Here is a 72,089-nt window from a genome sequence, read left to right as displayed (position 1 = left end):
AGGACATATCAACCTCATGTACATGCCACCACAGATCATACGATCCTGATTGTGATCTGTCTATTATGTGTATTTATGTGTTATACATTTAGTGTATATGTTTGTCTTTAACTCAATTTGTTGTGAATTAGATTTTTTAGCCAAGGCAAGTAATTAAAAGTACATTTTAACATTCTCATTACTGACATTTGTTTTCAAGAGTGCCCCAAAAAAGACTTATTTGTCTTTTTTCAGTCTTTGCTCTCTTTTGCAAATTCTGTTTCCTCTGGTATATGTGTATAGCACAAATTGTTTTGGGTGCACCACCAATAAGAAGTCATCCAGAGTAAAAATCCTTTTTAACTTTGGTGATAGACTTAAATTTGGTTCTATAATTGAGATACCATTATTATCCTTATTACATTAACACCAGTGCGGACTCCATTCCCCCTTTTTTTGTACAGCTTTAAAGCTCCCAGCATGCACTGGTCCTCCCTATAAACTCCGCCTCAGCCACAGATATTCAGTTTTTTTGTTTGGTGCGCGGCAAGTATCCAGACTTACCTGTTTAATAGCAGGACTGCTTAGGCAGTCCTAGGCTTTTTTCTTTTATGATTTACCTTAGTTTTTGAACTTCTGAGTTGTGCGGTACTAGGCGCCGAATAGGACGCAGGTACCACGACTCCATCTATCTCTGCCGATGCTAAAACGCCAGTACCGCTATATGCCCTGGGGATTTTGGCGGGCCTCAGCGAAGCTTAGCTAACGGCATCGCTGGGGTCCGGACTGCGATCGGATTCATGGAGATGGCAGTCTTTGCTCTCTTTTGCAAATTCTGTTTCCTCTGGTATATAGCTTTAAAGCTGTAGCTGTTTGGTGCAATGGATCTCTCCAACTACATACCCCAAGGTAGATTCTGTGGACTCTATTTGACCCTAATGAAGAAATGCATTATTAATTAGTTAGGTCAGAGGAGAATGGCCAGACGTGTCTAAGCGGACAAGAAAGTGACAGGAGCACGTGTTAAGTGGTATGCAAAAGCGCATCTCTGAAAGCACAGCTCAAGCTTAAAGTAATGAGTAACACAAATGACCACACCAGGTTCCACTCCTATCAATTCAGAACAGGAAACTGAGGCTACAGTGGACATAGATGCACCACGTCACCTGCATCCGACTAGCAGGGTGTGAAGCTTCAGTACTGCTCAAAGAATCCAAAGGACACTACGGACACACACCCTGCAAGGGGTAGAGCCGCCTGATGCATTCGAGCAGCTCTGCACACTTCTCCTGCCACCCAAACAGTATTTAATGCAGATCCTACTTTTTCTTGTGTCTTTGGGTCTTCATAAGTAGTCCCACATCACAAACATGGGTGGGATATGTGCCATGGAGTAGCTCAAGAAAATTAAATAGCTTGCTTGAGAGGGGCATCAACATACCAAGGCCCTGTTGGAATCCTAAATCTCTCCCATGGATATTTAGCAATTGCACTCACTAAATGTTGCCAGTATAGTTTCCTCTCCTTTTCACACACCAGTTGTGGGAAAAAAGGATGGTAATAAAGCCTCATGTTTGATCATAAAACAGATTAAAAATCAGTTAAACAATTTCTCAGAATTTATCTGGAGGAAGCTACCCACAATGCGTGTTGCATTGGGGGCACAGGAAATGGACACTTTAAATTTTTTGGGGCATAAAATGTCAACATGCTCAGGAGGTCAACATTTACCATTGCGACATTTACATGTCATCATCATTCAGGATGTTGGTAAGTTCAAGATGTCATCATTTAGCATGCCAACATTTACAGCAGATCAACAGTCAGAATCTCAACACTGCTCTTTTAGCCTAACCCTAATTTGATGTGTCGACATTTGATAATATCAACATCTCAGTGTCGCCATCCTGAATATCGATATTCTTACTACATTCCTTTGAGTACATATATCCATTCATCTCTGCCAACCCCTTCTGTTTTAATTTACAAAGCCCTAAAGAATAGGGTATAAAACAAAGAGCATTGAAACAAATACTCCTAACGTTGATAGTAGTCAAAATTAATTGTAAGGAGGATAACAGTGTCCCCCAGATTTCTGCTTTCTTCTTCATTCTATCTGGGGGACACTGCTCACCATGGAGACTTTCTAAAGGTTCTTTTAGTCTATGCTAAAACTGTGGCAGGGCATGCTGGAATGTGTAGTTCCATAACAACTTGAACTCTGCTCTAAAGGAGCGGCACACTCAGACATTGCCAGGTAAAACTTTACATCCAAAGCTAATATTCTTGGGCACAAAAATCTGACAACAGTAAAATTTGGTAAATGTGTGGACTGCGGAGCAAGTGGCTGCAACGGGATGTAGTTATTATCTCGGCAGTCAGGATGCTGGCGCCGGAATGCCAACATCAGTAACAATCACAACAGTAAGTATTGGGGTTAGGGGGAGGGCTAGGGGGACTAAGGGGAGAGTTAGGGGAAGGAGGTTATACTTACTTCCTTCCATCGGGATTGTGACCCTGATGGGATGCCGGCATCGGGATTGTGACCCTGATGGGATGCCGGCATAAGGATTGTGACCGCCGGGATCCAGAACCCAACACGCTGCAACTGTTTAGCAGAGGCTCCACTGCCATGCAGCGCAAGAAGAATCAAACAATCTGGTTAGAGATACATACATTTTGTCGATACAAGAATTCCGGCACCAGTATCCAAACGTGGTCTTGATCCAAAAAGTATTTAAAAAACCAACACAATTCAAGCTCTCAAGAACAAGACTGAGTAAATAATAAGAGATGTTGTGCAAAAAAGAGTTACCAATTCAATAACCAAGACTAATTATTCAGGGCCCAGTTTGCTGCCGTCTGTGGTAAACTCTGTGAAACTTTGCATATAATTAAAAAAAAAGGTGTCAAACCAGTCAGCACTAATTGGAGCCACTTCTATTAGTAAATTAATAAAAGTGTTAGATGTCTTAAAACTATATTCAATATAAACATAACCTTAATTGGTAAGCAAGAAAGAGGCAAATGGGCCTTGATTCAGCGGTACAAATCCGATGTTTGAAAATCTGCGCATGTGTAGATCTCCTGCGAGCTTGTTCGCAGTGCCCAGATTCCAAAACCATTTGGGGGCAGTGTCAAACAAAACCACAGAAATCGGGCGTGCTGAAGCCAGTGGCTGTGGCCTTGTATGCATCTTCACTGGCTTCAGCTGCGTGGGAACATCGGCCAGCCTGAGTAACTGGAAGGTTACTCAGATGACATTTGTTCATGCAGAGTGATCCGATGCTATGTCCTCGGCAGGAGGCGTCTATTTACACAATACGCTTCCTGTGGCATTAGCACACGTCTCCGGCGTGCGCATGCGCAGTGGCCAAACATGACCTGCTCGCGAGCGGGTCTGAATCAGGCCCACTGTTCGGAAATAGTTTATTTTTGCTTCACAAATCTATGTCTGCTGTTTGCATTTCGGTTTATTTCTCATGTGCCTGGTTCTACCAATCTGAGTAGGACGTATGTTAAGGGCACTAATTTTCTCTGTATATTATTTGGAATCCTGTCCAGAATTCCTGTTATGGTAGTTTGCAGTAATATTTACTAAAAAATGCAAACCCCAAAAATCTTAGTCTTTTTTTAAACCCAAAAAAACTTTATTTAGGGAAATACACAGGTAACACATGGTACCCAGGTAACACATCATACTTGCCTACTTTTGAAAATTAATTTCAGGGAGATTACAGTCATTGGTAGTATGTGCCACAGAGGCGGTAAGCCATGCTCCGCCCAGAGGGCATGTCTAGCTTTGCCCATGGGTGTATCAATTGTTACTCAGAGTTGGGTCACTTGCAATATTGGGATATTCAGGTTGGATACTGCAGAATGCAGGTACTGGTGGTTGTGGGTAACAGTCACAGCTGTCCAGTTGCTGTGTGGGCTGGTGTCTCATTCCTGTTGCAGCGTGGAGGATGTGAAATATTATTGTGCAGTTTTCTCTCCTCTATATAATAATTACCACATATTGTGTGTGCTGGGAGCTGTTATTACCCCTCATATCACTATAATCCCCTCTCCTCTATATAATACCACATAGTGTGTGCTAGGAGCTGTGTCCCCCTTCCCCTCATATAGCACTGTACACTCCCCTCTGCTCTATATAATACTACCACAGCTCCCGCAACCAACTATATGTTGTATTATTAAATAGAGGAGAGAGGACTGTACAGTGATATATGAGGGGAGGGGGACACAGCTCCTAGCACAAACTCATATGTAGTATTACTATAATCCCCTCTACTCTATATAATACTACCAGTGTGTGCTAGGAGCTGTGTCCCCCTCCCTGCATAGATCACTGTACAGTCCTGTCTATTGTAAATAAAAAAATAATTCCCCATTTTAGTGTGCACTGGGAGTTGATAATTAGTACTGACTCCCTCAACTATATCACCCTGGCCAGTGTACAGTCTCCACAGTCACTTACCAGTCTGTCATGCTCCGACAATTACAGTGAGGCTGGCTGCCATGGAGGAGGAAGCTGGTCCCGCTGCATTGTGAGAAAGAGCAATCAGAAAGAGGCTAAGGGACCTGTGACCATCCAGGCTGTGCTGCTGCAGCCCAGCTTTGGCAACCACTCGCCCATCTACTTGGGTTTACAGGCGCACTGGGACCGGACTCCGGGGAAGACACTGGTTGCTGGGCTAGGCGACCCGGCCACCACTTCCCATAACCCCGCGGTGACCGGCCTATACTAAATAAAGTGTAATAACGGCAAGCGTCGTGACTTACTCGAGCCCCGCCATCACATCCGAACTCGCGCAGTCGCAGTTCGGATTTTAGATGTGGTAGTGGGGAAACCGGGGGATTAACAATACTTTCCAGGGTAGCGGGAGCTCCCACCTTGATGCGGGAGGGTAGGCATGTATGTAACTCATGGTACCCTGGTAACACATGGAAGAATTTAAACTTGAGCATATGAAGGTGAAAACTTCAGGAGTAGGTAGCAGAAGGTAGTACCTGTATTATGTAAAAACAAATCTTAATTTACTAAGGCAAAATTATATTACAATTAAATCAACTTTTATATTTTCCAAATTTTGCAGGATACTTAAATAATGACTTCTTTGTTTTGAAGATCATCTTTTTTTTAACTAATATGGCCATCTTGCCAGGGAACGGCACCTTCCCCATTAAAAAAGTAACATATTGGTCTCAAATCTGTTTGCCAGCAGGAGTACTAGTTGATGGAACTGGGGGCCGAGAGACAGATCAGATTATGAACAATTTGCTCCGTTCCATTGACTGCAGGAGAAATCAGTTGACTGTAGCTCTTTCTCCATAATAAATTGTGCAATGCACTGGCTGCTAAAACAACAGAATTAATTTTGTCAATCCGGAGGATGATAGAGGTAAGAAAAACTCGAAATCAGTTAGCTAGCAGTCCAAAGGCATTCTCAACGCATCTGCGTGCCTGGGATAGACGATAGTTAAATATTCCCATATCGTGGGTTAGAGTCCTTTGTGGAAAGGGCTTTAATACATGTTGTCCTAAGGCAAAGGCCTCAGCGGCCACAAACACGAACAGAAGTCCATGAGCACACTGATCCAGGGGCCAGGACGATACTGAAAAATCCCTTATACGTAGATATAATATAATATGAGATATGGTAAGAACTTACCCTTGTTATCTCTATTTCTACGAAGTCCATAGGGTTCCACAGGATACCTTGGGGGTATAGGTGCGACGTCAGTCATCGGGCACCAAAGAGTTAAGCTTTCAGCCTCCCAGGATGCACTAGGTCCCCCTCCTATACCCCGCCCCCAAGCCAAGGCATCTCAGTTACCAAGCCATAGGCCGGAGGAGGAGAAGGAAGAGAGAGAACAAAGATCTGGACACATACAAGAATCACATTCTCACCAGAGGGAGACGGAAAACCGGTGACCAGAGCAAAGCCCATCTGCAGCACAGGTGCGACAGGGCGGGAGTCCTGTGGAACCCTATGGACTTCGTAGAAATAGAGATAACAAGGGTAAGTTCTTACCATATCTCATATTTTCTACTTCAGGGTCCATAGGGTATCCACAGGATACCTTGGCGATGTCCCAAAGCAGTATCCTTTAAGGGTGGGGACGCTCTGTGCAGAAAGGAGAATCCGCCGCCCGAAGGAAGCATCCTGAGAGGCGAAGGTGTCAAACCTGTAATACCTCATGAAGGTATGGACAGAGGACCACGTAGCAGCCTTGCAGATCTGGACTGCAGAGGCACCACGTCGAGCTGCCCACGAAGGACCCACAGACCTAGTGGAATGAGCCTTCACAGAAGGAGGAACCGGCAGGCCTTCATGAAGATAAGCTTCAGAAATAGCCATACGGATCCAGGCTGCCAAAGTTTGCTTTGAAGCAGGCCAACCCTTTTTACGGAAGCCATAGAGGACAAACAAAGCGTCCGACTTCCTAGACGAAGAAGTGCGGTCAACATAAGTCCTTAAGGCCCGCACAACATCCAAAGAGGCCTCAGCCACGGAAAGACCCGGTGAGTTAAAGGCCGGAACAACGATTTCCTCGTTAACATGAAACTGGGAAACAACTTTGGGAAGAAACTCGGGCCGAGTGCGGAGCACTGCCCTGTTCCCATGAAAAACCAAGAAAGGGGGTCGACAAGAAAGAGCCCCTAACTCAGAAACACGTCTGGCCGAAGCAATAGCCAGAAGGAAAACAGTCTTAGTTGTTAGCCATTTAAGATCCACTGAGCCCAGTGGTTCAAACGGCGGTCCTTGGAGAGCCCTCAGGACCACAGCCAAATCCCAAGGCGCCACAGGTGGAACAAAGGGCGGCTGAATGCGGACAACACCTTGCATAAAGGTGCGCACATCCGGGATTGTAGCAATCCTACGGTGAAACCAGACAGATAGGGCCGAAACCTGTACCTTCAAAGAAGCAAGGCGAAGCCCATGATCTAGTCCCGCTTGCAGGAAGGCGAGAATCCGAGACAGACGAAACTCCCGCGGTGCATAACCTCTCGGTCGACACCACTGGAAGAACGTATGCCACACGCGATGGTATATCCTCGCGGAAGACGGTTTCCGAGCTCGTAACATGGTACGCACCACAGAGCTGGAAAACCCCCGGGACCTCAGCATGGCCGTCTCAACAGCCACGCCGTCAAAGACAGTCGAGTCAGGTCCGGGTGAAGACAAGGACCCTGAGACAGACGGTCCGGTCGTAGCGGCTACCGCAGAGGACTGTCCACGGACAGACCCTGAAGGTCTGAGAACCAGTGCCATCTGGGCCACGCGGGAGCTATCAACAGGAGCGTCCCTCCTTCCTGTTTGAATTTCCGGATTACCCGTGGAAGAAGGGAGACCGGAGGGAACAGGTATGCGAACCGGAACGTCCACCGGACGGACAGAGCATCCATCAGAGACGCCCCTTCGTCTCTTGTGCGAGACCCGTACACCAGCAACTTGTTGTTGTGCCGGGACGCCATGAGGTCGATCTCTGGAAGACCCCACCTGTCCACCAGCAGTTGAAAAACGTCCGGGTGCAGGGACCATTCCCCCGGATGAACGTCCTGGCGACTTAGAAAGTCCGCCTCCCAATTTAGCACTCCCGGGATGAAGACCGCTGATATGGCCGGAAGATTGCGCTCCGCCCAAACCAGGATGCGAGAGACCACTACGAGAGCCGCCCGACTGCGAGTTCCTCCTTGCCTTGTTTATGTAGGCCACGGTGGTAGCGTTGTCTGACTGGACCTGCACCGGGTGACCCTGGAGAAACCGATGTGCCTGCTGGAGAGCATTGAAGACCGCACGGAGTTCCAAGATATTAATTGGAAGCTCCGCTTCTGTTGGCGTCCACCTGCCCTGGAACAAGTGTGGACCCGAAACTGCTCCCCAGCCCCGAAGACTGGCGTCCGTTGTCAACAGGACCCAATTTGGAACCCAGAACGGACGTCCCTTGTTGAGGTGGGTCGTCCGTGACAACCGAGCAAGGGACAGGCGAACCTCCGGGGTGAGCACAATCGTCTGGGACTTCAGAGACTGAGGCAACCCATTCCACTTGGACAGGATCAAGTGCTGCAGAGGTCTGGAGTGAAACTGGGCGTATTCCACCATGTCGAACACCGACACCATGGAGCCCAGTAACCTCATCGCCGAGTGTAGGGACACCCGGCGGCTGTGCAGACAACTGCGCACCCTTGACTGTAAAGCAGAGATCTTGTCCTCCGTCACTAAGATCCTTTGCTGTCCCGAGTCCAATAAGGCTCCAAGATGCAGAATCCTCCGAGACGGGATTAGAGTGGACTTCTGCCAGTTGATTAGCCAGCCGTGCCGTTGCAGCAGTGCAATGGTCAGGTCCAAGTGGCGTAACAGGAGCTCTGGAGATCCTGCCACCAATAACAGGTCATCCAAGTACGGCAACATGCGGACTCCCTGCAGCCGCAGAGAAGCCGCCATGACCGCCATCACCTTGGTGAAAACACGTGGTGCTGTCGCCAGGCCAAAAGGTAACGCCCGAAACTGGAAGTGGTCACTGCGGATTGCAAACCTGAGGAACTGTTGATGGCGCAAAAGAATAGGGACATGCAGGTAAGCGTCCTGTATGTCCAATGACACCATGTAGTCCCCAGGTTCCAGCGCCAGAATGATGGACCGTAGGGTCTCCATCCGAAACTTCGGTACCCGCAAAGACCTGTTGAGTGCTTTGAGGTTGAGAATCGGACGATGCGATCCATTGGGTTTCTGTACCAAAAAAAGATTTGAATAGAAACCATGGCCCCTCTGGGAGAATGGAACAGGCACTATAACTCCAGCCTGGAGCATAGTGTGCAATACCTTCCGCAGCTCCGTAGCCTTGTTCCGGTCTGATGGTAGACCCGTGGTGAAGAATCGAACCGGGGGTCTGTGCCGGAAGGAGAGGGCGTACCCGTGGGAGACCACCTCCAGAACCCAAGTGTCTGTCGTAGTGGTCGACCAACACTGGGCGAACTGCAGCAGGCGGCCTCCCACCCTGGGATCCCCCAAAGGGAGGCCCGGACCGTCAGGCCGCAGGCTTGTCATCTGGCTTGGGGGCCGGACGTCTGGTACTCCATGTCTGCTTCCGGGGCTTGACCGATTTCTTAGGGCCAGCCTGTCGAGGAAACGACTGTGGTTTGGGCCTGCCCTGGGCCCTAGATGACCGAAAGGACGATGGTCCAGAACCAGAAGGAGCAGCGGCCGACGGGAGACAAGACGATTTGGCTGCCGCCAGCGTGGCCACAATCTTATCCAGATCCGGACCGAAGAGAACTTCTCCGGTAAACGGCAACGCCTCCAGACCCTTTTTGGAATCTGCGTCCGCCTTCCAGGATCGCAGCCACAAGGTGCGATGAGCAGCTACCGCTGCTGAAGAAATCCTAGACACCAGAGTACTAATGTCTAGGGCCGCCTCGTTGATGTAGGTGGCCGAATCACGGAGATTGCCTATCAACTCCGCCTGTTCGGCCGGACAGTCGGAATCAAAAGAAGCCTCTAATGAATCTGCCCAGCGCTCCATCACTCTGGCAACCCAGCAAATGGCCATAGCCGGCCGTGCTGCCCCCCCGCAAGGGAATAAGCGGACTTCAGGCAGATCTCCACCTTGCGGTCCGTAGCATCCTTAAGGGAGGACATGGATGGCATCGGCAATGTGGCACTACGGACAAGACGGGTCACGTGAGAATCCACCTGTGGAGGGGATTCCCACTTTGCAAAATAATTATCCGCGAACGGATAAGCCACCGCCAGGCGTCTCTGCGGCTGGTATCTTTTGCCAGGCTGTTTCCACGCCTCCTCTAAATGGTCCACCAACTGACCCGAAAGAGGAAAGACTGTGGCATCGCCCTTCATATCTTTGAAAAAGGCATACTTAGATTTAGCCGCTGGGGGAACTTCGTCCTCAATCACCAAGGCTGTGCGGACCGCCCGAATAAGTCCAGGAATATATACTTTGGACTTAGCATCAGCGTCCTTAGCATGGAGAGGTTCCTGATCGTAAGGATCCAGAACCTCCCCATCATCAGACGTCCCCTCGTCATCCTCATAAGGAGCCGACAGAGACGCCACCGGCCGTTTATGCAGCCGCATCACAGACTCCCTTTGCAACACATCCGACAAGTGCTGTACAGAACTCGTCAGGGAGTTAACCCACGCTGGCTCCTGAGAAACCGGGAGCGGGGAAATAGGGAGACTGTGGGGTACCACCAATTGTCGTGGGAAACCCTGCACGGGTGACGACACCACTGACTGCTGGGACAAACCCATCGGTGTAAACGCAGGCTGCGGAGCTAACTGGCCCACTAAGGCGGTAAGCGCTTGAGCGAAACAAGCCCAGGGTGGCTCCTGTACCGGTGCAGTAACCGTAAGAGGCCGCGCCATAGACAAACACTGCCGGCAGAGGCCCTCCGCGCTACCCTCCCCCTCCGCTAACGGTCCTTTATACGTAGTACACTGTAGCCGGAGGGGAAAATCACTTTCAGACATGATGGCACCACGTATGTGACCCCTCTCACCATTTATATATTTAAGAGGCGAGAGACCACCCTGCAGCACCGCACCGCAAGGGCTTAGCAGAAAAAACAGGGACAGTATAAAGCTGACAGTTTAGAAAAAAAGTTACAGGCAGCAGCGCTAGCACAGTCACATACAATGCAGAGAAATAACAATTCCTGCACTAACAGCGCTGATCACTCAACTACACAGACACAGGGCCTGGTAGGACACAGCGCTGCATACACAGACCTGACCACAGCGGAGGAGAGGTATGCGGGGGGACCCAGACCACGATGCTTCCAATGCAGGCTTCCAGCAGCGTTCACCATGCTTCAGAAAAGATGGCCACCGAGGAGCAGAGAGAAGGCTGGCCTGGGGGAGGAGCGCTGACACAGGGCCAGTCAGCACAGTGCAGAGAGGGCTGTGTGCAGCGGGGGAGGCGCCGGCTGTGAGACAGGGAAGGCGCGCTCCCCTGGCATGCATTTAACCCCTGGGACGCCGCAGCGCTACCGCTCTGCTGCGGTCCGCTGTCCCAGGGGGTAGTGGAAGCGCAGGTTGGTCGTCTGGCTCCACACTGCAGCCAGTCCCCAGGGAGCCCCCTGCCTGGGGACTAAGGACCATGTGATCAGCGGGGACCCCCCGCTTACCTCTGTCCCCCTTCAATCCGGCCATGGTCCGGAAAATCTGGGGTCACCGCTAGCTGTGACCCCAGATGTCCACCAGCATCCCCGGATCAGTACCGGCGTTCTGGTACCGGCGGGGTGTAGGGAAGACAGCATGGACATCAGGACTGACTGTCCATGCTGTTCATCCAGATGTGCAGCCACTGCTGCATGAAGAAAAAGCTTCAGGGGCTCTTCTAAGCCCCCCTCTAGCAGGTGCATCCGACTACGGCCGGGCACCAAATGAAACTGAGATGCCTTGGCTCGGGGGCGGGGTATAGGAGGGGGACCTAGTGCATCCTAGGAGGCTGAAAGCTTAACTCTTTGGTGCCCGATGACTGACATCACACCTATACCCCCCAAGGTATCCTGTGGATACCCTATGGACCCTGAAGTAGAAAAAGAGCCTGATTTGCTTGGGTTGGTGATTCTGATATATTTGCCATATATAGCTCCCCCGCAATTTGGAATAATTCCGTTTCAAATTGAAATCCGAAGCAACAGCCTGCCATTCTGCTTCCGAAGTTGGACACTTAATGAAATGAAACAAAAACCAAAATTAATACAAATGTTAACAAAGTAAAAAAACACTTGCAAACATTAAAAAGTCCTTGAAATTTAGTGAACAAACTAAAATCCAGGATGTTCATTTCCTTTTCAAAAACACACTAGTAGAGGTTAAGTTTAGTAATGTGACACATAATTACATTTGTTTTAATTAAATTACTACATGAGGACTATGCCCCCAATGTGCAAGTGGGGGGATGTTTTGATTAACTTAGAGAGGGGTCAATTCAATTGTTTGGCCGATGCATTTAAAAAGAAACACACCCGACAGAGCAATTCAGTTGTTGCTCTATCAGGGCGCATTAGCCGGCCGCGTCGGTATTTATGCACACACACTCAGGAGAGTGGGAGCAGAAATGTTATAGAAACACCCTGATTCCGATGCTTCCTGTAGTGACGCCGCCCTAATCCAAATTTTATACGGCTGTAACCGCTTTAGACGCCTAAACCTCGTCTCATATGGCGTCAATGAGGCCGATAAATAATGAGCGCCTAGAAAAATTGAATATTGAAATATCTGCTCATTCATTGTCATGACCACAAAAACAATTTAATGCCACCTATTATGTGTTGGTTCGATGCTAGTAAATGTACAAATACATATAATACACGTGTAATTATTCAATTAAAAATATATTTACCCTAGATTGAGAAGGGAAAAAAAAAAACACTGCTATCTCGGCCTTTATGCAAAAATAAGGCAGTATGCCACTTCAGCCATATTGAGCTTGCATAAGAAATCTCTATAGGTGGCATGTTTCAGCATGATGGTAGGATTTCCCGGGTGCGTGTGCCGCTTTTCACACTGGGCGAACTGCAGCAGGCGGCCTCCCACTTTGGGATCCCCCAAAGGGAGGCCCGGACAGTTAGGCCGCAGGCTTGTCATCGGGCTTAGGGGCCGGACGTCTGGTACTCCAGGCCTGTTTCCGGGGCTTGGCCGATTTTTTTGGGCCAGCCTGTCTGGGGAAAAGACTGCGTCTTAGGCCTACCCTGGGCCCTGTAAGGCCGACGTACCAGAACCGGATGGAACCGCAGCAGACGGAAGACATGCCGATTTGGCTGCCGCCAGCGTGGCTACGATTTTGTCCAGATCCGGACCAAAGAGGACTTCTCCATTGAAAGGCAAAGCTTCCAAGCCCTTCTTGGAATCACCGTCCGCCTTCCAAGATCGCAACCATAAAGGTGCAACGAGCAGCGACAGCCGCCGAAGAAATCCGAGACGCCAGAGTACTGATATCCAAGGCCGCCTCATTGATACAAGTGGCCGAGTCCCGGAGATTGCCTATCAACTCGGTCTGTTCATAGCCGACCTAACTGCCCCCACCGCAAGGGAATAAACAGACTTTAGGCAAATCTCTACCTTACGGTCCATAGCATCCTTCAAGGAAGACATGGGCAATGTGGCACTGCGGACTAGCCGTGTCACATGGGAAACCACCTGTGGAGGGGATTCCCAGTTAGAAAAATTATCCGCAAACGGATAAGCCAACGCCAAGCGCCTCTGACGCTGATACCGTTTGCCCGGATGTTTCCACGCCTAATCTAAATGATCCACTAACTGACCCGAAAGAGGAAACACTGTGGCGTCACCCTTAATATCCTTAAAAAAGGCATATTTAGATTTTGACACCGGAGGATTTTCATCCTCAATCACCAAAGTTGTGCAGTCTGCCCGAATAGGTCCAGGAATATAAACCTTGGACCTAGCGTCCGACTCTTTAGTACGGAGAGGTTCCTGGTCCGAAAGATCCAGAATCTCCCCATCATCAGACGTCACGTCGTCATCCTCATAAGGAGCGGACAGACGCCACCGACCGCTTATGCGGCCTCAACCCAGACTCCCTTTGTAACACGTCCGACAAGTGCTGTACAGAACTTGTCAGAGAATTAACCCACGCAGGCTCCTGAGAGACTTGGGGAGGGGAAATAGGGAGACTGTGTGGTACCATCAATTGTCTCGGGAAACCCTGCCTGAGTGACACCACCGACTGCTGGGACAAACCCATCTGTGAGAACGCAGGCTTCGGAGCTAACTGGCCAACGAGGGTTGTAAGCGCTTTGGCGAAACAAGCCCAGGGCGGCTCCTGTAGCGGGGCCGTGACAGTAATTGGCCGCGCCAATAAATAACACTGCCGACATAGCCCCTCCGCGCTACCTTCCCCCTCCGCTATAGGTACCTTGCACGTAGTACACAAAAGCTGGAGAGGAAAGTCACTCTCAGACATGATGGTAATTGACCCCTCACTGATACTCGTAGTATAGTGTGAGACCACCCTGCAATCACCGCACCGCAAGGGCTTTAGCAGAAAAAGATCAGAGACAGTGAAAAGGCTGACAGTAGAAAATGAAAGTACAGGCAGCAGCGCTAGCAGAAGTCACATACAATGCAAAGAGAATCAATTCCTGCACTAACAGCGCTGATAATCAACTACGCAGACACAGAGCCTGGTAGGACACAGCGCTGCATACACAGACCTGAACCAAACTGAGGAGAGGTATGCCGGGGGACCCAGACCGCTTCCAAGCTTCAAGCAGCGTTCACCATGCGCTTGTAAAGATGGCCACCGAGGAGCATAGAGGAGGCCGGCCTAGGGGAGGAGCGCTGCCACAGGGCCAGTCAGCACAGTGCAGAGGGCGCTGTGTGCAGCGGGGGAGGCGCCGGCTGTGCTACAGGGAAGGCGCGCTCCCCTGGCATGCAATTAACCCCTGGGACGCTGCAGCGCTACTGCTCAGCCGCAGTCCCAGGGGGATAGTGGAAGCGCAGATTAGGTACCTGGCTCCACGCTGCAGCCAGTCCCCAGGGAGCCCCCTGCCTGGGGACTCTGGACCATGTTTCAGCAGGGTCCCACCGCGGGACCCCGCTGCCCCCTTGGATACGGCCATGGCCCCAAACATCTGTGGTCACCGCTAGCTGTGACCCCAGATGCTTACCAGCATCCCTGGATCAATACCGGCGTTCTGGTACCGGCGGGGGTGTAGGGAAGACAGCATGGACGTCAGCACTGACTGTCCATGCTGTACTTCCAGATGTGCAACCACAGCTGCATTGAAGTAACTTCAGTGGCTATTCTTAGCCCCCCTCTAACAGGTGCATCCGACTCCGGCCGGGCACCAAACGAAACGGAGATGCCTTGGCTCGGGGTATAGGAGGGGGACCCTAGTGCATCCTGGGAGGCTGAAAACTTAACTCTATGGTGCCCGACGTCATCACCTACACCCCAAGGTATCCTGTGGATACCCTATGGACCCTGATGTAGAAAATAATTTTTAGGAATTGTAGTTCAGCCAGGTAGGCTAGCAATGGTTGCATGTACCTTAAGCTGGCCATACACTGTGATCTGCATACAATGCGATCTTGTATGCAATCGCCCTTGAAGTCTCTCCGGCAGCTGAAGTGAACGATGTGCAGCAAAAGCTACACTATGTTCACCCAAATCTATCGTGCATGATCTAATGATTTGCATAATTAGAGCGAGTGCGATATGACACAGATGCATGTAGCACGGACCAGGGAGATCCGTGCTACATGCATCTGTGTCATTGACGAAGCACGGACGGGTTAGTGAGACCAGTCTGTGCTGCTCTGTACTTCAATGACACAGATGCATGCACGGACGGGCCAGGAGATTCGTGCTACTTGCATCTGTGTCATTGACACAGAGCACGGACGGGTCAGTCAGTGAGACCAGTCTGTGCTGCTACCTTGGAAAAAAAAAAAAGTTTTAAACTTTAATTACTAAATAGGTACATGCATTTTAGGGTTCTAGAACTTGATTATTAATCCCTTACTATTGAATTGATACAAATGTTCATATATAGTGTATTTTTGTGATAATGAAATGCAGACTGCATTAGCATTAAATCTGTAATAATTTATTTAACATAGTGCAAATAAAATCCTGCACACGTACGAAAACAGATAATGGAAAATAAAAATTAAGACAGACATACATTTAAATATATTTACAGCTATTTACAAAATTTGATTATGTAAAACCAGAGTTGTTTTTGTTTTTAGAAATACAATCACATGGAAGCCAGTATAAAATTCCTAAAAACCACTTCTCCAATGTTTTGGTCCAAATGAAATGTATAGGTAGAATTTGGTAACCTTAAAACCAATTAAAATGCAAACTGAGTTTCCAATGTAAACAGAACCTCATTGCAAACACATTTTTACATAATGGTCCGACCTCTAAATATAGCATGTACAGTAGTTATTTTTCACATTAATGTAATTTAAATATTTTAGAAGACTACAATCCACTTACAGATATGCAAAATCCTTAAGACTAGAGCTGTACCCACAGCTGCAACTTTGCTTACACAAAAAGGCGACTTGGTACATACAGGCAGGGATTATTTAAAAAAAAAAAAAAATTACCAGGTTGAGGGCAGGGCACCCAACACTCCCCCCTTCCCTAGCAAATGAAAGGAATTAATCGCTGTATAATCCAGAAGTTAGCAACTGCAGCTATGCAAATTCTAGATGATCATGGATAAGTTTGTCCATTATATATAAACTATGTTTTTGATGCAAACATTTACTCCCAACTTCCTTTACTTTTTTTTTTAAATAGTTTTTTTTTTGTTGTTCCAATTTCAGTTGGATACATATTCAGTCTTTTCTTTAAAAGTTACAGCCGTCGCAAATTTTGCTTGCTCTTTTTACTCCCGGGAAGAGTGTCTGACAAGTATTTGTAATTTCGAGATTTGCTGTTCACACAATCCTTGGAAAAGTGAAATTTACAGTTGCATAGTGTACAAAAGTCCAATTGACAACTCTCCCGGGTACAAATTGCTCGGTGTTGTGAGAAGTCATATTTGGCAGGAGAACCACAGTCTCTACACACTTTAAGGCTTTGGTCATTGATCAGTGTTTTTCCAACCTATGAAAAACAGATAAAGATCATTAAAATTTTAAACAGTCAACATTTCATCAACAAAAAAGCACTTTAAGCAAATACTAGCGTTCCCGCTAGGCTGTCTGAAGGGTGCCCACTAAAACGCTCCTTGCCCTTTTGGAGGCGCACCGCTGATCTCAGGCCGATGCCCCAGCCGTTCCCCGGGGAGGGGGGGGTACGGGGCAGGGACACGGCATCTGTTGTGTAGCATCTCTACGCAACCAAGAGCAAAGAGTGGCTATTGATACCAACATTAGATTAAAAGCATGTGTTCTCAGGGCATAAAGGGGTTAAAAAAAAAATCATGCCTTAATCAAGGTGGAGACATTTTATTACCAAGAAATAAATTAATGGACACAGTTTTTTTTTTTTTTTTAAGTAGCAAAGAGAAAAAGCCTAAAGACTACTTGGTTACACGAGTGAAGGCTGCTACTTAAAACATTCCTAGGTTGTCAATTAGGATTTTAAAGCATGCAAAAGGTAATAAAACTATATTAAAAGTGATTGCTTCCTATAAACACTTCCAAAAGTTTCTAACATTTTCAGTGGTCGGTTTTACTGGGAAAAATAGCTCTTCCAGATGGCTAGAGCTTTGTTTTAGCACCATAGTTGAATAAGTCTATAATAGAATACATATACTGTAATTCTATGATGAGCTGCTTCAACTAAACTGTACTTTCATTTCATCTCGTGTCTAAAATTACAGATATGCTATATGTGGGTACTTTATTAATTGGTGGAAGAAATATTTGGGCCCATAAAATGTATATTTGGAGGGGGAGGAAAAAAAAATAAGTGCATTTTTAAACCAAAGTATTTTTGGTATACAGTGTATAAACAAACGCCAACAGGCACAATGATCCATTAAAGAAACCTTGACGAGCTTCATTATTTGCTCCTGTCTGTAAGTAGGGTACGCACCTATCTGTTTCTTACCATTTCTAAATGGTTGTCTTAAAGTATATTTGGGAACGTGACCAGGCTAAAGATACCCAGATGGGAATTCCCCCACTTAGATGCGAGTTGTGGTACATCATCTATATGTATAAATATCTAGGATATTTTGAACTATCCCCTTAAGGATCATACCTAAAAAAGACTGTTTCCCTTTTTGTCTTTTGGGGATACATAATACGGAGGATCCTAGAGGAACTCCTATCATCTATGAAGAAAGAAGTTTAAGACTGAACCATAAGGCGTTTAAGATGTTTGTTTTGTATTATTCTTTTTGACATTACCTTTATATGTTATACCCAGCGCCATCTTGTATTCAAATTATTTTTGCTTTATATTGCGTTTTGAGTGGGGTGACACTTTCTAGATAACAGGAAAGCTGCAGGGGTTGCGCACCTTCTTTTCAGATATTTTACACAGGCACAATGGCAAATATGAAGCAAAATCTAAGATATAGGCAACTTACATTGGGGGTAAAATTAAGTGATAGACATATGTAGCGGTTTCCCCTTGTGTGTCTAATTAGTAATTGGAAGAACAGAAGCTCAGACATGAGAAGTTTTAAAAAGTTAATTCTTCTTTATGCAATCTGGTCTTTCTAACAGACTTACTTCATTAAACTCAGAGAGACGACTGTGAGAGGTTGCTTGTTTGTTCTTCTTGTTACTTTTCTTCTTAGAAACACCCAACACTGCACTTGCTACCTTCTGTACTGAGGCGAGGGGAAATCTAAACAGAGAAGAGTCACGTGTTGCTGCATATTCAGATTTCCTTGTTTCTTTTTCCTGTTAAAAGACAATATGGTAATATGTTACACAAAGGACCAGTTTGAAAAAATTGGAAATTTAAAGATAACATTTTCCACAATTATTTCCAAGCAGCAACAATCATGGCGGGCCAAGGCAAAAATATCAAATAACACAGTTTAAGACAGGTTACTACAACCCAAGAAAAAATAAATACTTACACATATTTCTTTATGACACTGTTTATAGACACTGTAAGCACAGCTGTCCCTCTGTAAGATTTTTCTCCATGTCGTGCTCACACTGATGACACTATAAAACAATCAAACAGTGATTTATTTTATAGCATTTTACATGCAAAGATATATATTCATAGAGATCAAGGTTCGCACTCTTCACATGTATTGAAATAAAAAACCCTGCGTCCCACTGGGCACACTTAGCCAATTCAAAATCGGACCATCTTGGAAATTCTCTTTAGGAAGGGGGGGAGAATGGCCTCCTGGTTACGGGGAGGTGGGTGATCTACTTAGCATGTGGGGGTGGCATAGGGGAGGACTAATTGGTAAAAAGGGACATGTGGGATGGTCTGATAATGTGAGGGAGATCTATTAGGCACTTAAGGGTCATGTGGCATGTCTGATGGCATTGGTCTAATTGGCACAAGGGGCATGTGGGGTGGTCAGATTGTGTAAAATTCCCTTAAGTGCCAAACCATTAATTAAAATGAGACCTAGAAACAGTGACCCAAGTTTTCAAAATGACGGGTCCCTGGGACCCACAATTCTGTGATCCTGGAGATATTTATAGAAAAACATATATGACCTGATTCAGAGATGTACTCTAGTGCCACTGCAAATTTGTACACAGCGACTATGTGAAAATATGCAAATGTTGAAGCTTCCGGGATTTGTAGACACGCCCACTGGCGGCTTCGCAAACCCAAACGACTGTATACAAAGAAGCAGCATTGGTCACAGATCAGTCTTCTGAGTCAAGCTGCATACACATGGTACGATCTGTACCACCAACTTGAAAGATATTTTTCAGTGAATTCATCCTGCCACATCTCTGAACAGGCAAAGTTGACAATATAGTGCAAGTTGGCCTGCATGGATGGACGATCACAGATATCGTTAATGCGGGAATGTGCATCATTGGTCGTTCACTGCATAAAAATCAACGATATATATCGTAGCGTGTACACGCACCTTTTCCCTATGGTTACTCAGAATGGGCGACAGTACTGAAGCACCAGAGCCACTTTCACAGCGTACAGGATCGCAGTAGCAGACAGACACTCCCTGTAACCGATTGTTACATACCTGTGTTTGAGTGAACACCCCCCCTCCCCCCGTTGCCATCCAAACAGTCCCTGCCTGTCAATCACACTGCGACTAAAATCCTCGCTGTGAGCAAAAAAAGGTTATGAAACTTGATGCATGTGCAGTAAGACTCAAACACATTCGCAGATCACCAATTATAAATCACCGATTATAATTGCTCAACTGCGTAAACATCGGCATTGTGTCCAACACACAATTAGAACACTGGACAGTTAAAAACACACGTCTGAGTGATAGAATTACTAATCATATCCTGCATTACCAAGACCCCGGTGAAAGGCACAAAGAACTCTAAGGGGTCGATTCAAAGACTTGCCCCGTAAGAGCGGTAGTTCCGGACTCGTCGACTTTTGTTTGCAGCTCATAGGGCTGTGTACAAAAACCTGCGAGATCAGACCAGATGAGAGGTCATTGCTTCCACGCCCCTCGTGGCTAATAGAATCGACCCCTAATTACGAACAGGAAAAATTTCAATATCATGGAATGTCCTATTACAATGCAGGTACTAATGTCCAATAGAAAATTGTAATTTGATACAATAGTAGATAACTCACTTGATTAAATCAATTGCACGAAGATGCCTTAAAATTTTGCTGAGCAGATGCTTGAAGTCTCTCTGAAAAAGTTCTCCAAGAATGTCCAGTTTTTCCAACCCCATTTTTTTGCCAATTAGTTTATCAAGGCCAAAGGCACCATGGGAAACTACTTCTTTAACAGTGTCCCAATCAACCTTTGGACTTCTTTTAGAGCTTTTCTTCAATGTAGAACACACAACTTCCTCAAAGCGAAGCACTGGTAACAAGCTTGTGCATGAGACTGGAAAAGGTTTTTCTTTCAGTGAAGCTTGTTGATTTGGTGTCTCAAACAGTGGAATGGATGTAGTGCTATGGCTAAAGTTGTCCTCATCTTGACACTGAGAATCATCGTGCAGTATTGAAGAATAACCGCTGTCCTGAAGGGGACTACAATCCACATTTGCTTCAACCGCATCAAGTCTATGCAGAAGATTTTCCTTGTTATACACAGGTTCATCTTCTTTAATGATGTCCACCTTTGTAGGAAAAACATTTTCAACACTAGTTCCCAAATGCTCAGGCTTTTGTGGGGACTCGCATCTTTTGCAAGGTTCACAATCAAGCTTGTTTGGACTATCATCCAATTGTAACTTCGAAGGTGATAACTTAGTTGGCGTTAAGTTATTTTTATGACCACGCATCTTAATTCTTTTGTGACACCAGATATAAAAAAGACCTGCAAAAATAAAAGATAATTAATATTTGGAGTCCATAGGCAAACCAAATTATGTAAAAAAAAAAATTGAAAAAAATGCCGTCATCCCTAATTCTAATATGAAATACAAAGAATGTAAAGAAATGTCGAGTTTAGAAGGGGCTACTAAACCTTAGAGACTCATCTCAAATATGAAGTGTAATATAAAGCGAGAGGGTTTTTGCCTTATAGCTTACAATATAAATTGTTCATTTAGCGCCACCAAATCAGTCAGTCAATGATGTACTGTACAGAGACTAATAACTCAAGTGTTCATTCTTGTTTCAGGATCGGGCAGGACGCCGATATAGGAGGGCACATCTGAATAATGGATGACAGCTCAGGGAAGGGGTGTGGCCTCAGAGCACACCCCCTGTCCATTCTAGGGGGCATATTCAGCCCTCAGATGCTGGGCTGCCCAAAAGATCTCCCCGCACTGTGAACAGACAGATGTACACACTGCTCACTTCCCCCCAAGGGGCGGGGCAGAGAAAAGCGCAGCAGCACAGTAGGAGGCCCACTGGCATCAGGCTGTGATCAGCGGGCGCCTCCATTAGGGTATGGCACATTGTAGCCTTTTATAATCGGGCAGGCCACAGCGCCCTGATACAGCCGAGAAAGAACGCTACATCAGTCCCTGCTATTTTGGCAGTTAGTCATATGCCCTACGACACAAATGCACACTAGGGTCTGTTTCTTGTGTGCATAGTGTTAACAAACCAGTATGAAGGTGGGAGGAAACAGAACCACCACAAAAACTAGAGAGGAGTTTTTCGCTTTTACTCTGTTCTTTTCGCCAAATTAGCACAATTTCGGATTTATCTTATTGGCTATCCAAAACATGTGATATCCAGTTAGCCAATAACAGTCAGTTTTCAGATCCGAATTTAACAAGCCAAAACCAACTGCTAATCTGATAAAAGACACACTAACAAGAGATGAATACGTAAACTACACACAGATAGGGCTCTGGTCTTAATGGATTCTTTACTCTTAATGAGTTCTATGAAAGTGAACTAAAATAACTATAAAAGTTGTGGACCAACTGCATGCATGTTGTGTGTATTACAAAATATTTCTATGAAAGCCCAATTTCATATAAAAGATAAAATGCGACTTTCCACATTGAGGTACCATGTAACTGTTGTGCAAAGATTAGCTTGCTCCCTCACAACATGGAGGTCCTGGGGTCAATTCCAACCAATGCCCTATCTGTGTGGATTTTGTATATCCTCCCTGTGTTTGATGTCAGAATCCAAAAACATACTAGTATGTTAATTGGCTTTTGACAAAAAAAAATAATGCACTGTAGTTTAATGTGTGCGCACATGTGGTCAGAAATATCGATTGTAAGCTTTACTGGGGTATGGACTCCTGTGAATGACTAAACACAAATAACTTAATATCAGCCACATAAACATCCCATTCTATTTTGTAAAGGTTAGCAGCATGTCACATAGTCATTAAGGAAATGCTAGTTACGTTGCTATGTGTAATCTGCTCAAGTAATTAAAATGGCTGAGGAGAACCATTTCATCTAGTGGCATTTTTGTCTATTACAAATATTAAACACACCAATATAGCTACTCTTGTGACTGAAAATGATGATACCTAAATAAAATGGAGAAGAGTTTATATTTATAGTTAAAGAGAACTGGAAATTTAGCAGCATTTTTTCCTTCTGAAATGCTCCGAGGGCTAGTGGCATGGAGGGAAATACCTATAGGAAACACAAGCAAGCAGAAAAAAGATTGACATGTCCCTTAGAATATACACTGCACTAGGAGAATTTACATAAAAAGAGTAACATTGTATACAACAGTTCACTATCACAATCGCGAATGAAAAGACTGCTGTGATGATCATTTCTCAGTAGGAATAAGTTATGCTTTGTGCTTCATGTTGTGAACGTTAATCAGAGTATTCAAAGCACCTAAATTACGTTACATATTCCAAATACATTTATTTTAAAATAAATGTAACCAGTAACCCCTTATCACCACAGTGGAAGAAGTTAAATACCCAAAATACTCGTCACCACCCTCCCCCCCTGGGCGCCATTTTTCCACCGCCTAATTTACTTTTCACCTTCATACAATAAGATAAAAATGTAAGCACATGAGGATCGCCTGTGTGAGATGTGTCGATTACATAACACAAGGTTTTAAATGAAGTTAATGCTGCAGCGAGGACCCCTTCCCCCACATGCGCGGCGGGGGCTGCGGGCGGATTTGGCGGGTGCTGGGCACAGTATCAGTAGCCGGTATAGGGTCTGGACACATCTGATCGGTGATTATATAAAGGAAAGGAGTCTTATAGGGGTCCCCTAAGCCATAATATCTGTATGTGGATGGAATATACGTCCCGGGCAGTATATGCAATGGTCATACATAGCTCTGTGAGGATATAGGGCATGCCTATCAGCAACATAATATATAGGACGTCATCAGGGGAAGCACATTTACGTTTTAAACCATTAAACCCTTTATACAGTTAAACAGTTTTCCCACCAAAGCAGCCCCCCTTCTCCCCGCGACACTGACAGAGGACGGGCAGCGGGGCTGTAAGCAGCTGGCACAGGGACTCTCAGAGCTCCCGGCTATAATGCAAGCAGCAGACGTGATGTTAGACCTCAGTACAGATGAAAAGCACACTTACCGGGGCTCACACGGACGCTCCCTGCATATAATTCACAGGACGTGGTTATTTTGCCAATTCATAAAATACTGCAAGACAATCGTGTATGAGCGGTCCCCGCCACGCTCACAGGTAGGCACACTGAGAGCGAGACACTGCTGCAAGTACTTCTCTGTCATCAACTAAATGGCGGCAGCTGCTCCAGCAACTTGTATAGTTTGAATTTCGCGACCAAACCGTCTGTCCAATCAAGTCCGTTTTCCGGTCCGCCAGCAGCCAATAGCACAGTAGCTGGCGCCGAGATATTCCCCATATCTAATTGGCGAAATCCTGGCCACGTCCCTCCCTCCGGACGCACCAGCCGCCATTTTAGTAACTGGCAACTGAACTTATAAAGCTATTAACTGTTCTTATAAAAGACCCTTTATTTTCCAGAATAATTTAACTAAAGGGTTTGTTTAATCATATGGAATTGTGATTTCGCAATACATAGTCCGGTTTATAACAGCGATATGGAAAAAAAAAAAAAAAAAAACTTTACTCCAGTGGTTAAGATGGAGGTTTGCTTGAGGAAAGGTATAGACCCCCTTCATTTGTACCTGGAAGTTATAAATACCGAAGACAGGAGATTTATCCACTTCCGTTTGCTTGATTGCAATATGGTGCATGCGATTTCATGTCTTCTAGCAGCCTTCCAGCGATCTAGTCCCAAAGAGGCAGATGCAGAATTAGCTATTATTGCACCCCAGATAGAAGAGTAAAATGTATTTACTATTAAATCTACAATTGCAGACATAAGCTGCAAAGTTGTAGCTATCACAAGGTGGGGGTGGACCTGTCCCAGTAGCATGCAACAGTTTAATGCTTGCCATACACCTACACGATGAGTGCCGTTGCGACTCACCGCGCCATTTTCCCTTTCAATCCCCTGGCAGTCCCGGGCACACGATGTACATACGATCTCACAATACGAAAAAAAGACAGATGCACGCACGGAGAGGTCATGCATGCATCTGTCTAAAAAAAAAAATAAGCACAGATGCAGGGATGGTTCAGTGAGAACCATCAGTGCATCTGTGAAGAGAAAAAAAAGTGCTTAAAAAAAAAAAAACCAGCATGCAATTAGATCCAATTAGCTGCAGGGTTTACCCTGCGATTATCAGTACTGCCTGATTGAATTAGATGCAGACACCCTGCGCCCCATAGGGGATTTTTTTTCTCCTCGCAGCCTCAGGAGCTGCACGGAGAAATACAAGTTAAATTGCAGACTCTGCATTTTAACACACAGGCAACCCCATGATTAATTGAAAAGCTCTGGGCTTGAAATCTGGAGCTATTCCTCATCCAAAAACCCTGTGCCTAATTGAATTCCTCATAAAAATGGCCAAAATCATGGGATTGCAGTAATAGTAATGGTAGGTGAGGTGTCACCATATTATAACGTCTTGGAAATGCCCAGACCTGCATCAGTTGTAATATGACATCTCGAGAGTCAGTTTGAACACCAGCTAGGTTTCTCATGGCAAGGCGACACAAATTAGGGAAGTTCAAATGGAGCACGATAGTGGGTGCCTAAAGGATGGGACATTCCATTTCTGAAGTTGTGCGGATATTCAACATACCTCGATCTACAATGGCACATGTGAACCCGGGAATACCTCATATAAGACAGCATAGTGGCCAACCACAGGTGCTTAATGATTGTGACCAGCAGCACCTGGTTAGAATTGTCCGTAGTAACAGATAAGTAACACTGGCTGAGATCACATCCAATGCAAGAGGTACCAGACACATATCCAGCAGGTCAGTGCAGTTTTCTTTAGCTTCCATGGGATATATGAGCAGAATACCCACCAGAGTGTAAACACTACAACAACAGACACAGTGCCTCACCTGGGCTCCTGACATCACTAATTGGGCCACGGTGGACTGGCAACATGTGGTGTGGTAGAGGAGTCATGGTTCAAGTTGTTTAGGGTTGATGGTAGGGTTCGAGTGTAGTGCAGACCCCATGAGGCCAAGGACCCCAGTTGTCAACAAGGCACAGTGCAGACTAGGGACAGTTCCATAATGGTGTGGGGGTGTATTAATGTAGCATGTGTTGGGTCCAATGCACCGCCTGAATACGCCATTGACCAGGAACCACTACGTTGCATTGCGTGATGACCATTTGCAGCTCTTCATGTACTCCCACAATGATGGCGTATTCCAGTAGCAGAATATATTATGCCATCAGTCCCAAGAATTAGTTCAAGGAGCATTCTGGGGAGTTCCAACGAATGGTGTGGCCACCATGTTCCTCCGACAGGAATCCAATTGAGCATTTAAGGGACACGTTGGAGAGATCTATTTACACCCATAATCCTGCATCGGAGCTGCGGGAAGCTATCCAGACAACATAAGTCAAAATTTCTCTAGAGGTCTTCCACCCACTTGTGGAGTCGATGCCACATCGAGGTGCTGCACTTTGCCAGGCTAGAGGTGGTCCTATACGATACTAGGCATCTATCCCATGACTTGTCACTTCAGTGTATGTGTTTGCAATTGCGAGATTACACTCTTACTAGATCTGCCACATCCTACCTGCAGATGTAAGTATCAGGATCAAAGTGGTCTTGGATGCATTTTTAAGCAAATATTGCGTGTCTGTTACCACAAATAATTCTGTCCAAATGTCACCTATTATATTTTCAGGAATCTCAAAGCCATACAAAATCTATTGGTAGTAAGTATATTGACCATAAAGATCAAACACCACATTTTGATACATTCTTATTCGCTAAACTACTTTGTAAAGTCACACAAATCTTTCTGTAAAGCTTTTTCATAATTAGGTCTAAAAAAAAAAAAAAACAGACATTTTAATTGTACAGAAGGGTATTCCAAACAAGCAATTAAAATTCTGCAACCATTTGTCTTCACAAGTTATAAAGTTTTATGTAAGGCAAAGGTTCTCAAACTCGGTCCTCAGGACCCCACACAGGTCACCCAGCAGGTGCTCAGATATGTTTGTTTATTACTCACTGACACATTTTAAAAGATCCACAAGGGGATGCTAATTATTTAACTTTTGATTCTGTGAGGAGACATGGAAAACATGCACTGTTGGGGGTCCTGAGGACAGAGTTTGAGAACCTGTGATTTATGGGAATGCTTGCAAAAGGGGCAAATATTTATGTAATGAATTCATGGGTATGCTTTTTTTTTTTAAACTATTATATGCTAAAGCTTTAATTTTTTTATTGTTTTAACATTACTAAATATTTTCTGTCAGTAGTAAAATTTCCAGTTTTGTGGTCATAAGAAAAATAAATGTAAAATTCAGAAACCAACTGTAATCATCCAATTATAGCGCTCATTTAACTAAGCAAATGCAGACATACAACCTGTAAATACATAACATAATATATGGGATATGACTAGCATAACAAATACATACAGTACATGTCATATATAGCAAGTTCCAAAAGAGTACCAATCATTTCAAAAATCACAGATTTCAGTAAGTCCATGTAGATTTGCTTGTTTGTCTATAGTGTATAACTAGAGGGTTTTATCCCTCTCTAGTGACAACAAACCCTCACTTTAAGGAGAGATGAAATCCTTATCGCAGACTGCACTATATGCATAAGTACTGCATTTGGGCAAAAAAAACAAGAGACCACGCTGGTACATATCTAACTACACACACACCATATAACTGGTACAAACCGATACAGCGAGGAGTTTAAGGAGTCAATGCAGGTCATGTGCATTTTAGGGTAACACACACCTGTATTATACATCCGGTGATGGCATTGGCTCTTTAAGAGTAAGCGGTGATGACAAAGTGGCACTTATGGTACCTCCACGATATGATCCAGTCTCTGGTGCAGTGAGACGCTCAGGGGCTTGTCATGTTTCAATGGAGAATGGACTTGCAGACAGGCAGTGCATGCACAGTAGTGCATTTGGGTTGGAGGTCACACTGACATCAGCGCACCTCCATGTTAGGTACAGAGTCTCACACCCTGCAGTAGATAGAAGGACAGTGTGCCCCACATTCCCTCTAACAGCGTGAACAAACCATTACTGAACTATAACCCACATGAAATCACCCCCTTTAATACCCCATTCTGCCTCTCCTGTTGTAGATGCCATCAAAATGCGATTGACTCTACTTCAGCCTCTGTTTATTATACCTTGACTTTCAACCAAATGGCTGCCACATCAGACTACTAAAGCCAATTTGTAAAAAGATTGTTCTGGGTACTTGTCAATGGTTGGGTTTTAAGCAGTACCACCTGTATACCACTGCTGGTGACCCTGGGCAGACCATAGATGTGGTCTCTATCGTGTACTCTAAATTCCATGGGAATAGTATAACAGCAAAATAAGTGCCACTCTATAAAACAGACATTTCATACAACCAATCTCACAGGACATGTCTATACCACAAACCATTAATCTGGCAGGAATGGAAGTGTAATTAATTCAAGGGACTTTAAAATTAATGGAGAAGGAATGTGTAGATTAGCGGAGAAAAAAGGGAAAGTAATTCTGGTAGCAGGATGTTTTCAATAACAGAGAAATTTTGCAGAGCTTCTTGTATTGAAGTGGATAGAACATTGTGTAACGCCTACCGGGTCTATATAGACTTACTTCTTTATACTCTTGAGATGTTTAGGGGAGTCAGCCTCACGTTAAAAGACCCACTGGTAGGTCTGTCCTGGGGAAGCCATTCCAACTTCCCCCAGACAACTTCGAAATGATGGCAGCTAACTTTGACCAAACAGATACTCACTTTCCAAAGGGGAGTGATATAAACTTAATCTTAGAGTGAACATCTGGCAACCACAGGCGTAGCCATAATGCTCTTCTTACACCAAATGCATTGGCCATGGTCTTAGAAGCTAGTTTAATTGAATCCAAAGATGCTTGACACAAATTCCGTTGCCAACAGCATATTGTGGACAAACTTTAAGAGTTCACAAATTTTTATTCTATCTGCATAATGCTGACTGTCACAGCTGTAGCCACCTCAGGGCTCAATGTTGCCACATAAAATCAGATGCAATTATTTTTATAGCAACCTCAATTCTTCTATCCATCGCATCCTTAAAAGGATTCTCCATCTGTGTATGCAACCACTTTCATCAACACTCCTATAAAATGGTCATAAGACAGTCCCTGTCACTGCCCAGGATCAACCACGTCATTTTCAATACATTTCTCCCTGCTTACACCTGAAATTTCAGCTGCATCTCTGTATGGAGACAATAGGAATTCATGAGCGGTAGAAAAAATAAAATGAACAAAAAAAACCTACCATAAATAAATTGGTACGTACGACATCGGCATTGCATACACCTCTGAATCAGGTCCAAAATTCTGTCCCCCCATATTTATTGCTTGTAGTTTAGGCTATAAACACGATAAAACAAACATGCATCTCCTCCTTGCTTGTTCCAAAACATTCGCTAACTGGATCGCTCTGCTCAAGATCTACGCATTTCACTCTCTGACTCCCAAACCAAAATTACTAAGTAACTGCATCATATAGGCCTAATAAGTATGTTTTCCCCATTGCAATCAGAAAACATAGGTACTAAATTGCACTTCCCCTTATGTATAAAACACCTATTTTCCTAAAGATTGTAAGCTAGTGAACATGGCTCCCTTACCTCGTTACTGAAAATACCCAGTTTTATATTAGTGTGTTTGTTCCCAACTGTAAAGTGATACACCTATTTGTTTATGTACTTTGTAAAGCACTGTGGAACGTGATGGGTGATGATGATGGGTAGGATGATGGTGAGGATAATAATACAAAATCATTGCAATGGGACTTGACCATTGGTAGCCATCGTAAAACACCCCAAATACTAGTTTACGTAACTGGGCTAAATTTTTCCCTATTGCAGTTCCATGTGCCTCACATTTATATTTAGTTTAAAGTAATAAAATCTTAAAAAAAAAAATAAAAAATACTGTGAAATATAAAGCCACATTATTTCTCGAATACACAAGAACCAAACAATGTGCAAGGTTCACATAACAAATGACATTTGGTATACAATCAATAATAATATTTCACTATCGGAATTATAGACTTTTCAATATAGGAGGCAATATCCTTTTTATATCGATTCTAGAGACAAGATGTTGCTAAGGGGGGTTGGAGCAAAAATAAAATAAAAAATAAAACTAAAGACCCAATATCTGACATTATAGATGGTCAATGTTGATTAGGAATTAGTAATATGTGGAAGTAATCAGATTTTCTATGTCTTTAAACAAAAAAACACAACAACAAAAACACATTTAGGTGATATCACCGAGCAACCAAACATTAAAATTAGTGTTGGCATATACTGTAGGATCACAAAGTATAAAGTTTCAATCACCTAGTGGTCTCTCTCTTATCCACTGGTTTATTAACTCATCTTTTCTTGCAAAATTATGACAGGGAATTTTTTTTGCCAGAATCAGATTATAAAACTTTTCAGTCTCTAGTTATAGACAGATTCTAGAAAACCTCCATCTCTATTTTACAAAAGTTCTTAAAACTGGATTTTGATTTAAAATGTAATGATCATACCATTTCGACATTTGATTATTAATTTTATTCATATAACTCTTGCTCACCCAATATAGTCACACGCCCATTTAAACCCCATCATTTACATATTAAGAAATGCAATATTGGTACACACAGGGTTCATTCCAATACACCCCCCAAAAAATCATGAAATTATAAATATGAAATTGATATCGTAGCCACCTTGTAACGCTAAAAGGGACTATTATTTGAAATCAAATATAGAGCCCCACTGTTTCTTAGGTTTTGCTTTGTAAATTATGCAACAATTTCATGGAATGAACTATAAGTAAACATAATAGCTCAAAGACTCCTTAAAGACACGGCCATATTCCCAAATTAGATTTTTTTTTTCTTAAAGAATGTATGGATATTTTCGATCAATGCAAGCAATGTGTGTATTCTCTATTAACCAACGCAGTGGTTCCCAAACTGGGTGCCTTTGGGCACTTGCAGGAGTGCCATTGGTTGGTGATCCAGAACCAAATAAAATTCTTCATGTTCATCGTATAGGCAAAACCAATGCTGGTGGCTGCCAATCATAAAATATGTGGACTAACAGAAGCACAGCCCTGTCCACAACCACATTACTGAACCTAAGGATTTTTGATACATTTCTCAATAAAAAAACAAAAAACTTTTGGTCTAGAAGTGTCATGGAAAAAATACGGAGGCTCTAATGTGCAGTGATTCAAGTTTAGGAACCACTGAGAGTATTGTCCAGGTGCCCTATTTGTATTTTGTTATGCTATTTTGGTCATGTGTCAATTTTGGTCTGTTATAATTGGTGAACTCCAAACCCTATAGGTGATGCTGCTGTTTATCACTGAATTGAACCTAGGAATGCACAAACTTCCATATGTAGTAAACTGTTCCACTACACTACTCTATATTTCTGCATCATGTATTCACATATTACACTTACCAACTATTTACAGTAAAATCATACTTTTAGTAGGGGCTTGCAAGCTATGGGAGGAATTCAATTATAACCAGCAGCAAATTGATCGTGCTTGCCAGATTCAATCAGATGAGAGAACCCCACATGCTAATTACCAGAGGCAGGATTTTTTCCTCGCAGCCTCAGAAGCTGCGAGGAAAAATCCACATTAAGATGCAAAATCTGCATTTTAATGCATGGGGAAACCCATCGATTACGCACATTAACACAGTGTTTATCAAGAGGGGGAAAAGGCTAATTAGCGGAAGAGCTTTTCCCAGCGCGATCAATTAGCTGCGGGGTATATCCTGTGACTAATTTAATTCCCCCTATATGTTCTATAAAATTTAGCATCATCAGATTAATTGTATTATTAAATACCAGACAAAAACTTAAATAGTAAAAATTCAACTAGTACCTTTATTTATAAATTTTCGTTTGAAATAACTTCCATGAGAGATTCATAAATAGCGAACTCAGTGAGATCCTGAATCATCTCATCTAAAAGTTCATCGCCAAGCAAGAATCCTTCAATGTTGTGTAAAGATTTGCCAATTCGATGGTCAGTAACACGGTCCTGAGGAAAGTTATATGTTCGAATTTTTTCTGATCTTCCTTTTGTCCCCACCTGGAAAAGAAAATTCACTAAAATGTAAAAAAAAAAAAAGAATATAAACAAAAAAAGGTGCATACCCAACATGCATTTAAAAAAAAAAAAAAAAAAAAAAGAAGAAGGAGTTATGGTAAAACTTACCTTCGTTAACTTTTTCTTCGAAGTCCATAGGGTCCACAGGAATGGGATTGAAATGCCGGCGGCTGTTTAACCCTCGATTCAAATCCCCACCCCCTAGAGGTGCCTAACCCTAATCTCTCCCCCCCCTCCCCAAACCTAACCCTGCTAGACTCCCTAATCCTAATCTCCCCACCCGCGCGGCTAAAGGCGCTCCGGACTTGCCTCCATTCACGCCTATCATAAATCCCTAGCCGGCATTCCGATGTTGGCCTTGCGACTGCTGGTCTCACGACTACATCCCGGTCCACAGGGAGACATTGGGGTGTAGGTGGGACTTGAAGAACCAAACACCAACAGCAAAGCTTTTTAATCTCAGGATGCTCTGGTCCTTCCCCCTATACCCCGCCCACAGCCTGAGGACACTTCAGTTTTGTTAACAAGCCCAAGGCAGGAGCAGGAGAGAAGGAAGATTAGTACACTGAGGAATCACACTCACGCAGAGAAGGAAACAAGTGACCAAGAGAAGAAGCCCATAGAAGCCAGGTGCGTCAGGGCAGGTGCATTGTGGACTTTGAAGAAAGTGTTAACAAAGGTAAGTTTTACCATAACACTGCTTTTCTTCTTCAGGGTCCATAGGGCTCCGCAGGGAGATATTGGGGATGTCCCAAAGCAGCTGTTCAAGGGTGGGAACACTCCTGAGCGGATAGGAGAACCCTACGCCCAAAGGAAGCATCCTGAGAGGCATTTGTATTAAAGGCAAAAACCTAACAAAAAGGTATGGACAGAAGACCAGGTAGCCGCCTTGCATAGCTGTTCAGCTGAGGCGCCACGCCGGGCTGCCCACGAGGGACCCACAGAGCAGGTAGAATGAGCAGAGACTGTAGTTGGCACAGAAAGGCCAGTCTGCGTGTAACAAAAAAAAGTGATTTACTGTAGCGCTCAGAAATAATAAAAACCTTGATAAAATAGATAAATGAATATAAATTTTTAATAAAACATAATTCTATTAGCATACGATCATAAATTTGAAAATGGGGAGTAAGGAATCGTAATAATACTTCTATAGCAGATGTAACATACTTAAATGTGCAAATGTAACAATGTTTCCCCAGCAGTACAAACTTGCAATATACGAAAAAAAAAAAAAAAAAAGATGAAAAAAGTTTTTATGTTACAAAAGATGAGGTACCCTTGTAACAAAAACAGAAAGAACGCTTGGTGGAGGCACAACTTAGATATAGGTTATTGAAGGTTGGATTTATATGAGAAATTGGAAAATTAGTTCAAAATAAAAAATAACTTAAGTATAGTTAAAATAAAGTGAGAGAAAGTCAGTAACCAAGTCTTACATATAATATATTAATTTAAGAACTTATAAAGAATATATATGGTGTTAGCTGGGTGAAGGCATTGATTAATAAATCTCAGTGTAAGCGAGATAGAATTCTATGTTTTGGAGAGAATATATTTTAATAACTTAAAAAGGTATAGGTACGCCAACTCAAAACTAAAAAAAAAAATAACTGCTGACCTTAAAAGGTGTTAATACGTACCTTTACCAATTTTATAGGTACAGACTAGTTGCTAATTACAGGTTTAGTATATCCTTATTGTAAATGACATTTAGGCTTGGACAAAACTAGCTTATTGACACGTATATAACTTTATATTTACTAATTAGTTTAAGATTGTACACAAAGCTAATCAGTGCTAAAAAGGAAAAAACATTGATAGATTATATATCCGCACAGTCCAAATATTAGTACAAGTACAAAGAATTATTCATGTCTGCACGATTCCATATTAATCAGGGGTTATTATTGTCAAATAAATGTTTGATATTACTTTGACTACCTGAAAAAGAGCTATGACATATAAACAAATATATTACTATGGAGATAGCCTCAGGTTTTAATACTGGCCCTTTCCAAGAGTATTTCGTAGCAATCTAAATGGCAACAGTTGATATAAATATCAAATATTGCCATGTCCATCTGCAATTAAAAAAAAAAAAAAAAAAAACTCTGTACATACAGTTCTAAAAGATTATTTTTTTATTTTTTATGTGGTAAATAAAATAAAATAAATTAATCTTTTAGAACTGGAAGCATGTCATTCAGCTAAATTCCTGATTTTGGGGGGGACGGACGGATGTGTGTGTGTATGTTTGTTGTTAATTATTATTATTGTGAGCTCATATTACTTTTGTATGCGAGTGATTCACAAATGTGTTATGCACTGATATATACTTTATACTGTGGAGTAATTTTGAGTGATTAGAACGGTAATTGCGATCATAACCACCTGAGATTTCAGATGGATCCACTAATAAAGGACGGACAACATTCTCCACCTTCTATGTACCTGCTTCTTGAGAATGTCGTTTAACGCGTTGAGGACTACAGGTGCTGTTTATCACGAGCACCGTATCGCGCTGATGTTGCTGTACCTCCCATGTCCGGTTAAGGAGAACTCGTTGGGGGATTATCTTTTAGCTGTCTACCTATTCAACTCCGGGTGGCCTAACTCACTGGGGCTATTCCTGACATCGCTTATAGGCGGGACAGCCTGGAACGGAGTTGCACTTTGCCCGCTCACATTCCAGGATCATCCCAGCCCACCGTATACACCTTCCAACAGTGTTTGTAGTCTGATGGGGCTCCCACTTGCAGCTGGTTACGGTACGGTGTGGAGGGATTTAAAGTCAGTGAGTATTACTACCAAGAATATTTTTGTGGATAAGGCTATCTTTATTATATCAACTGATATCCCCTATACAGAGTGCCAACAAATGGGATTATTCTATACAGGTTGAGTCTCCCATATCCAAAATGCTTGGGACCAGGGGTATTTTGGATAACGGAATATTCCGTATTTTGGAATAATTGCATATCATAATGAAATATCTTGGGAATGGGACCCCAATATTTACACCGTATGCATATATGTGTTATATGCACCTTATACACATAGCCTGCAGCTCATTTTATACAATATTTTCAATAATTTTGTGGCTCAAGCAAAGTTTGTGTACATACATGAAATAAATTTATGTTTCATTTATACCCTATACACACAGCCTGAAGGTAATTTTATACCATATTTTTAATAATTTGTGCCTTAGACAAAGTTTGTGTACATTGAACCATCAAAAATCAAAGGTTTTATTATCTCAGTCATGCCAAAATTATTCGGTATTTCGGAATATTTGGATATGGGAGACTCAACCTGTATAATTATACCTTCAAATTCACCAGATAAATAACTAATACCTATCTTTTTTGGAGGACTAACCAAAGGTTGAATGTTTAAGAGCTTTTGCTTTTTTCGCATTGGAGAACATTGTTATATTTCTATACAAAGTGTGCTATGATTACAATTTTTTCCTGCTGGAGCAACACTGTGACATTGACACATTTTAAGTGTGTTTTATTTTTTATATTGCAAGTTTGTACTGCTGGAGAAACATTATTACATTTGCACATTTCAGTATGTTACATCTGCTATAGAAGTATTATATTACGATTCCTTACTCCCCATTTTAAAATTTGTGATTGTATGCTAATAGATTACTGTTTACTCCCGGGAGTTATTTAGAATTATGTTTTATTAAGATGTATATTCATTTATCTATTTTATGTTTTATTATTTTTGAGCGCTACAGTACATCATTTTTTTTGTTACACGCAGACTGGCCTTCCTGTGCCGACTACATACTCTGCTCATTCTACTTGCTCTGTGGGTCCCTCGTGGGCAGCCCGGAATGGCGCCTCAGCTGAATAGATTGCTGTTTACGCCCGGGAGTTATTTCAAATTATGATTAAAAATTTATATTCATCTATTTTATAATTTTCTTATTATTTCTGAGCGCTCCGGTAAATCACTTTTTTTGTTATATTTTGTGTGTGGAGATTGGCATTCTCCACATGTTGCTGCTGATATGGCTGCTGTAATATTTTTATTCAGTGCAGGCAACTCATTAGGCGCTAGGTTTATTGTCATATTCAGTCCGCGTGTAAGCCTATGAGATAGTCATGCAAATCCATCTGGCCAGAGAGTTTGATAGCAAGTCATCCCTTCTTGTGGAATCCATGTAGGACAAATAGGGAGTCTGATTTACTGATAGAAGTAGTACGGTCCACGTAGACCTTTAGAGCACAGACCACATCCAAAAAGGCCTCACCTGCCGAGAGGTTTGGTGAATTAAAGGGCGGAACCACAAATTTCCTCTTTCAGGTGGAAGAGAGAAACCACCTTGGGAAGGAAACCTGGGTGTGTTCAAATAACAGTCGTGTCCTGATGAACTATCAAAAAGGGGGAGCGACAAGAAAGCTCCCCTAAATCAGATACCCTACAGGCAGATGCTATAGCCAGAAGAAACAGTATTCGCAGTGAGCCATTTGACATCCACTGATTCCAGGGGTTCGAATGGAGGTTCCTGAAGTGCTTTGAGCACCACTGACAAATCCTATGGAGCCACTGGAGGGACAAAGGAAGGTTGTATCTGTAGAACACCTTGCATGAAGGTGTGAATATCCGGTATAGGAGCAATTTTGCGCTGAAACCAGATAGACAAAGCAGAAACCTGCACTTTGAGAGAAGCTAGGCGGGGGGCTAGATCTAGTACAGTCTAAAGAAAGGCAAGAATTCGAGAAAGTTTAAAGACTTGAGGGTCATAGTATGCCATATTCTGTGGTAAATCCTGGCTGAGACCACTTTACATGCTCTGAATATGGCCTGGACCACAGAGCCGGAGAAACCCTTAGCCGTTAGGATGGATGTCTCAAGAGCCAAGCCGTTAGAGACAGACGTGCTAGGTCCGGATGTACACATGGACCCTGAGACAACAGGTCTGCTCCTGCCTGAATCTCCGAAGCACTCGAGGAAGCAGGGATATTGGAGGGAAGAGATATGCCAAATGGAAGTTCCATTTCACAGACAAGGAGTCTATGAAGGCCGCGTCAGGGTCCTTTGTTCTGGCTCCATAAATTGGAAGTTCGTAGTTGTGTCTTGAGGCCGTGAGATCCACTTCTGGAAGACCCCATTTGTCTATTAGAAGCTGCACTTCTGCTCATGGATGTAGAGACCATTCTCCTGCATGCACGTCGTGACGGTTGAGGAAAACCGCTTACTAATGGAGAATCCCCGGGATGATACTGCAGAGATGACTGGGAGATTGCGTTCACCCCATGTGAAAATGCGGGACACTTCTGTCATTGCGGACTGACTTGAGTGCCCCCTTGGTGACTGAGAAAGGCCACAGCCATCACGTTGTCGGTCTGTACTTGTACTGGCCTGTTTCTCAGAATATCCTGAGCTAGAGTGAGAGCTCCGTAGATGGCTTGAAGTTCCAGGATGTTGATTGGTAACACTCTCGACTGGTGACCATCAGCCCTTGAAGGATTGCTGGCCGGTTACTGCGTCCCACCCTCGGAGGCTTGCGCCCATGGTGAGGAGAGTCCAGTCCAGGATTCAAAAGGGACGACTGGTTTAAATGGGAGGTCTGTAGCCACCAGGCTAGGGACAAGCGAACCTCTGGGGGGAGGCTCATCATCTGGGATTTGAGCAGATGGAGTAGCCCGTTCCACCTGGAGAGGATCAGGTGTTGTAGGGACCTGGAGTGAAACTGGGTGAGCTCCACCATGTCGAAGGTGGACACCATTGATCCCAAAGCCTGCATTGCAGAGTGAATCGACACACTGCGATTGTAAAGCAGCCTGTGTAGTCTGTGCTGCAGTGCTGAAATCTTGTCCGCCATTAGGAAGATTCTCTGAACTCGAGAGTCCAGGAGGGCTCCCAAATGTACCATCCTTTGGCAGGGTGTAAGGGAAAACTTTTCCCAGTTGATCAGCCAACCGTGCATTTGCAGAAAGGCAATGGTTACCTGCAGATGGCGGTGAAGAGTATCTGGGAAGCTGGCCAACAATAAGAGATCGTCCGAGGGGCCAAATGGCAGAGCCTAAAATTGGTAATGTTGCTGCAGTGTAGCAAACCGGAGATATTGTTGAAGAGAAGGCGCCATAGGTACATGTAGGTAAGCATCCTGAATGTCTAGGGATATCATAAAATCTCCAGGCTCCATAGCTAGGATAATAGAATGGAGGGTTTCCATACAAAACCTGGGCACCCTGATAAACCTGTTCAGATATTTGAGGTTAGGCCGATGAGACCCATTGGGCTTCTGAACTAAGAAAAGGGTAGAATAATAGCCCTTGCCCCGTTGTGAGAGGGGACAAATTATTACTTCTGAATTCAGTAAAGACTGAATGGCTTTTTGGACAGTAGGGCCTTGGTTGGGTCCGATGGAGGTCCTGTGCAAAAGAGCCCATTTTCATTCTGAATCTGCTTTCCAGGAACGTAGCCAAAGAATACGGCAGGACACTTCCGAAGCGGCAGATATCATGGAGGCCAGGAGAGCCATATCCATAACTGCTTCGCCTAAGTAGGAGGCTGCATCTGTAATGTGAGATATGTAGGACAACTGTTCCATCGAATCATCATCTAGGGTAGGGGTTGAGGAAGAGTCCCTTCTAGGGCCTCTGGCCAACTCTCAATGGCTTTTGCCACTGAGGCCGTAGCCGGACGAGTAATGGCTCCTGTAAGAGTATATAGATTTATGACAACCTTCTATAAGTCTATCTGTAGGGAATCGGTATGAATCACCACCGGACCTAAGCCCGGGCGGATGAAATACAGACGCCCGAAGGCCGGCAGCTGAAGATCCCGACTAGGTAAGTAACAGCCCTCCCCCCTAGTGCCTAACCCTAACCTCCCCCAGGGGTGCCTAAACCTAACACCCCCTCCCCGCACCCTAAACCTAACCTCTCCACTGGTGGTGCCTGACCCTAACCCACCCCCTTCTCCTAGCCTAAACCTAACCCTCCCAGGGGGGGTGCCTAACCCTAAGTCCCCCGGGAGTCCCTAATCCTAACCCGCCCGGCTAAGCGATCCTGATGCCCGGTTTACCTACGATTGGTATGCCAGGCGTCGGGATTTTGGCGTGGGGCGGCTGATAGGCGTCGATATTTAGATGTCTATCATTAGTCCCATGCCGGGATTTCACAGTCGGGAAGCTGGCGGTCGGCTTCCTAACTGCATCCCATCTGTAGTCTCCTTCAAGGAGGTTCCAGTATAAATGGGTAACGTGACATTTTTAACCAGACGTGTTACATGAGAATCCACTGCTGGGGGAACTTTCCATTTAGTACAATCAGTAGCTGAAAGAGGGTAAAAGGAACTGAACCGGTTTTGGAATTTGAAACCTTTTACCAGGCATATTCCAAGCTTCACTCGTGATCAGATGAAACTCAGAGGAAACTGAGGTTGTTTTAAACGCTGGTGAAACAACCTTTTGACGTTTAAAAAGTGTTTGTTCTTAGGAGCAGGTTCATCCTCTACTAATTGTAGAATAGTTTTGACTCTCACAAGAGCAAGTATATTTAGTTTAGAGGGTGGCTCCTCTTCTCAAGAGACTGAGTCAGAGTTAGAGAGAGAGATCAGAGTCTTCTGCCTCCCCAGATATCATCCCAGAATCAGATAACTGTGCGGATTGGGAAGATATAGGGCCTGATTCAAGCCCGATATTCTGCGAACGCGCATGCTTAGTTCTGCGCGTGCGCAAACTACTCACTGCGATTGCATACCACTTGCTCCCCTTGCAAAGACAGCCCAGTGTAATGAGTGACAGGAGAGGCCATTTGTGGGCAGAACACTAATAACGGGGGGTTGGAGATGCGAACGCAGGCGTGCCAGAGTGTTTCAACGCCGTTTTGGAGGCGTGCATAATTAACAGGCAGCGTCTTAGTACGTGTCACTTGCCTTTTTTTTTTTACACTGATTTCCTCGAAATGCTTGCGGTAGGGTAAAGCTACCTCAAGCACTGCATTCACATCCGATGGTGCTCGATGTACCAATGTTTTAATACACTTCCTGGAGATGACGTGTTGCTGGTGCGAATGGGCGTACGCATACACAAAGTGGCCGCTCGCTAAGACATGGTGGGGCGTGCTTATGCCTTGGCGAGTGGTTTTGAGAATGACACAAGTATTGGTTTTCACAAAGTTTGCTGCTTCAGTGTTTTTTTAGACCTTTTTGTCAGATGTTACTATGGTATACTGAAGTAAAATTACAAGCATTTCATAAGTGTCAAAGGCTATTATTGACAATTACATTAAGTTTATGCAAAGAGTCAATATTTGCAGTGTTGACCCTTCTTTTTCAAGACCTCTGCAATTCTCCCTGACATGCTTTCAATCAACTTCTGAGCCACATACTGACTGATGGCCGCCCATTCTTGTCTAATCAATGCTTGGAGTTTGTAAGAATTTGTGGTTTTTTTGTTTGTCTACCCGCCTCTTGAGGACTGATCACAAGTTCTCAATGGGAATAAGGTCTGGGGTTGTTTCCTGCCCATGGACCCAATATTTCGATGTTTTGTTCCCCAAGCCACTTAGTTATCACTTTTGCCTTTTGGCAAGGTGCTCCATCATGCTGGAAAAGGCATTGCTAGTCACCAAACTGTTGTTGGATGGTTGGGAGAAGTTGCTCATGGAGGATGTTTTGTTATCTTTATTCATGGCTGTGTTCTTAGATAAAATTGTTGAGTGGCTCACTCCCTTGGCTGAGAAACAAACCCACACATGAATGGTCTCAGGATGCTTTACTGTTGACATGACACAGGACTCACCTTTCCTTCTCCGGACAAGCGTTTTACCAGATGTCCCAAACAATCTGAAAGAGGATTCAGAGAAAAAAAAGTTTAACCCCAGTCCTCAGCAGTCCAATCCCTGTACCTTTTGCAGAATATCAGTCTGTCCCTGATGTTTTTTCCTGGAGATAAGTGGCTTCTTTGCTGCCCTTCTTGACACCAGGCCATCCTCGAAAAGTCTTCGCTTCACTGTACGTGAAGATGCACTCACACCTGCCTGCTGCCATTCCTGAGCAAGGTCTGCACTGGTGGTGCCCCAATCCCGTAGAGGAATCAACTTTAGGAGACAGTCCTGGCACTTGCTGGACGTTCTTGGGTGCCCTGAAGCCTTATTCACAACTATTGAACCCCTCTCGAAGTTCTTGATGATGCAATAAATGGTTGATTTAGGTGCAATCTTGCTAGCAGCAATATATTTGCCTGTGAAGCCCTTTTTGTGCAAAGCAACGATGACTGCACGTTTCCTTGCAGGTAACCATGGTTAATGGAGGAAGCACAATGATTTCAAGCTCCACCCTCCTTTCAAAGCTTTCAGTCTGTTGTTCTAACTCCATTCGAATGACAGCGTGATCTCGAGCCTTGTTCTCGTCAACACTCACCTGTGTTAACGAGAGAATCACTGATATGATGTCAGCTGGTCCTTTTGTGGCAGGGCTAAAATGCAGTGGAAATTTTATTTTTGGGATTAAGTTCATTGCCATGGCAAAGAGGAACTTTGCAATTCATCTCATCACTCTTCATAACATTCTGGAATATATGCAAATTGCCATCATAAAAACTGAAGCAGCAGACTTTGTGAAAATCAATACTTGTATCGTCTCAAAACTTTTGGCCATGGCTGTAGAAAAAGTAGGGATTAGCGCTAGCAAAAGTCACATACAAACGCAGAAAAACATTACATGTTTACAATGGGCACTAAAATCAACCACACAGACTGCAGTGGCTGGTAGGATATAGCACTGTATAATCTGACCCGTGGGAGAGGTATACAGGGAGACTGGACCCAGCGTTCCTAGAGACTTGCTTGCAGAAAATGGCTGCCACGCTTCTCTGGGGGGCTGTGGGTGAGGGAGGAGCAGCCAAGGGAACACCAAGACCGCAGTGGAATGGCACCCTGGACTGGGGGAGGGGCTGTAGGGAGAGCGCCTTCTCCCCTTGCTGACATTAACCACTGGGTCCCCCGGCCTCCTTACATATGCCCTGCGCCAGTATGTTATATGCCCCGGTGGTCTAGTGGAGTCGTGAGCGCACCACTATCCACATCAGCACCTTCGGTCCATCTCCTGAGACCGGATGCAAGACTGCGCAACAATGCGGGTCCCCGAGAACAGGATTTGCCTTACCTGTCCCCTGAATTCCGGGCTGCAGTCTGGGGTCTGAGGAGCCTGCTAGCTAGTCCCCCTCAGAGCCCCAGTCAGAGTACCTAGCACAGGCTTGGAGTCACAGCACCTCAGAGGGGTGATGGGCGGCAGCACAGACATCCGGAGGACAGTCTGGTGCTGCTCGCCCTTTGTGGTAAAAAATAAGTTACAAAAATCATAAAATAAAAGCTTGGGCTGCTTAATGCAGCCCCCTGTTATAATGGTGGTCCAGCTCCTGCCGGACACCAACGAAACTGAAGTGCCCTCAGGCTGTGGGCGGGATATACTCCCAGCTGGCTCCATTGGGCATGTGAGATTTCGCAAGCATCGCAATAGTGCTGTAAGGGCAACGACAGCTACAGCTGTTGAAACAGTCAGTGTCACTGGCTGTTCATACATTGGATGGCACATCAACACACACTCGTAGATAGGAGCGCTATGCACCCTTGTCATTATCGGTGCTGCTGTCATTTACCATCCTACCCCACATTAATACATTGGGGAGAAGCGGTATCCTGTATAACGTGTGCTGGTACCCCTAAACCCCCATATTGCCTGCCGAGTGATACATCTCCCCCAGAATGCAGTATAAAATGCTCTTGGGATAAAGATATAGGGGTCTATGTACTAAACCTTGGAGAGAGATAAAGCAGATGGAGATAAAGTACCAACCAATCAGCTCCTGTCCGTTTACAGGCTGTGTTTTACAAACGTCAGTTAAGAGCTGATTGATTGGTGCTTTATCTCCATCCACGGCTTAGTACAGACACCACACATTATTATCTGGTTACTGTTGTGGTAGGTGTTTTATAACAATATCTGCTGCCAAAGCTTGTTTATAATAATTGAAGTCAGTACACTGTATTACATTCTACAATATGATCCTTCATAAGTTGCATATAAAATCTGTGAAGGCTTACATGTGCGCACAAGCGGAAGAGTTTACAAGATGAGACTTCCAGGTAAAATTTAACCCGCTGACTTAATCAGGTATTCGGGTATTACAGTAATCAGTTATTACTGGAGAGTCAATGTTTTTTGTACATTTAGTTGATATAGTGTAGTACAATGGATTTAAGCATTTGGCGGTTGATGCAGAGTTGATCACAACCTGTGCAGTTCCTCTCCCCTGCCTGGGGTGTTGCTCTCTGCATTGGTGCTTCTAGCACACACTGGTCTGTATCTCAGCAGTTTGTTGCATCAGCTGAGTGTGCTAGAAGCACCAGAGCTGAGAGAGACACCCCAGACAGGAAAGAGGAACTGCACGGGTTGTGACAGGTGGAGGGTGCTCGAATGAGCACAGTTACTGTAGATGTAAGTATGAATGACACAGAGTTGTACACATTTCAAGCACTTCTATGCTTATTAGTGAAGAGGTAGAACTGGGTTGTAACGGGGCGTTCTCATGTAGGTAAAGACGGAACTTGTGGCTATGCGGATTTGAATGCAAGTGTCTTTTGCACCATTGTACAGGATATGTACAAATGCATGGATGACGACTAGTAGCAAACCAGGTGTACACTTAAACACAGACACTTCGATATGCGTACAGACCTGCAAATATACACATTTACCGTGCACACTTATTTGGACCAACATATGCGCAATTTACTTCGCATCAGACAATTAGTGTGGGTATTGTAGGATGGTAATGGCATATAGGGTAAGTGTCACAGCTAGTAAGGCAGGTCTTGGCAGATGAGAAGTCAAAGTCCTATATGTGTAATTGCCTCTCGCACCAAGGCAGGGCAGGTGATAGCCATCTTCACTATGAGACCCCTAGGTGTGGTGATATACAGTATATGAATAGGACTCCTCATACAGGTGTATAACCACATTTGATTCTGTGCATGCAATGTGGGTACAAATGTGGACATTTTGCGTTTAGGTCTGAGTCTGCCCCTTTACCAGTTAAAAAGTTATTTTTCTTTTTAAAATTACACAAAAAAAAAAAAAAATTAATGATATAAAGTTAGGGAACCATGAAGAAGTGCATTTTTAAAATTTGTTCTGAATAATGCCTTATAATTAAAAATATATTACTCATAACCGGAACGACAAAAGCAGCGTTACAAAAATAGGATAACATTTGTCATGATAGAATAAAATTTTTTTAAAAAAAGATTAGGGTTTTGTCACCAAAAAGATTAAGACCTTCTATACTTTACCTGGATTTTCCTTGCCATTTGATACTTATATGTCTCTTCTTCTAATTTCATATTGTATAACTTTGCACGGAGGACTTTCATAGCCGTCTCTTTATTTCTGGTTTGAGATCTTTCCTGCTGACATTCAGAAACTATACCTTCAATGCAAAGAAAGGAAAAACAAACCATGTCAGATTATAGTAATCTCCATATATTGTTCTCTAATCTTCACTGTAAAACGAACATGAAATAATTTTGTACCAAGTAAATCACAGTAAATACATTATACACTAATAAAAAACAAATTTTCAAACAAGATCTAACCCAGATAGTAGTAAATTCAAGCCCCTGAAAATTATCTGAGTATCCAGATGTTGTTACGTTGTGCAGGCGTCATGCCCACATCACGATTTGGTATGTCCCAAATTCCCATTCCTTGTAAAAAATAGTTAGAGAATATATATATATATATATCTATCTATCTCTCTATCTCAAGAAAGATTGGTGGCACTCGCAGCTGTATGGGCGGGGTCAATCAATCGGAGGTCCCGCTCTCCTTCAGTTCAACGTTTCAAATTTATTTAAAATTTTTCACCAGGAAACTTTGTTTGTTTTAAGACAAACTTTACAAAAGTTGCAGCTGACCGAAAACTACCAATTCAAAAACCATATCTTAGCAGAGGTGCTCAACTGGAGAAGTGGCCAGCAAACCTAGGTGGTACTCGAGCTTGAATGCTACTTATGCAGCCTTCATGACCATAACCCTGGACCAGTCCTCATGGTGCAACATTGCATAATTGAGGTCATGGTCAAACCCTGGTGACACGCTAATTGCTGGAAGGAGACTGGCTGAGTCAGACGCCGGAGGAGCCAAGCTGCAGAGCGTGCCAGACAGGGAGACAGAGAGAACAGTGTCATTTTACTACTGGGGTGGAGGCCTAAACAAGCAAATGGGTATATAGAGAGCACTCGGTAAGTGCAGCAGAGAACCGATAGCCCGGTCCAAGGCCACCGTCTTCTCAGTGTCCCAGGGAAGAGAAGTGGCGGCGGACCTCTGAGGTCGAATACATATTTTTGGGAAATTATGCCCTGCACCCAGGCACCGGCCATCAGGTGCAGTTAGCGTTAGGTTTTGGGGGAACGAGGTTAAGATTAGGCACCCCTAAAGGGGAGAGTTAGGGTCAGGCACCACTGGGAAGGGGGGTTAGGTTAAGGCACTAAAGGGGGAGGGTTAGGGAAGAAGGGGGGAGACTTAGATTTAGGAACTAACAGGGAGGGTTAGGGTACGGGGTTGAAGAGTTAGGGTTAGGCTACAAGAAAGGAGGGTTAGAGTTAGGGGGAGAAGGGCAAATATACTTACCCGACCCGTGACGCGATACCAACCATCGGGATGCCGCTGTCGGTATTGTGACAGGAGGCATCCTGACAACCGGCATTACATACCCATTCCTTTTTAACAACTAACTTAAAATTTGAGTTTGCAAAAACCAACAAAAACAGCATTCACTGTAAATAACAACATTAAAGCGATCATTAAGAAATGACTTATGATGAAACGTACAGATTCAAAAACAAAAATTACAAAACTTGGAACGCTGTTTTTTTTAAAATAAAATTGACCTTCAACATCTCAATGCTATAAAATGCCACTACCAAATTTTCATTGAAAACTTTCAAGAATATTTCAATGAAGATTATGCTAATTTATTGGGGGTGAAAAAAGGTGGTAGCCTCTGGCTTTAACACCTGGGGCTATTCCATTACAGCCACATTTTCTTGCCTGATTAATTATCAGTTATCGTGTGTGAACACATAGAATCCGTGAAAAGTTCAGACCCGAAAAGAAATACGTATTAAGTGCAGTGCTGCGGGCTGACTTCAGGGCTAATTGGATAGCCCCAGTGTATCAATTAGCCCGTGGTTAATTACCGCAACTAATTTAATTCCCCCCATAGTCTAAAACTGGTGTTCTCAAACTATAATTTCCATTTATACTTGCTAATCATATCCTATGATACATAGTTCTCTCTATTAGATTATCTTTGTTTTAACACAGGTTAGCTTTTACCAGCGTAATCTTATGGCAAAATTGGTTTGTTACCCCAATTAGGGAGCACTTGTTCCATTGTTAGAGTCTGTATATATGTATAAGGTGGTTGGCGTTTGCCATCTGTGAACATAGTTGCGCTGGAGATGTGCGTTTATATGAGCATGATGCTATCACCAGACTAACGAAAACATGAGATAATACCAATACACTTTCAGTCATAACACTGTTGTGGGATTTTTCCAAATGGAAAGTTCCCATTTAAGAGATGGAAATCTTTATAACTACTTAGGACATTATAATTCCTAATTATTTTAATATGAATAAAATAAATGAAAGCATTCTGTCTCCAGTATAATTTTATGTATTGTTCTTACACAGAAATCTCCAGCAGACTGCTAATTAGCACTGCAGATCGCAGTCCCCATTATTATCAATGGGGACTATGATCTGACCCCTATGTACAAAACTCCAAAAAGCGAAGCTTTTCGGAGTTTAGCCCTGGTAGTTTACACCAGTGGTTCTCAAACTCTGTCCTCAGGACCCCACACAGTTCACCTTTTCCAGGTCACCCAGCAGGTGCACAGGTGTATTCATTACTCGCTGACATTTTAAAAGTTCCACAGGTTGAGCTAAGTTATTTCACTTGATTCTGTGAGGAGACATGGAAAACATGCACTGCTTGGGATCCTGAGGACAGACTTTGAACCTGTGGTTTTCACCATCTACAGATGGTGTAAACTAGTATAGGCCTATGGAGTCTCCAGGGGCAGGAGAGCGATCTTTCGATCTCTCTCTCGCAATCCCCGGGACGGCTCCGGGAGCTGACACAGTCTCGCTCTTCTGTGAAAAAAGTCTCTAATTTGCCGGGGATATAACCACTGTCCCTACGAGTTCCCCTTTGTACATAGCGGGGATATTTTCATTTGAAATTAAAATATCCCCTGCAAGTTGGATACATAATTGCGGCAATACTGCGGTTATTAGTACATAGATCCCTAAATCACTGTTTGGTTTGTCATGCAGTCCCAATGTGCTCGCACTTTCAGGATTAACATATACCCCTTTCACATTGCAAAAATGACCCTGAATATTGCCAGGTCGAGGTGCAGTGTGAACGTGCCACCAATCAAGCAGGGTTGAACACGGGAACAAGCCAGGTGGAAGTGCAGTGAGAACAGGCCCTACCCGGATTATCCAACCCAGGACTCCGCAAACAACGCTGATTGGATGTTGCTGGGTCTCACTTGATGTCATCAGCAGCCAGACACACAGGCATCACACTGCAGACAACGGCAGCATTCTGGCAGTCTGAAAGGGGTTAATACCACTACTGTCATTACAGTGATGGCTAATTGGAATGATGAAGAAGTGAACTGTACAGCCATGGCCAAAAGTTTTGAGAATGACAAGTATGGGTTTCACCTAAATCAACCATTTATCGCATCATCAAGAACTTCAAGGAGAGAGGTTCAATAGTTGTGAAGAAGGCTTCAGAGCTTGCTCAGGAATGGCTGCAGGCAGGTGAGAGTGCATCTTCACACACAGTAAGGTGAAGACTTTTGAAGCATGGCCTGGTGTCAAGAAGGGCAGCAAAGAAGCCACTTCTCTCCAGGAAAAATATCAAGGACAGACTGATATTCTGCAAAAGGTACAGGGATTGGACTGCTGAGGACTGGGGTAAAGTTATTTTCTCTGATGAATCCCTTTTCAGATTGTTTGGGGCATCTGGAAAAACCCTTGCCCAGAGAAGGAAAGGTGAGTGCTACCATCAGTCCTGTGTCATGCCAACAGTATAGCATCCCGAGACCATTCATGTGTGGGGTTGCTTCTCAGCCAAGGGAGTGGGCTCATTTGCCTAAGAACACAGCCATGAATAAAGAATGGTAACAAAACATCCTCCAAGAGCAACTTCTCCCAACTATCCAAAAACAGTTTGGTGACGAACAAAGCCTTTTCCAGCATGATGGAGCACCTTGCTATAAGGCAAAAGTGATAGCAAATACCTCTTTTCCACCAAAAACCCGGGTTCAACCACGGTTTTCAGACATGGTTCCAACCCAGGTCAGACACCATTTGCACAGCACCATCAAACTGTGTTATTCTCAGGTCAGCTCCGTTCACACTGAACCTGGGTCTGCCCTGCTAAACTTCTGAGGTCATAAAAAGTGTGAGGTGACTTCTCCACAACCACCAATCAGCTCATTTTAGGCATGACTAAGGTAACCTGGGTTGCACCATTTACACTGCACCATTACCCAGGCTACCAGAGTTGGATTGCCGGGTCACTTGACCAGGGTTATATTTCAGGGAGAAAAAGGAGGGGGGTTTAACCCCCAATTGTTCCTCAGCACACTGAATAGTACCTGCAACAATATATGAAGACTATATGGTCATAGAAATCAGAGATATTAGTTGCATGCATTTGCAAATACATGGGAAGCTGCTAGGCCACATCACGGCTTCTCTGTCACTAACAGTCCCTAACACTAAGGAGTTCACATCCGGGGCGCAGTGCACCCCGAAAAACGTCCAGCCCAGGACCCCCCCAGGGCATCACACGAAAAATGGAAAAAGAGTGACAGTGCAGTGTAAAGTATAGGTGTGTAAGACTAATTAATGAGTGTATTTGCAAATGCAAATGGTGTAAAAGGGGTATAAGCGGCTCAGGGAACAAAACATCGAAATTTTGGGTCCATGGCCAGGAAACTCCCCAGGCCTTAACCCCATTGAGAACTTGTGGTCAATCCTCAAAAGGCGGATGGACACACAAAAACCCACAAATTCTGACAAACTCCAAGCATTGATTAGGCAAGAATGGGCGGCCATCAGTCGTTTGTGGCCCAGAAGTTGATTGACAGAATGCCAGGGTGAATTGCAGAGATCTTGAAAAAGAAGGGTCAACACCGCAAATATTGATTCTTTGCATAAACTTAATGTAATTGTAAATAAAAGCCTTTGAGACTTATGAAATGCTTGTAATTTTACTTCAGTATACCATAGTAACATCTGACAAAAAGGTCTAAAAACACTGAAGCAGCAAACTTTGTGAAAATTAATACTTATGTAATCCTCAAAACTTTTGGCCATGGCTGCACACTATGCTGTCAGAAGGTGCATCATGCTCTCACTGGCAGTCAAATAACAGTAGAGCACACACACAAACTCAGGGCTACACAGTGGTAATCCATCAGCTATGATTCCTGCAATGCTGTGAGCAATCCCCACCTCTCCCTTTTTATCTTTGTGAGCCTGAAAAAGTAAAATTTTTAATGACATCCATGGTGTTTCACAGGGCTGACCCAGGTTCGGTGTGAACGGGGCCAACCTGTGAATAACCCGGGTGGAAATGCAGTGTGAAAGGGGTCTGACCCGGGTCGCAGCAGGGTTGGACCAGTATTCAAAATCCTGGGACAGAGCCAGGTTTGCGATATGAAAAGTGGCATAAATTACATGAGTCACGGCGTGTGACTTTTATTGCTTTGGCTAGAATGTACCTATAAATGTGCTTTCCCATATTAAAAGTGTGCGTGGCATATGTAGATGCTCTCTGACTGTACAGACAGAGGCCTGGTTTTCAGTACCTGTACAAAGCAATAATACACAACAGAACACAACCTTAATGCAGCATTTCCATGCCTTGGATAACATTATCCAACAAAATAAAATTTTCTTTTTGGGTACATTCATAGGCAAACTCATATACATAGCAACTTAGTCAGGAGCACACCAATTTTTACCAGCTCCATCCAATCATAAAAGCAAAACCCATGGCAAACTGGTGTATTTGCCCAAAACATTTTTAACAATTACTTATGGAACCCCCCTAAATCATCAGTGACACAGCTCACAAAGTACATAACCTTGATAAACAAGATTGATTACAATGCGTGTTACCTACCTGACGGTATATGAACAATCCGTACTGCGCTGTCTGTCGTGTTTACATGCTGTCCCCCAGCACCACTTGCTCTTTTGGTTTCTATACGTAAATCTTTAGGATTGATAATTAAATTGATCTAAAAGTACATAAAAAAGGGAATCTTTTCAATGATCATGTAGGCTTCATAAATCAAAAAAATATATTTTCCATGGTAATGCAGAGAAAAGTTAGGGAGAAGACTTACACCAGAGGTGTACATGGCACAAATGAAAAATAATTTTATGCTTTTGTGATACAGGTATAGTAATACTGAAAGAATTTTCAGCAACTAAGACATTTTGTAGTATATTTTAATGACCTCACAGCTCAGGAAGTAAGCAAGTGACTTTTGCAGTCTTGGACTAAACACTAAGCTTGTTTGGTTTTCATCTCATTAAAGGCAAAACAGAACTATGAAGACTTTTTAAAGCTTTAGTCAATAAAATGTGTCATCTTACGAAGCAGGAACAGCCTTACAAATAAACTAGTATTTTGGACCCGCCATGCGATGGGTTGTTAGTTATCGTGCTCGGTGTTGCAAGGGTTTATTTTTTCCCGTTGCCCATCTTGGATCCTTTAAGGACAAAAAGGAAATGGTCCTAATTTAAACACCGATTAATACAGGAACCATTCTGATATTTTATGACTAACGCTGGCTTTATTAATTCTTGTTCTTTGCAATTTGTCTGGGCTGACTATCCCATTACCAGATGCTTTGGGACATCGTGCTAGACCTTGATTTTTGCATTGCAGGGAGGATTGTGTGTTAAGGGGTGATGGCAGGAGGGGGATCAGTCCTGTCCTGATAGCGCTAGAGGGAGAAGACAAAAGTGAGGCTGTGGGACTAAGGAAAGTTGCAGAAGCCTATCTGAAACTGTTCTGCTCACATACAGTAAATATTGTTCATTGTAAAGTTTCATTGTAAGCTGGACAGCTACAGGAACACAGAGGAGGAGATGATGTGGAGAACATCCTGGTGAAGGTGTCTGACATGGTCTATCTAGGAGTCCTTGAAGCTGGTCTCATTCAGCAGCCCCTGCCCAATTTGCCCCCACTGTTGCTGGCAAAGTGTACATTTGTGCTCTGCAGGAACAGCCCCTGCAGCATGAGCAGCCCGGAGAGCTTCCTAATAAACCAGCCCTCGCTGTCCAAGTGCGCCAAGGCATGCAGCAGCATTAGTCTAAGTGACAGTCACACAGCAGTGCTCCTCCCTGCACAGCAGGTCCCTTCCGGTAAGCTCTGTGACGTCCTCTCCGCTCATGGACCTGGGAGCGAAACTGCCCTCGTTTGTGACGACAGAGGCAGCTGGGGGTCTAGCGGTGCTAGCTGTAAGGAGAGCCAGGACCAGGCCAATAATCCTGTCAGTGCTGCAGCAAATCCTGCAGGATTCTCTTGTCACTGACAGACCGGGGTCTCTGCAAATCTGGCCACCAGGTGTAAACTCTTAGTCGGGGTGACCAGGATTTGTCAAGCCCTGGAACTTTGCTGTGACTAGAATTAGTAAATGACAGGTTTCCAAGCTGTACTACGTCTTTGAAAGCCACGCTAAGGTCCTGCAGTCTAAGTGACTAATCTGTAAATTAAGAAAATCACAGATGTTAATGTATCGGCCCACAATCTGACTGGAATGCCAGCAAGACACAGCCAGTTACTGAGCAGACAAAAGTGATAAAGACAAACCTGAAAATAAAAAGAGACTGATTTTAAGACTATTGGTTCGATTGTATTTTTCTTTTAATTTACTTGTTGGCTATACTGCTTACCTCACTTGGTTGAGCTAAAATAGCAACAGTCATAGTGCTTGTATGAATTCTTCCTTGCTTCTCAGTCTTTGGCACTCGCTGGACCCTATGCACCCCTCCTTCATATTTCAAATGTTTATATACATTATGACCTCCAACAATTGCAGATGCACGCCGCACTCCACCTGAAGGACATGCCAAAGACATCAAGAGACAGTTACCAGAGCAATTCTAAAAAATACCCACTTTAGAGAAAAGTTTGCATATTACATTTTAAAGCTAATATGGTTATACACTTGGGGCCAAATGTAATAGGGTGAGAGTTTTGAAAATGTGAGTGTTTATTAGTAAACTCACACTTTTTAAACTCGGTCATTGTGATAGAGTCCGAGAACAGAAAAAAATGAAGTTATGGTAAGAACTTACCTTTGTTAACTCGCTTTCTTCGAAGTCCATAGGGTCGCCCCTGAGCCACCTCAGTTCGTAATAAACCAAAAAGGAGGATAATGCTGGGTACACACACGGGATGATCTGTTCAGCATATGATATCGCTGAACGATCTCCCTTGAAATTCCTGGTGTGCTGGATGAACGATATTGTTCATCCACACACCAACGATATTACCAATGACCAACGATCGAGGCTCCCTATAGGAAATTAACGATATCGTCTAGATTGGCATTTTTGCATGGCCGATGGGCGATATAGTTATCGTCCAGCGGGAGCGCGCATCGTTTGTTGCATACACACGTAACGATATATCGTTGAACGATATCGTTCATATCACTCCGTGTGTATGCACCTTTAGAGAGAAGGAAGACTGGTACACACAAGAATCACATTCTCACATAGAAGGAGACGGGAAACCGGTGACCAGAAACCTAACCCATATGAAGCCAGGTTCATCAGGGCGGGTGCCCTGTGGACCCTATGGACTTCGAAGAAAACGAGTTAACAAAAAGGTAAGTTACCATAACTAATTTTCTTCTTCAGGGTCCATAGGCTCCACGAGGAGACCTTGGGGGTGTCCCAAAGCAGTCCTTTTAAGGGTGGGACGCTCCTGCACTGAGAGGAGAATCTGGCGCCCAAAGGAAGCATCCTGAGAGACAAAGGTATCAAAGGCATAGAACCTCAGAAAGGTTTGGACAGAGGACCACGTGGCCGCCTTACAAAAGCTGAACAGCCGAGATGCCACGGCGAGCTGCCCACAGACCGAGTAGAATGAGCAGTAACAGAAGCCGGAACAGGAAGGCCCGCCTGCGTGTAAGCCTGTGAAATAGTCATACGAAGTCATCTAGCCAATGTTTGTTTACTGGCTGGCCATCCCTTCTTGTGAAATCCATAGAGCCCAAATAAGGAGTCTAATTTCCGAATGGAACTGGTAGGGACCACATATCTTGAGGGTCCAGACCACATGCAAGGAGGCCTCACCTACCAAGAGGTCTGGTGAGTGAAAGGCCGGGACTACAATTTCCTCATTAATGTAGAAACTAGTAACTTTTGGAAAGAACCCAGGATGAGTCCGAAGTACTGCCCAGTTCTGGTGAAAAATTAGAAATGGGGAGAGACAGGAGAGCGCCTCTAAAATCAGACAGACACTCTTCTGGCTGCCGCTATAGCCAGAAGAAAAAGAGTCTTCGCTGTTAACCACTTGAGTTCCACAGAATCCAGGGGTTGAAATGGAGAACCCTGGAGGGCGTAAAGAACTGACAAATCCCAAGGAGCCACTGGAAATAGACGAATCAGATCTGGGCAAAGGCAAGGACCCCGAGACAACAGTTCCAGTCGTTGAGGTAGCAGGAACGGAGTGTCGATGGAAAGACTCCGAAGATCTGAGAACTAATTACGTCTGGGCCAAGCTGGAGCCATTAGCAGGACAGTGCCTCCGTCTTGTTTGAACTTCCGAAGAACTCTAGGAAGAAGGGAGACTTGAGGAAAGAGGTACACAAACTGGAAGATCCACCTCACTGACAATGTGTCTACAAAGGCTACCTCAGCATCTCTTGTTCTGGACCCGTACACAGGAAGATTGTGATTGTGTCGGTAGGCCATGAGGTCCACCTCTGGGAGGCCCTATCTGTTCACTAGGAGTTGAAACACCTCTTGGTGAAGCGACCATTCCGCGGGATGCACGTCGTGACGGCTAAGGAAGTCTGCTTCCCAATTGAGAATTCCCGGAATGAATACTGCCGGAATGGGACCCTCGGCCCATGTCAGAATGCGGGACACTTCTGTCATTGCTGCCTGACTTCGAGTACATCCTTGATGGTTGATTTAAGCCAGACTGAACCTGTACAGGTTTTCCGTGAAGTATGTGCTGGGCCAGGTTGAGGGCCCTGTAGACAGCTCGAAGTTCCAATATGTTGATTAGCAGGGTTGATCTGACCGATGTCCAACGGTCCTGAAAGGAGTACGGACTGGTCACTGCGCCCCAGCCCCGGACACTGGCATCCGTTAAGATTACCCTGTCCTGGATCCAAAAGGGGAGACCCTTGGTTAGATGAGATGTCTGTAGCCACAAAACAGACGCACCTCTGGAGAGAGCACCATCGTCTGAGCTTTGATCCGATGGGGTAACCCATCCCACCTGGAGGGGATCAGCCTTTGCAAGGGCCTGGAATGGAACAGAGCATATTCCACCATGTCGAAGGGGAACACCATGGATCCCAGAACCTGCATTGCTGAGTGGATCGACACTAGGCGGCTGTGGAGACATCTGCACACTCATAGTTGAAGTGTGGAGATCTTGTCTGATGTTAGAAAGATTCTCTGATCCTGAGAATCCAGCAGGGTTACCAGATGAGTCATTCTCTGTGAGGGATTCCGGGAGGACTTTTTCCAATTGATTAACCATCCGTGCTTGTGCAGGAAAGCAATGGTTAACTGCAGATGGCGGTGAAGCACCTCTGGGGATCTTGCTAGTAGCAGGAGGTTGTCCAGATATGGTAACAGCCGGACACCCTGACCACGTAGGTGGGCTGCAATGATAGCCATAATCTTGGTAAACAGCCATGGATAGTCCAAAAGGACAGAGCCTGAAATTGGGAGTTTTGCGGTCGTATAGCAAACCGGAGATATTGCTGATGTGAGGGCACTGTAGGTACGCGTCCTGAATATCCACAGATACCATGGAGTCCCCAAGCTCCATAGCTAGGATGATGGAGCATAGGGTTTCCATCCTGAACCTGGGTAAACTGAGGAATTTGTTCAAGAATTTGAGGTTGAGGATAGGCCGATGAGACCCATTCGGCTTCTGAACCAGAAAGAGTAGAACAACAACCAGTCCATCGCTGAGATAGTTGGACTGGCACAATTACCCCTGCTTGCAGCAAGGACTGTATGGCTTTCTGGATTTGTAAGACCTTGTCCAGATCTGAAGGAGGGACTGTGTAGAAAAACTGGTGGGGAGGCAGTCTGAGAAATGAGGTGGTGTACCCATGAGAGACCACGGGCCAAATGTAATAGGGTGAGAGTTTACAAAATGTGAGAGTTTAGCAGTAAACTCTCACATTGGTTGAGTTTTATCTTCAAAATGGGAAAACATCTGAATGAGATTTTAAATTGTGAGTGTTTTTTAAATCTAAAAAAACATGCAAGTTCGCTCTGTTACTTTGTTTTTGGACTCTATTACATTAGCAAAGTTTAAAAAGTGTCACAAACTCACTTTTCTAAACTCTCATCCTATTACATTTGGCCCCACGTCTCTTACCCAAGCATCAGTGGTGGTTTGACAACAGCACTGGGAGAACTGAAGAAGTCTGCCTCCCACTGTGGGATATCCCAGAGGAAGGCCCATCCAGTCAGGCGGAGGGTTTATCCTCGGGTTTTGAAGCAGGGCGTCTGGTGCTCTAGGTTTGCTTGGTCCTGGGTTTGGCGGCCCTAGAGGAAGCAGACTGCTTAGGAAAGGACTGACCTTTAGGCTTTCCCATAGGGCGAAAGGACTTAAATGATGTAGTCATAGGCCTAGTAGAAGTAGTTGCTGAAGGCAGAAATGCAGTTTTTGATGCTGCCAACGTGATTACTATCTTGTCAATGTCTGGCCAAACAAGATCTCCCCATTGTAGGGTAACCCTTCTAGACCTTTCTTGTAATTCGCATCTGCCTTACATGAGCGTAGCCACAGGGTACGGCGGGCAGACAGCCGTGGCCGAGACTCTGGAGGTTAGGAGTCTGGCATCAAAGTCACTTCTCCAATATAGAAAGCTGCATCTCGAATGTGAGCAACAAAAGACATCTGATCCCTAGACGCATCTGAGGGATAAAAGTCTTCAAGTGCATCAGCCTAGCTCCCTATAGCTTCAGCTACCCATGCAATAGCCATGGTTGAACGGGCAACAGCCCCTGAAAGAGTATATCGATTTCAGGTAAGCTACCACTTTCCTATCCGTAGAATCCTTCAAGGAAGTAACACTAGGAAAAGACAACGTAGCGCTTTTAATTAAATGCGTAACATGTGAATCCATCGCAGGGGGTGTTTTACATTTTGCACTATGAGCCACAGGAAAAGGGTAACAAGAGGTTAGACATTTTTGTGGTTGAAACCTCTTGCCAGGCTGCAGTCATGTGTTCAGCTAGTTGATTAGATGGAGGGAATTCTGCCGAAGCCACTTTCTGTCATTTAAACAGAGGATGCTTGGATTTAGGGGCTGACTCGTCATCTATTAATAAGATGGATTTGACAAATCAGCATCTACTGCCTCCTCAGATGATTATTCAGAATCTAAGAGTTGCATTGACTGTGACGATAACACAGGAAACTTAGAGGGCTTACTGTGTAAGGTCTTCTCACCTTGCAACATGGTTTGAAAAGTATTCGATGTAGCCATTAGACTCTGCAGAGTTAAAGAGTACGTTTACCCATGGTGGGGGCACAGGAGGTACCTGTATCCCCTGAACCTGTTGTGGCAACCCTCAAGGGGGAATTATGGCTCGCTGTGATAACCCCATAGGGGGAATGACAGCCGCAACTGCCAGGCGGTCTGCAATAGTGGCCAGAACCTGAGAAAATGAAGCCCTGGGAGACTCTTGTGCAGGCGCTGGGTTGTCTGATGAGCCTGTGGAGTATAATACTGCGTACACACGGTAACAATCAGATAATGATCAGGCGATCGTTGTCTGATCGTCCTGCATGTGTTGGATGGTCATCCCTTAATGACCTCCCTATAGTAAGCAGGCTAAGCTGGTCGATATCAACCAGGTCTGACTGCTTGCACAGACAACGATAGTTGGTCGTTAATGACCATACATGGCCGTGCATCAACCATCGTATGGTTGTCTGCAGGGGCCAGAAACTGTCAGATTTTAACAATAACGATAGGATCGTTAACATTAACATTTGACAGCTTATCGTACCCGTGTGTTCGCAGCATAACACATACTACATCTATCAAATCCTCCTCACTTAAGCCTGCAGCACATAATTTGCATGATAGCAGTATGGTTGCAGATGCCTGTTTGCAGCTACGTCTAGCAAAGGCAAGAGTAACAGAGTAATATGGCACCCACGGACAGTCTCATGCTGCGCGCTCTAAGTAGTAAAGGTAAAATAAAGAAACAATAAAAATTAAAATGCTTAATGGATGCCTAAGCAGCCCCCCGCGTTATGGTGACCCGACTCCAGCCAGGCACCAACGAAACCGAGGTGCCTCGGGGTATAGGGAGAGTGGACCGATGCATCCTGGGAGTTGAAGGTTTTTAACTCCGTGGTGCCCAGCTTCCAGATCCATCGCCTACAACCCCCCCCCCCCCAGGTCTCCCTGTGGAGCCCATGGACCCTGAAGAAGAAGCTTGCATGTTCTTACACTAAAATAAATCTCACTATTTAAACTTGACCAATGTTAGTTTACTGCTAAAAACTCATATTTTCTAAACTCTCTTCCTATTATACAAGATCAAACCCAAATCAGATAGATGGTGCTGCTGCCCATAGCAATCAGATTCTAATAGGGTGTGATTGGCTGCTAAGGAAAATACCTCCACTTGTCTTTAAATTTGATAAATCATTCCCTTATGGGACTAATTATATATATATATATATATATATATATATATATATATATATCCCCCATAAGGGAATATATATGTCGCTGATGTGAGAATTAAATTGGACATTTCCATATTACAAAGCCAGTTTTGAACATGCTCATATTTTGCTCATTCCAGACTTGTTATTTCAAACCAGGGGCATTTCTAGAGAGGAGGGAACCCGTGTGCAGTCTCTGACACGGGTCCCCTCCTCTGTCCGGCGGCCAGCAGCGCACTGAGCTGTGCGTGGCCAGCGCCGGAGTTATAGACTCTGGGCACTAGAGTGCTCCCAGAGTCTATAGATTATGCATAGGTCACCGGGAAAATGGCCACGGCGGCCATTTTCCCTGTACTACGCATGCGCAAACAGGAAAATGGCCGTGGCGGACATTTTCCAGTCGTTTTTAGAGCGCCGGACCCCTGCTCAGACGTGGGACTCCGGAGAAGTAAGTAATGCGATGGGTGCAGGTTGTGCGGTGCCATTATAGATACGCCCCTGTTTCAAACCCAATCTGTTCTACCATTCTCCAGCTGTTTTATTAACCCAGGTTAATTTGTTTGTAGCCGTTATTAAAACACTAGCAGCCCCAGGTAGCATTACATAACCCACACAGTCTGCAATTTGTTTTGTCATTGCACAGGTATTAATATAATAAATTCTAAAATATTAATAGGTATTTATTATCTTTAATTTATATGGCTCCATAAGGGTTCCATTGCGCCATACAGTAGGGATAGCATACAGCAAACTAAGGTACATCAGACAACTATGGACTAGTTTAGAAATTAACAGATTCAAATTATACAAACCCATCAATTACATTGAGGACATAGTAGGAGAGACAGCCCACGAGAGCTTACCTTGTAGGGAGTAACATGTACAGACGCAAGGAGAGATGGCAGAACTGTGATATGTAGAGGCTAAAAAGTTAGCAGGAGGGGTGGTAGGCTTGAATGAAGTGGGGAATTTTAAAAAAGGGCACGCTTAAAGGCAAGAAGGCTAGGAGAAACTCTGATGTAAAGTGGGAGGGCACTGCAGAGGTTGGGAGCAGCACATGAAAAAAAACTTGAAGGGTGGAGTGGGAAGTGGTGACCAGGGAGAGCGAGAAGATGCGGTCATTAAAAGGGTACAGTGGGTGTAAAGGAAATGTGTGTGAAAGGAGGCTGTAGATGTAGTGGAGCAGAGAAGACGAGTGATTGACGGCTTTGTAGGTTAGTGATAGGAGAACTAAAATGATTGAGCCTGGCATTCACCAGTTGTGCAAAGACAATGCCAGCATGTATGAAAAGCTTTGGTCCCTCAAACCTACTTTTTGTTTGATAATTAAGAGTTTAAAAAAAACATTAATTGGGTGGTTACAGGAAACCAATTAAGCTATAGTCAGCCTACAGCGTTAAAGAATAATTGCACCCAAAATATAATTCCGTTTTGGATAGAAATAATTTAACAATAGTGAATGTAATTTACCTGGAATCAAGGGTGCCTGCTGATCCAACAGTTACCACAATGTCTGTAATAGTCCTGCAATGCTGTGCACAGACATGCAAGTGTTGCATATTACATTTACCAGTGCAGTCTCATGAAGCAGTTTGACACATCACATTGCGACTAATGCTGCATACACACGTAAAGATTTTCTATCCAACTAGTTGATTGGTTGGAATGAAAATCTGGTAACGTGTGGGAGTAAATGATGATCAGCAATTTGCACCTAAATGCCAGAAAACAGATGAAAATGGTCGTTCAGACAAGTTTGTTAAATGTTTGATCTAAACAATTTGTTCAAACAACAGTTTTTGTCAATTTTCTGGCATTTGGGAGCAAATTGCTGATTGTCATTTGCTTTCATGCCTTACCAGATTTTCATTCCAACCAATCAACTAGTTGGATGGTTGGACAGACAATCTTTACGTGTGTATGCACCTTAAGACATACATTTGAGCGAAAAAGATGGAATTGGCGCCCCAAAGAGGGCTGTTTGGTATGACTGCCACAATAGTGTACGAGAACACTTCTATACTAAAACTATCTGTTCAATACAGTGCCTACATGGTAAAAAATAGCTGTGCAGAGTTCTTCAGTGGGGTCACCGGCTCCCAGTAAATAGATAGGCTGCATGTTTGCAGATATTTGTTCAGCCAATAAAACAGCTGCTTCCACTGTAATTAGCACACACACTTTAATTACACATATAAGTTACCTAGATCACTTTGGAAGTATTCCAGAATGTCAAAACTCCAGTTTCTATGAGCAGCATAACGTTGATACATGTCGAATATATCTGAAGTAAATAGCATCGCTTCCTGTCCTCCTACACCGGCTGTCACCTCTAAAATAGGATTACAGTCATCAACTTCTTCTCTGGGAATTAGAAGCCAGGCAATCTATAAGAGAAAAGAAAACCAAAAACATGAATAAAACAAAACCTTGGGAAAGCATATTCATATTTTAAACTAAAAGCAGGATACATTGGTGCCATCCAACTTTTTAGGGATTACAGTTTATATTTGTAAGATCAAAGTGTTAGTTTGCAACTATGAATGGTTATAGTGGTAATGTTGCGGGGTGAATTTACTGGGCATGGCTTTGGAATAAGGATTCTGTTAGAAGGCAAGGTCAATTTTATGATACGGAATGACAATATTCACACCATGTTGTATAATTTCTTGCAGGATGACAACTTCACACAGATAATGTGTTGTAATCAAATGGTTTAACAAGCAAAGCACTGATGCTATCCATAAGTCATGGCCTGCTCAGTCACCACATCCGAAGTCTGTGAAAGCATTTATGGGAAATGACATTATGATCACCAAATTTTCCACAATCAATCAAACATCAGTTGAATGAGTGTCACACAATAAAATAGTGTTGCATTCCTTGTGTACAATTCCAGACACTGGAAGACTAAATTATACAACACATACAGGCCCCATTAAATTTATATTGGCATTTACATCTTTCGCTCACTACTTGTAGAAGTCCCATACAGTATTTACAACACTGATAAATCCAATACAAAATGGATCTAATAGTAATTTTCAAAGCAATTACTATTAGATCCATTCATCTTGGCTCTATTACAATTGCTTTGCTTGTGATCTACAGAAATCTTCATAACTCAATAGGTGAAACATTTTCCTGTACATGCATTACCTGGTAATTCAGATCATTTATCTCGTTCAGATAGGATGTTATTTCTGTTTTTGCAAGAGACTTTAAATCTTCATTTTCATCTGTAAACCAGTAAAAGAGACAAAAAGGTAGGAGTATAAACACACAGTGCTTTTTACCATTCACTCTTACTATATATTGACATTCGAAAGCTGGGAAATTGATCTGCAGATGATGGTTGTTCATACACACTGAACCATCATCTGCCACCTGGCTGCGGGTCCCGATGGCCGAGGGCCGCTTCGCACCCCCCTCCTTGTGGCCTCTGCAGCAAGTGTACGGGCGGTTGGCTGACCACCCGTACACACAGCACAATGGGCAGATAGCACAGCCAACGCGATAGGTCTGTGAATGACGTTTGTACACACTGGCCAACGCACCCACAATATATCAGCCGTTCAGTTGATCGCCCGATATATATCGGCCAGTGTGTACCCAGCAACACAGTATAAAATAAAGTCATCCATTTACAGAAAACTAACAAGTAGAAGGCAGAATTCCTCTGAAACCCTATTAAAAATAATGCAATTTGTTAAAAAAAAAAAGCTCAGTATGCACTGCTGATGGCCTACAACTCAACTACTTTAATCTATAACTGTGTCGTCAACATTGGAGCTGGTATACAATCAGACATTATCTTGCTAATGGGCCACATACATCTTTCTGGGTCAGGGGACAGTTATAATTACAGGTAGTATCTGTAGTTACACAAGATAGAGTGTCCAATTGGATACCACCTGATCTACTGTAACCCCATGTTACCCTTTGTATATGCATGTTTACATGATGGATCTTAGACGCCCCTGTTCGGAACCCTTAAATTTGGTGTTGAACTTGCCAGTGAAGATGTCACATCGTGACATGAAGCAAGACTATAGTTTTACCAGAACTTTGCATTAGGATAATACAATGCATTACCTCATAGAGATGTAAGATCTGGGACTGGTACCTTACTGTTCAAGCTGGAATCTGAGTAAACACTGGTGATTTAAAGCATACATACCTACAGCCATGGCCAAAAGTTTTGAGAATGACAAGTATTGGTTTTCACAAAGTTTCGTGCTTCACTGTTTTTAGACCTTTTTGTCAGATGTTACTATGGTTTACTGAAGTAAAATTACAAGCATTGCATAAGTCTCAAAGGCTTTTATTGACAATTACATTAAGTTTATGCAAAGAGTCAATATTTGCAGTGTTGACCCTTCTTTTTCAAGACCTCTGCAATTCGCCCTGGCATGCTGTCAATCAACTTCTGGGCCACATACTGACTGATGGCCGCCCATTCTTGCCTAATCAATGCTTGGAGTTTATCAGAATTTGTGGGTTTTTGTTTGCCTACCCGCCTCTTGGGGATTGACCACAAGTTCTCAATGGGATTAAGGTCTGGGGAGTTTCCTGGCCATGGACCCAAAATTTTGATGTTTTGTTCCCCGAGCCACTTTTGCCTTATGGCAAGATGCTCCATCATGCTGGAAAAGGCATTGTTCGTCACCAAACTGTACTCTGCTGGCATGTTCAGGAGATCTCACAGTTGGTATGCAGTCATATAGCCAACATTCAAAATGTCAACATTTGCATGTGTACATTATGTATGTTTCAGCGTCAACAGGCTTAGAGAGTATGGTTGACATGCTCAATAATCGACATGGCTAATCTCAACTTTAAGACCAGGTCCACATTCTTGTGCCGGCATTATGATTGTCGGCCAGGTATACCACACTCTCACTGATGCCATCCCTACACTTGATTGGTGCTTCCATACAATAGTGCGAGGATAAACAGAAGAACCAGGTCACACGACTGGGGTATGTAGGTTAGTAATAAATGTACCATCTACTAAATGCAGGGTCGAACTGCCCACAGGGGTACTGGGGAAATCCCCGATGGGCCCCACCGACGCTTCTAATGCCAGGGTTGAGGCAGTGCACTTGAATTATACATTATCCAATGTGCATCCAGCGCGATATCGCTGGCGACGATATGCACTTGCTGATGCCTGGTCCAGCAGGGGGGAGGGAGGTGTCATACTGTATTCTGTAGCATGACATAGTTAGCGACATTCCCAGTTGGTCGCTAACAACCTGCAGGAGCACGCTATATATTAGCAGAATGGTGTCACTCTCCGGTCTTTAGTAGCACAAAATCAATATCACATCTAATTCAACATTTCGAGTTTATTAAAAAATTGTCCTGATGACTAGCTGTTTTTTTTTTTGATTTTGTGCTACTAAAGACCGGAGAGTGACACCATTCTGCTACGATATTCATCATATTGGGTGAGCACTACAGCTAAGATTATATATGAGTGGGAGTGACTACACCTTTGGGCGGAATTCAATTGATTCCTGCCCCCATCGCGCTCGACGGAGCTATTCAATTCTTGCTCCTGTCGGGCACGATCAGCTGACAGCACTACATTTCAGCTCACAGCCCTTGGGGGATGAGAGCTGAAATGTGCAAAAAGTGACATGTTTGGGCGCCCAAATATCACTTTTCGCGATCGCGCCCAGCACTTTGGTCGGGTTTAGCTGCTTTACGCGGCTAAACCCGACCACTTTGGGCGCGATCAGCACGAAAATCTAGAAAAATTGCATAGCGGCCCGCGATCTCCTGTCACTTTAGATTTTTGTAGGCTCCCAGACATCTTCCAAGCCAAAATAAAAGTGCCATACAAGAGCACACCTGCATATTCTTGCAGGATGGCACAGCTGTGCTCTCACACTCCTAGTTACCAATTCAGTTGTCTGGAAACATTTTTGTTGTGATCTAGTTACATTTTGTTCTCACCTCTCAGAAGTTGCTGCAGTTGTTCCAGCTCGCTCTCCTTCTGTCTCAGCTCCTGGATGACAGGGAACACACGCTTCGTTCCCCACGTATTACCCCCTCTCTGCCCCGAGATTTCTCCCACCTGTGAGCTAGCTGTCACCTGCAGGTCCCCCGGTACCGCCTCCCGTTCTTCCAAGCGCTTCAGGAAACCCTTCCACGCAGTACTCCTGGTTACTTCTTCCAGGGCGGGGAGCCGCCGGGTGTCAGCAGCAACAGCCCGGCTGCAAAGGACCCCGGACTGCCTATATAGAGCATCCCAGCGCTTATGCCGGAGGCTGCGTTGAATTCCGGCGTACAACGCACACCTCGCCAGGCTGCCCAGCATGACTGCAGGAGACAATTTTCCCCTCTAACCTACATAGAAATGACGCGCCGCCATAGTGAGAATGGCAGCAGCACGTGGCGTGCTGTTATGACACTCATTCTTCTGTCGCATCGCAATGTTACGTCTATGTGTTGTGCCATCTAGTGGCTAAGTATGGGAAATACGTCTTTACTAAAGGGTAAAAAAAAAGCAAAAAGAGACCAACGAGGCACTGATAGAAATGTTGTGCAATTATAAATTATAATTCATTTGAATTAGGGGCCTATTTATCTTTTTTTTTTCCATAAAACTATATAGAAACTGCAGTTTCTGTATCATTTTATGAATTGTTGCTGTATTAATAGCACAATGCAAAAGATTTCTCAGAAATCTCCAGCAAAGTGATATTTAGCACTGCAAATCGCAGTCCCCATTATTATCAATCAGGACTACAATCTGACCCCTACAGTATGTGATGATGATTATCCATTTAGTCGACATCGGCTTCCTGACACTCAAAGTGTCGGTAAGTCAATGTCGACTAAACAAATAATAATCACATACTGTAGGGGTCAGATTGTAGTCCCCATTGATAATAATGGGGACTGCGATTTGCACTGCTAATTATCACTTTGCTGGAGATTTCTGAGAAATCTTTTGCATTGTGCTATTAAAACATAGCAACAATTCATAAAATGATGCAGAAACTGCAGTTTCTCCATAGTTCTATTAAAAAAATAAAAAGATAAATAGGCCCCTAATTCTCTGAATTATAATTTATATTTGCACAACATTTCTTTCAGCTCCTCGTTGTACCACACTATAAAAAGCATAGGGATGTAACTCGTAGGGAAAGCTGTTACTGCAACCGCTGTTCCTGCAAGTTCCCCATTGTACACAGCAGGGTTATTTTTATAAAAAATTACAGTAGCTTCCGTGAAACAGATTGTTAATAATCGCGGCAGTTCCACGATTATCAATAAATAGGCCTTTAAATCTAGTCAGTTTAGCAGCTGTAACCCACCTTTTACCTCTGTAAAGGGTCACCAGGTTACTAAATCCCTTGTGGTTTAGTGTACCCACCTGTAACCTCATATTAAGTGGTGTACCTTTATTTTAACAGTGCCTCCACCCAAGTATTGGTTGTCGGTATGGGCCTACTTGGGAAAACCCATATTACATATATATAGGACTTGTCTGCGTAGGCCCAAGGATACACTCAAATATTAATATTACTCCCTATATTGTAGTGTGTGGAAGGGGTATGTTAGTTGAAAACAATATTATAACACCTCCAGGTAAGTAAACACAATTACATATAGATATAACATTCTTTATACTGATGAAATTCCAAGTAAATAAGAACATACATTCACCTCATTACATGACATAACAGTATACTGTGCTGTACATTGACATACATATGTTTATCTGAACAATGCAGTAACATCATGCATAAATAATAACAATATATCAATGTAGATATCCTCCTTAATACTAAGTTCTAAAAGTCCCGTTGTAGTTCCTTAGTAAGGTAAGTATTTCAAGTGAATATAACACTCTTCCCTCCTGAGTGTTAATTTTTTTTGTTTTTTAGAGATAACAATATATTTAACCCAAGATGCAGAAATATTTCCTGTGGATTTCTGCTATCAGAGGCCAAAACTGAATAGTTACTTTACTCATAGATGCCGACATTGTGGCTGTCTCCTCCAGGAGGAGGCAACCATAACTGTACAACATCGGGGCGTGGAGCTAAATTAGGGGCGGATCGGGAGTGTGACTTCACGATCGCATCATCGCGGCCACGTCCCCAGCACATAATGCAGAGATTACCGGCATTATGCGGCCGAGGGGCGGAGCCACGGTGACGCGATTCAGCGCAAATCGCGTCATCGGATTCCCTGGACCGCCCACTTTGGCATTTACAAGCCAGAGTGGATGCCGGAGGAGGGGGGGAGCCGGGGGATGTGGCGCCGACTGGGAGATTTGCCCAACTTTCCATGGGGGAGGGAGTGCAACCCGATTTTCGGGAGCTCCCAACCTTCCCAGGAGAGTAGGCAAGTATGATTTTACTGTGTGATCAAATATCAATATACCAGTTTTCAGCTTTGTCTGAATAAGTGCCGTAAACTATTCTCTCCCCCAACTCTTGAGTGAGTGTGGTATTAATGAGAGAGCATTCGATATATAGTACATGAGGCTAGTAAGTGCAGGTAACACGGTTTGCTATTGGTGTGACTGAACAGCTCTCTCTCACTATACCATAGCTGTATGTGTGCAGTGCATGATGCTAGTAACTGCAGGTAACACGGCCTGCTATTGGTGTGACTGCCCGGCTCTCTCTCTCTCACTATACCGTAGCAGTATGTGTGCAGTGCATGATGCTAGTAAGTGCAGGTAACACGGCCTGCTATTGGTGTGACTGCACAGCTCTCTCTCACTATACCGTAGCTGTATGTGTGCAGTGCATGATGCTAGTAACTGCAGGTAACACGGCCTGCTATTGGTGTGACTGCCCGGCTCTCTCTCTCTCACTATACCGTAGCTGTATGTGTGCAGTGCATGAGGTTAGTAACTGCAGGTAACACGGCCTGCTATTGGTGTGACTGCACAGCTCTCTCTCACTATACCATAGCTGTATGTGTGCAGTGCATGAGGCTAGTAAGTGCAGGTAACACGGCCTGCTATTGGTGTGACTGCACAGCTCTCTCTCACTATACCGTAGCTGTATGTGTGCAGTGCATGATGCTAGTAAGTGCAGGTAACACGGCCTGCTATTGGTGTGACTGCCCGGCTCTCTCTCTCACTATACCGTAGCTATATGTGTGCAGTGCATGATGCTAGTAACTGCAGGTAACACGGCCTGCTATTGGTGTGACTGCACAGCTCTCTCTCACTATACCGTAGCTGTATGTGTGCAGTGCATGAGGCTAGTAAGTGCAGGTAACACGGCCTGCTATTGGTGTGACTGCCCGGCTCTCTCTCTCTCACTATACTGTAGCTGTATGTGTGCAGTGCATGATGCTAGTAAGTGCAGGTAACACGGCCTGCTATTGGTGTGACTGCACAGCTCTCTCTCACTATACCGTAGCTGTATGTGTGCAGTGCATGAGGCTAGTAAGTGCAGGTAACACGGCCTGCCATTGGTGTGACTGCACAGGTCTCTCTCACTATACCGTAGCTGTATGTGTGCAGTGCATGAGGCTAGTAAGTGCAGGTAACATGGCCTGCTATTGGTGTGACTGCACAGCTCTCTCTCACTATACCGTAGCTGTATGGTGTGCAGTGCATGAGGCTAGTAAGTGCAGGTAACACGGCCTGCTATTGGTGTGACTGCACAGCTCTCTCACTATACCGTAGCTGTATGTGTGCAGTGCATGAGGCTAGTAAGTGCAGGTAACATGGCCTGCTATTGGTGTGACTGCACAGCTCTCTCACTATACCGTAGCTGTATGTGTGCAGTGCATATGATTTACTCCAATAGCCAATAGTGATGAACCTCTGCTGACTACTGCTTTGTACAATACCAAGATACCCCTCTTTACTGGGCTGGCAGGACTGGCTATTTGCTGGCAGCTGTCCTCTATCTCCTACCTATGCCCGATCAGCTGAAGGGGGCTTTACTCTATTTCCAACCGCTACCTGTTAGTTACAGGTAGATATGTTAGTATTTTCTGCCTTTAATATTCACTGAGGAGAATCTGAAAGGGGCTCCCCCTAATTTCTCCTCTAACTGTGCCCAGGGTCATTTCCCCTATTACTCCCATATGCCTCCACGTTCTCCTCACTTGTGCTGCTGCTAACCCCTGGGTGAAGGCAGTGTAAGGAGATCACTCACAAGTGGTAGGGCACCACAGCCACTGCCAACCTGCCCCCAGCAGTACTTCCAGCAGCTGCCTTGCTTAGGGCTGGTCCAGCCATTTACTTAAGCCCTCCAGAGCCTTCATCAGATAGGATAGCCAATCAGCTGTATGTAGCCATATGAATTTATGGCTAAAAAAATACATGAATATAGGCCAGTGGTTCAGGACACACACAAGGGTTAATATATAAATTATCTGAATGTTTAATAATAGGTTTATACTATAATCATTATAGAGGAATGTAAGTAAATAATATAAATGTATGTAATTACATTTCCTTATTGTGAACATATAGGTCTGGGGTATTAGCCAGTGCAGCGGCACGAGGTAGTTTAGAAAGTGCCAGAAATGGCATGAGCTCTGACCAGTGGCAGTTAGGTGGACAGTGGCAGTTAGGTGCGGTAGGGATGCTCGTGCTGCGGGGGATATATAGGGGTGCTGGCGCAGTGCAGAGTCCAGTCTGCAGTTCCCCCAACAGTGCTCATGCTGGGAGTCTCTCTGGCACTACTTTAGGAGTGAGCGCTAGTAGCGGCAGCGGCCGTGAGCTCCAGCACTGAAGCCAGAGTGGGCATTACCTTTGTGTTTGCCGAAGACAGAGCTGTGTGTTCTGGCTTGGCTCCAGTGGTAAGCAGCAACAGGAAGCCGCATCATCAGAAGGGGCATCCCCTGATCTGAGGTCACACAGGAGGCGGAGAGAAGGAGAGGTGGACCCTGATCTGTGAGCAGGAGCTGGAGATACTGTCGAAGCTGGATTATTGGCTGAGACAAGATCAGTTTAAAATTGAATCGCAGCGACACCATCTTGCGACGCCGCAATACGACATCTTGGAAATGAGATTGCAAAACGCCATTTTGCAAATGGCCGCCTAAGCACCATTTTAGATAAACTCACACTTTAGTACATGTGGCAATATTACTATTAGCATCATGCGATTGCATCTGTGACCATCGCCATAAGTTACGGCGATTCACCAAAAGCCCATTTCATGACTTTACGTAGTTTGGGTGCTCTGGATAAAGTGTATATTATTATAATTCCCCTAAAGGATATATTTCAGAAATTGCTGTACAGTATGTCAAAATTGGATTGCATTAGCTAAACAGAGCAAATGGCCACGTGACAACTAGCCTGTGTAGACAAGCTTCATGGACATAATGTCTGCTCTCACTCCAGGTGGCCCTGCTCGAATACAGCAAGAGGGTCGTTTGTAGCACCTTACATTAGCAGGCTGCCTACAATAAAATACCTTCAAAGCCAAGAGTGTTATCTGAGTTTTGGGTCTTGTAGCTGTGCTAATTAGCATTTACACAACAACCTGGGAGAATAAAGGACTGTACTGTGAGCACAGAGACACATGTAAATTACAACTACTGCTCCCATCAGATGCTGTTTTAGTGATTGCCTCAGCACAGTTTTGAAAATTTATACTGGGTAAATTACAACTACTGCTATACTAAGAGCAATTTATCTAAAGGAAGTTAGGAATGTATTGTGAATCTGTGTTGGCCTCCCCCCTTCTCACAAATTGTTTATCTTAGACTTTATTGCATCCCAATTTAGTGTGTGTTAGAGCTTTCGGGGTGGGGTCCCAATCAGTGAGCAGAGAGACACATGTTTGTAACTTTAGATATTACTGCTCCCACAGGCTGCATAGCCGGTGGCTGCCATAGTCTGTGTTAAGATTCAAAGTGTTCTGATTATAAGTGTAATACAATTTGATAACTAAGTCGGAGTTACGCTGGAGGAAAACTGGAGGAAAACTGAGGGAAAAGAAACTCAAAACCAGAACACTTTCTGAACAACAAGAAGCAACATACTTATGTGAATGAACAAAATCAACATCTTCTGCTGTATGCATATCCAGGCAACTACTTACTGCACTCACTGCTTGGACACTGCAAGTGCTCTCCTGTCTGTGTACTGCTCTTGTTGATTGATCTTTGTTGATCAGAACACTTTGGACTGGATCAGCTCGGGTACATTGTAATTTTGTCCTCATTCATTTTGTATTGCCTTTTCCAATTGTGTCACATCTATCCACTTTAATCATTTGTTTATAAACTATTTCCTGCACCCACTACTCACATACCTCTCCTTTATATCACTTTTGGAGCTGCACTCATACATTAGCAGCACTGTTCTTTACATGTATTTTTGAACATTTAACAACTTTAATCCACACTGACTCTATATCTCACAGCCTCCACCCCAGTTTACATCTCAATTATTACCTTGTCCACAGCATGAACACACTTACTTCACACAACCCCCATATTCTATGTCCACATAATCCTCTACTTTATCCATCCCTCTCTTCCCCCTCCTGTTTCCTCCACTTGCTGTTCTTCCTTTTTTTCTCTCATCAGTCTGCTTCCAACCCTCTGCTTCTTTCCCCCACCTCTCCTATACCTCCACTCTCAACCACCTCCCTCCATGGTCTTGTTACCCCACTACTAAGCCCCATTCCCTCCTCGTTCTGTCTGTCACCTCCAGGGCTGCCAAGAGAAATTCTGGGCCCGGGTACTGCAACATCCTGTGGGACCACATCATGTATGGCTGCACCCATTTGTGAGTGGGTCTAGCATGTGAGATGCACCCACTCACAGGAGCATGGCATAGCACCCAGCAGCTGGAACTAAAGTAGTCACTACTGTATTAGGATGGCGGGACAGTCCCATAATAGCTGCATTTCTTGTCAGGCTGTATATAGATGCTAAAATGTAACACACAAATTAAAGTGCTTCTACTTTACTTTGTACATCTCTCATGTAAATAACACAAACAATCTATTTTCTATCATAGAGATAGATGTATGAAGGACTTAATTTTTACATAACATCAGGTCGTCTTATACACACACATTCCGCAGCACATATCCTAACCCACTGCTCCATGCTCCTTCTTCACTATCTACCCCTCTGTGTCGCCCCTGTCTGTCTGCCCTTCCCCTTTAGAATGTAAGCTCTCACGAGCAGGGCCCTCATCCTCACGTGCTTCTCCTCCCCCTACTTTATAGTATAATTTACTCCTAACTCCCCACAATGGCACCTAACACCTGGTTGCTCATGTCCTGCTGCTTGTGTTTTGCAGCTGAGTTTATAACCTTGTCCTTGTCCTGCATTGTTTTGTATTACTATTAACTGTTTTTCTTGTGTGCTCATTTATGTACTGTGTAAGGCGCTGCGGTACCTTTGTGGCGCCATATAATTAAAGGATAATAATAATAATAAATACTTTTGAGCCTTGGAAGGGTGGGGGCTGCTGAGAGAGGGGGCGTGTGGAACTATAAGGCTCAGCATTCCACACTGCTAGGTGTTCACTTAGTTTAAGTGAGATTTAAGTGCACCATTTCTCATACACACATTAATACGCACAATTGCGCTGTTAACTAATCGCATATTAGCGAATGCATAAGATCCTGTATGAAAACGCTGTTTATTAACTTCATGCTCACGCATCTGCCCCAAGTTAACTAGCATCTTTACATCACACCCCGCATACTTACAAATTACATATTCACATAAAAGGTTTAATAAGCTTTAAAGTATAAGATTTAAGTTTGTTCATTCTGTGAAATAAAGATTATTTGGTAACTAAGGTTTTATATATGATAAGTAAGCCGTTATTGGTATTGTACTGATGCGTACTCTTTCAACAGTATTCCGGTACCATCGGTGTGGAGATCTCATCATGCATTCTCAACTTATGGACCGCAGAGACTTCAAGCAACAAAATGTACATAATATGAACAACTGTTAGGATGTTGCATGAGGCAGGAAACCAGAGATCCCCAGTTGTTAGGGGCTGGGTTGTGTCTATTTGAATCAACCTGTTAAAAGCCTTGTAACATATGCCCTCTCCTTTAGGACCAATGGTATTAGCAACAAACTTCTCTATTGTGTTGTTTATTTCTGGGGGTATAAATATGTGTGCTCTGATCCTGGGTTCCTAGTCTTTGTGCTGAATGCTGATTGACGAGGGGTTTCTTGCTGATGCCTAACATCTGGACCAGAGAGCGCTGCATATGTATATTTGTACTTGGGTCTGTATAATGTCTTTGCGCTAAGATTATATGAGGATCATAGCGTGTAACTGCTGTAATTTTACTTGAATAATACTTTGTGCTTTGGAACCACATGTTCTAG

At 44.1% G+C, this 72,089-nt stretch overlaps 2 protein-coding genes across 3 annotated transcripts; both read right to left on the bottom strand.

Moving 5' to 3' along the window:
- Window positions 1-15,618: 15,618 nt before the first annotated feature.
- On the bottom strand, window positions 15,619-31,590 carry FBXO5 (F-box protein 5). Of its 2 annotated transcripts, none has more exons than XM_088474379.1 (5): window positions 31,508-31,590; window positions 20,218-20,914; window positions 18,539-18,629; window positions 18,183-18,356; window positions 15,619-16,602 (listed from the first exon to the last, which is right to left on the bottom strand). In XM_088474379.1, the coding sequence occupies exons 2-5, from the start codon at window positions 20,877-20,879 to the stop codon at window positions 16,351-16,353; spliced, it is 1,179 nt and encodes a 392-aa protein (XP_088330505.1). In that variant the 5' UTR covers window positions 20,880-20,914; window positions 31,508-31,590; the 3' UTR covers window positions 15,619-16,350. The 2 variants fall into 2 exon arrangements, with proteins under 2 accessions (XP_088330505.1, XP_088330504.1); XM_088474378.1 differs by lacking the exon at window positions 31,508-31,590 and adding an exon at window positions 23,591-23,772.
- MTRF1L (mitochondrial translation release factor 1 like) lies at window positions 28,453-64,186 on the bottom strand. The gene is made up of 8 exons (XM_088474377.1): window positions 63,735-64,186; window positions 60,930-61,009; window positions 59,974-60,157; window positions 51,770-51,933; window positions 49,986-50,103; window positions 44,059-44,195; window positions 31,508-31,717; window positions 28,453-28,814 (listed from the first exon to the last, which is right to left on the bottom strand). Exons 1-7 carry the CDS (start codon window positions 64,096-64,098, stop codon window positions 31,514-31,516), a joined length of 1,251 nt encoding a protein of 416 aa, XP_088330503.1. The 5' UTR covers window positions 64,099-64,186; the 3' UTR covers window positions 28,453-28,814; window positions 31,508-31,513.
- Window positions 64,187-72,089: the final 7,903 nt, after the last annotated feature.

This window comes from Taudactylus pleione, unplaced genomic scaffold, assembly GCF_031769625.1.
Source record: "Taudactylus pleione unplaced genomic scaffold, aTauple2 ptg000154l, whole genome shotgun sequence".
In the NCBI taxonomy this organism is placed as follows: domain Eukaryota; kingdom Metazoa; phylum Chordata; class Amphibia; order Anura; family Myobatrachidae; genus Taudactylus; species Taudactylus pleione.
Note: the sequence above shows the minus strand (reverse complement) of the source record. Positions and strands in the feature narration are given on the sequence as shown.

Excerpts from the sequence above, each read along its gene's own strand:
- MTRF1L (XM_088474377.1), bottom strand. The coding sequence starts at position 64,098 with ATGCTGGGCAGCCTGGCGAGGTGTGCGTTGTACGCCGGAATTCAACGC. Across the intron at positions 60,158-60,929 it reads TAAATGATCTGAATTACCAG|ATTGCCTGGCTTCTAATTCC; the intron begins GTAATGCATGTA and ends TTTCTCTTATAG. Across the intron at positions 50,104-51,769 it reads TTTTAGCTCAACCAAGTGAG|ATCAATTTAATTATCAATCC; the intron begins GTAAGCAGTATA and ends ATGTACTTTTAG.
- FBXO5 (XM_088474379.1), bottom strand. The coding sequence starts at position 20,879 with ATGCGTGGTCATAAAAATAACTTAACGCCAACTAAGTTATCACCTTCG. Across the intron at positions 18,630-20,217 it reads CGTGCAATTGATTTAATCAA|TGTCATCAGTGTGAGCACGA; the intron begins GTGAGTTATCTA and ends ATTGTTTTATAG. Across the intron at positions 18,357-18,538 it reads AGTGTCATAAAGAAATATGT|GAAAAAGAAACAAGGAAATC; the intron begins GTAAGTATTTAT and ends GTCTTTTAACAG.